The sequence below is a fragment of the Borostomias antarcticus genome, assembly GCF_949987555.1.
Source record: "Borostomias antarcticus genome assembly, chromosome: 3".
Lineage (NCBI taxonomy): Eukaryota > Metazoa > Chordata > Actinopteri > Stomiiformes > Stomiidae > Borostomias > Borostomias antarcticus.
In genome coordinates, this window is record NC_140236.1 from 30,515,537 (window position 1) to 30,587,625 (window position 72,089).

At 44.0% G+C, this 72,089-nt stretch overlaps 4 protein-coding genes across 4 annotated transcripts in view; 2 read left to right on the forward strand and 2 right to left on the reverse strand.

The window, feature by feature from the left end:
- Positions 1-10,474: 10,474 nt before the first annotated feature.
- On the reverse strand, positions 10,475-12,429 carry polr2h (RNA polymerase II, I and III subunit H). The gene is made up of 6 exons (XM_084462030.1): positions 12,302-12,429; positions 11,879-11,971; positions 11,715-11,798; positions 11,273-11,366; positions 11,085-11,168; positions 10,475-10,811 (listed from the first exon to the last, which is right to left on the reverse strand). The coding sequence occupies exons 2-6, from the start codon at positions 11,949-11,951 to the stop codon at positions 10,694-10,696; spliced, it is 453 nt and encodes a 150-aa protein (XP_084318156.1). The 5' UTR covers positions 11,952-11,971; positions 12,302-12,429; the 3' UTR covers positions 10,475-10,693.
- Positions 12,430-13,389: 960 nt separating this feature from the next.
- On the forward strand, positions 13,390-46,539 carry armc9 (armadillo repeat containing 9; the record flags this gene model as incomplete). Its single annotated transcript, XM_084461742.1, has 25 exons — positions 13,390-13,464; positions 13,613-13,738; positions 13,969-14,139; positions 14,447-14,602; positions 15,384-15,476; positions 20,666-20,690; positions 20,897-21,054; positions 21,210-21,308; positions 22,250-22,285; positions 27,040-27,074; positions 27,246-27,357; positions 27,588-27,680; positions 29,302-29,389; positions 29,918-30,041; positions 30,430-30,569; positions 32,871-32,947; positions 33,603-33,677; positions 33,796-33,886; positions 34,161-34,219; positions 35,749-35,847; positions 38,258-38,373; positions 40,238-40,389; positions 42,588-42,702; positions 44,800-45,002; positions 46,423-46,539. The coding sequence occupies 25 exons, from the start codon at positions 13,390-13,392 to the stop codon at positions 46,446-46,448; spliced, it is 2,544 nt and encodes an 847-aa protein (XP_084317868.1). The 3' UTR covers positions 46,449-46,539.
- An 8,613-nt stretch (positions 46,540-55,152) lies between these two features.
- Positions 55,153-56,388, forward strand: b3gnt7 (UDP-GlcNAc:betaGal beta-1,3-N-acetylglucosaminyltransferase 7; the record flags this gene model as incomplete). Its single annotated transcript, XM_084462016.1, has 1 exon — positions 55,153-56,388. One exon carries the CDS (start codon positions 55,153-55,155, stop codon positions 56,386-56,388), a length of 1,236 nt encoding a protein of 411 aa, XP_084318142.1.
- Positions 56,389-71,767: 15,379 nt separating this feature from the next.
- ncl (nucleolin) overlaps positions 71,768-72,089 on the reverse strand; it is a 7,205-nt gene continuing 6,883 nt past the window's right edge. Inside the window, exon 16 of the mRNA XM_084436431.1 lies at positions 71,768-72,089. This exon is cut by the window's right edge and continues 365 nt beyond it. The gene's annotated coding sequence lies outside the window, so the exon portion shown is untranslated.

Genomic DNA, 72,089 nt, shown 5'->3' on the forward strand with positions numbered 1-72,089 from the left:
AAACATCACTCTGAGTGCTAGAGCAGGAGCTGGAAATAGGCCTGGTCCAGTGGCTTGTCTTGTCCTCTTCATCAGACTCTGCTTTGATTTGTTCCTCAGTTGGGTTGGTGGAGAAAGAGTCTCTTGCCCAGTTCTCAATAGTTGGAGTTTGGTCAAGAGGTGGGAGTAGAGAGGAGTCCTCTGGATCACAATAGGTTTTAACTCTGGGAGAAGTGAATATGGAGTCTGTAGTATCAGAATGATGCAGCAGATCTCCCCCCTGACTGGTCCACAACTCATGTTCCTCTTTAATCTGTGGGGGCTCTGGGAGAGAGGGCTGGACATCTGTGGAAAAAGGAAGATAAATATTAAGATAAAGCCTTTCATATTCTACAACCTAACATGTCTGATAGAGAAAATCAGGGAAATTCAATTCCGAGAAGGGTTCATTTTTAAAGACAGCTAACAACAGTAATTCCACTTAGAGGAGCTATAGCCAGCTAGCTTAACAGTAATTTTAACAAGCACAATAAGATAAGAGCCAAGCCTTGAAGTGCGACATAATCACAATAGTATTATGGTGATAGTTCCAGACTATGTAAGGAGTGAACCTTACCAGGGACCAGGGACATAAAATCCATGATGGGTCGACTCCGTCTATGTCTATTTCTGATCTGATACAATTAGATGTGTGCCATGTTAGGCTTCCATGATTAACAGGTGCTATAGATGTCTGTGACTGCACGCACGCCGCTGGGCAGCCTTTCACTTTATTTAGTCACCTTTGATACTTTGAATCAAGGCTGTAAGCTACTTTGAGATTCTTATGGCATGAATCGGATATGAGGATTTAATTAGTAATTTTAAGTAGGCCTTTATCTTTTGATGTCTATTTGAACGTACTGCATCGATCAATGCAAGGACTCCACATTACATAAGTCTTAATTTTTTACTTTTTTTGAGGAAGAGAGACCCGGCCCGGAGGAAATCCAGGGCCCTCGTCTGGAGCCAGGCCCAGACGGAGGGCCCGCCTGCCAGCGCCTGGTGGCCAGGCTTACCACGGAGCCCGGTCGGGCCCAGCCCGAAAAAGCGACATGGAGACACCATCTCATCCTCCATCCCGTGGACCCACCACCCGCGGGTGGAAGTCAGGGTCGGGTGCGCTGCCAACTAGGTGGCAGTGAAAGCAGTGGGCACCGACGGACCGGACCCGGGCGGCAAAGGCTGGTTCTGGGGACATGGAACGTGACCTCGCTGGGGGGGAAGGAGCCGGAGCTTATGAGGGAGGTGGAGCGATACCAATTACACCTGGTGGGGCTAACTTCCACGCACAGCACCGGCGCCGGAACCAAACTCCTGGATAGGGATTGGACCCTGTTTTTGTCCGGAGTTGCTCATGGTATGAGGCGTAAGGCAGGTGTGGCTATACTAGCTAGCCCCCAGCTGAGCGCCTCTGTGCTGGAGTTCACCCCAGTGGACGAGAGGGTCGCCTCCCTGCGCCTTAGGACTGTGGGGGGGGGACTCTGACGGTGGTTTGTGCTTATGCACCGAACAGCAGTCCAGAGTACTCAGCCTTCCTGCAGACCCTAAGTGGAGTCCTATTTGGGGCTCCTGCAGGGGACTCCACTGTCCTATTGGGGGACTTCAATGCACACGTGGGCATGGAGAAACTTGGAGGGGCGTGATTGGGAGGCATGGCCACCATGATCTGAACCCGAGTGGTGTTTTGTTGTTGGACTTCTGTGCTAGTCACGGTTTGTCCATAACAAACACCATGTTCGAACACAAAGATGCCCACAAGTACACCTGGCATCAGAACACCTTAGGCCGAAGGTCGATGATTGATTTTGTTATAGTATCATCTGATCTGAGGCCATGTGTTTTGGACACTCGGGTAAAGAGAGGGGCAGAGCTGTCCACTGATCACCATCTGGTGGTGAGCTGGTTTCGATGGCGGGGGAAGCTTCTGGACACTTAGGCCCACTGCACTAGCAAATCCCCAGTTTATTCCCGTTAATTCCTATGGAATGTTTCCAACTTTGAATAATCCTGGAATTTTGCAACCCTAGGTAGAAGGTTATACAAATATGGGACGCGGATTAATCTAAACATATCTGACTTTGTTGTCAATACAAACCAATGGATATAATAATATGATCAATAAAACCCGATCGGAAGCACATACTTTGTGGCAATATTTTTGTCAGAACATCAACGGACACCGGAACGTTTCCTGTCTTTGAAAACGAGTTTATGGTGCTTTTGAGAGATTTTGGATCCACTGAGTGTGTTAGTGGCGACGGGGTAGAGGACCCAAAGATGCCCCCCCCTAGGGACAATGTCAATTTGTGGCTTAATAAATACAGACAAGTTTATTCATTAATTTTTATGCAATTTAATGACATGTAGAATTAAAAAATGTTGATAAACATAAATAATACAATACATAGATAAATAATTTAATAATATTAACATTATTAATAATAACAATATTAATAGGCTAGAGGCCTATTAATTAGATTGGCCTTAGAGGGGGGTCGTCTTGCGCTCCTGAGCTACATTTGACATTTTCATTCATACTAACCTACCAAAAGTAGATCAATTCATCAAACGAATGGATTAATATTTACCTAGAATACCCCTGATAACATGTACAAAACGACTTGTATATACAACTTTATAAAATCTGATATACAGTATGCTTATTTTCTAACAGCAGAAAATTAGATCAACTTATCTAAAAAACGTTTTTTCTGAATAACTGTCAACTGCTATGTGACAGGTCAAATATTTGATGTGGTGGCCTGGTGTCATCTGAGAAATGCTTTCGGTTGGAAAATAGCACCCCCTAGTGTTCACAGGGGGAATTACAGGAGGGGAGTCTTACCCTCGGGGGGCGTCTTTGGGTCCTCTACGCCTATATCTCAAGAGGGCGCCGTTTGATGAAACGTTGATATCGGCCGTTGTATAGGATCGTAAATAACCTTATAACATGGCTTATAATGCTAAATTCTGCCTGTCCTTTAACCCTGGTCAAATTCCTTGTAGGCTATATGTGAGCCATGCATGGCAGATCTTGAGGGGTATATCGCCTACTCGGGGCGCAACAGAAAATAATAGGTCAATTAAATTCCAAACATGAAATAGCGATTCTAACCACAGCAAACCTGTTCGATGTAGCTTGATCTTGGGTTGAAAGTCCAACATTCTTTGCATTTGCGCGATTTTCTCCCTGGATCGACAGATTTCATCTTGGCACTCTGCAAGCGTCTTTTCATACAGCCCAAATATCTCCAAAGCTGCCGCTGCTGTTCGCTCGTTGACAAAATCTTTGAATAGCTGTAGTTTGGACATTTTTACGATTTAAAATTAGGAAACACCACGAGTTGCTCTACAGCAGTGTGAACCCAGAACCATAGAGAGGGAGAGTTGCGACACTTCCGTAGACTTCTATTGTAATCGTGGAATGCGGAAGTAACGCGTGTCGTGGGGCTATCTGAAGTTCCCAAACACTACTTCCAGAGTGTAAGCCTGGCCATTTTCAGTGTTTCTGGGGCACACTGGTAAATTGATGAAATCAATTTCTACATTTTTGGACATATTAACACATTCGCAAACCTCTCTTCAATTTACAAATGGTATTTTATGTAGCCAGCTTTACTTAGATAATGTTCATCACTCATTAGATTAGAAAATGCAGCTAACATAAGCAACGCTTGCTAGCTAACATCATTGTAAATTGGATATCAACTGGCCTATTTCATTAAATAAGTCATTTTGCAGACGCCTTCCAAAGCGACTTAAGCCTCTGATACACTAGAAGAGTTTCACAATCCTAACAGATTATGAAATGACTGGGAGTAGGATACACTGGCTTCTGCTAATTTTTGTATGACAACTGAAAAACTGTGTACTGGACCAACGAGTGACGAGTTTACACTACACGATTGCGTCCAGAATCTGCTAAAAAATATCAATCATATATCAATCTAGCCTACTGCTGCTAACCAGGACAGACTCGGCAGGATTGTGAATCGTGTATGAAATCGGGCATAATTTCTTGTAGTGTATCCTCAACTTTACAATAGCATTGCAAGTGTCTAAGAGCATAATCTAGTGCTAAAGCAAAAGTGCGACCAGCAAAATAAATATAATGGGCATTACATGTGTACGTGCATTCGGTCTTAAAATACAGTATGCTGTGGAGGGAAGGAATTACAGGATTGTGGGCGCTCAGTAATTTGCAATAAGACTTTTATGAACGTTAATCATAGCAATAACACATTTATTACAGTAATACATTTATTACAATTTACAAAAGGTGAAAACTTTATTGGGGCCATGTCCGGTCAGTTTCAAAATTACACAAAAAATTGCGGAGAACGAGAACCTTTAGGACTAAAGGGAGTTGGCGAGCCCTGAGAAGGAGAGCTACCAATGTCGGGGGCAGACTAGGAGGGCTGAGCCCAGGGGGGTGCAAAACTAAAACACACACACGTGGGAGAACAGCAAGCCACAGCAAACTTACTTCAACCAATTATTATGTTATGAGTAGCCTATATCATACAGTGAAGTCACAACCATCCTCATAGTTTAGTGTAGTGGCTGGCCATTCCTTGCCATTCTCCCAGCAATAGAGCAAGAGTTGTTTTAACACACCTTTATCATAAATCCAGGCAGATTAAGATTATTCTTAGACTCTTATTAAGGGAAGATGGTTTTTTCTCAAATACAGCTAGGACTCCATTGTTCCTCAATTCAATTAAGATTTATTGCAGACCCAGAATCCAGAAAAATAAGACAAATATACTTCTCCCCTTCCCTTGGTTTATATGCAGCACACGCCAATTAGGCTCAGCCTACAGGTGTAGCTAAACAATCAGTGATGAAGTTTTCAATTAAAATCAGTTATATCAGTAATGTTTCAACGCGTGCGCTGTGATATTGGCTGCTCTAAAGTATCTTTGCCAGCAGGTGTCAGTAGCGTACAAAGCATTTAATGAGGCTTTGAATCTTTTTGCGATACAATGTGGTGTTTCAGAAAGCTTTGTTTCGCCATCACTAGGAGCTACAAGGAAAACACATCGAAATTAGAACAAAACATTAACAAACTTTGTTAGCTGTGCACATATTTATCTACCTACATTACAGCCTCTTCTCACGCTCACACGCCACACTTTACAATTCTCACGCGGATAAATGACCACCCGCGAAATACTAGCAGTTTAATGCCTATAGGACCTTTATTTTGAAATAACTTGAAAGAACGCTAATCTGGCGTTCCAGTCGTCCTTCGCGGGGGGTGGGTGCTTGCGACTTAGAGCCGTCTCGGGTGGGTGGGGGTGAGGAGAGCCGTTTCGGGGGACCAAACATGTATTTACTCCAAACTTTTGGTCAAACTTTGCAGCCCTGCAAGCAGCAAACACCGGCACCAGCGAGGTCCTGACAAGGTGCGGAAGCTACACACCGCTGCAAACTAAATATTTATGGCACCTGTGAACCCGACTGGACCTCTTCGCCAGGGATGGCCTAGGCCTACACCAACCCTGTCCTCCTCCCTTGTGTCTCTCCCTCTTATACTCTAGTCTAAACAGGTCCTGTGGACTCCCCTGTCTCCTGCAGGCCACCCTGTAACAGGCCCCGGAGAGCCCCCTTCCCCTGGGTCCTCTGCCAAAAGCCCACCTTATGACTCCTGGAAAGGCCCCCTGCCTCCTCATGACTAGCTCATTCCCGCTCGGTGTCGTCAGCTGTCCCTATCTAGCCAACCCTACCCCTTTTTTTTCTTCTTCTTTTTTTACCTTAGCTCTCTGCTTTCTGTTTCCCCACCTCTGCCTTGCGGCATTCTCTATGAGCCTGTTCTGCTAAGTGCTTACTGTACTTTGTTATATGATTCACTTAAGGTCAAGGTCAACTTTATTTATAAAGCACGTTTAAAATCAACCGAAGTTGCACCAAAGTGCTGTACAATATATAAAATAAACTAAAACAAAAAACAGAATAAAGTGCACATAATCACAGAACAATAAAAGGACAGGACACAAAACAGGACAGGGGATGTAGGCTATCAGGCCTCAAAAGCCAGTGAAAACAAGTGCGTTTTAAGCTGAGACTTAAAGAGCCCTAGGTTCTGTGCGTGTCTAATGTGTGGAGGGAGGCTGTTCCAGAGCTTTGGGCCAGCCACCGCAAAAGCTCGGTCACCCTTGGTCTTAAGTCTCGATCTAGGGACTATTAAAAGAGTCTCGGAGGAGGACCTCAGGGTTCTAGATGTCGCACGAACTTGAATCAGTTCAGCCAGATAGTGGGGGGCCAAACCATGTAGAGCCTTAAAAAACAGTTGAAACAGTTTTTTTTGCTTCCCTCTGGAATATGTAGGGGTGGGACCTATGCCCACCCTCCCATTGCTCTGTATAAAGCGTATGAAATGCACTATACCAGGGCTGCCAAGTCTCACGCATTGAGCGTGAGACACACGCATTTCAGCCTCTTCTCACGCTCACACGCCACACATAACAATTCTCACGTGGAGAAATGACCAACCCCTACATACTACAGGCCCGTAGCCAGGGGGGATCGGGTGGATCGAACGAACCCCGCCTCACGACCAAAGGTGCAGAATTCAGGGCAAAATTCTGCCCCCCACCCCGTCAACAACTCGCGCGACAATCACAGTAAAAATGATCAAACCCCCCCCCCCCCCCCCCCATCAACAACTCGCCCGACAATAAAATTAACGGAGAAGGGGATACATCTCACTCCAAGTTTTTGGTCAAACTTGGCAGCCCTGCTTTATGGCAACGTCTTTCCTCGTGGCTAGAAATAAGACGGATGACCGCTTACGGCTCACTACGTCTAGTAGGCTACACTGTCAGAAATGTAACCAAAAGTGCCAATCAAGTGATTTTAGAACTCAACTGTGACTCACAAAGTTGGTAGTTGTTTTGTCAAAAGAGCCTTGTAAATCGTGACGTCACAGAGCGCCCTTGTGACGTCGGCCAGGAGGTGTATAAAAGCCAGAGAGCCCCGGAGAGAGGGAGAGTGGAGAAGGAGGAGCCAGAGAGAGAGATTGAGAGCGCGCTCTCTCTCTCTCTGGCTCCTCCTCCACTCTCCCTCCCAGAGCTCTGTGCAGAGAGAGGAGGAGGAGGAGGATGAGTCAGAGAGAGAGAGGAGGAGGAAGAGCCAGAGAGAGAGAGGAGGAGGAGGAGGAGCCAGAGAGAGAGGAGGAGGAGGAGGAAGAGCCAGAGAGAGAGAGGAGGAGGAGGAGGAGGATGAGCCAGAGAGAGAGGAGGAGGAGGAAGAGCCAGAGAGAGAGGAGGAGGAGGAGGAGGAGGATGAGCCAGAGAGAGAGAGGAGGAGGAAGAAGAGCCAGAGAGAGAGGAGGAGGAGGATGTGCCAGAGAGAGAGGAGGAGGAGGATGAGCCAGAGAGAGAGGAGGAGGAGGATGAGCCAGAGAGAGGAGGAGGAGGATGGGCCAGAGAGAGGAGGAGGAGGAGGATGAGCCAGAGAGAGAGAGGAGGATGAGCCAGAGAGAGCGAGAGGAGGAGGAGGAGCCAGAGAAAGAGGAGGAGGAGGCGGGCCGGCGGGCCTCTCCTCCTCCTCTCTCTCTGGCTCCTCCTCCTCTCTCTCTCTCTCTTTGGCTCATCCTCTCTCCTCCTCCTCCTCTCTCTCTGGCTCCTCCTCCTTCTCTCTCCTCCTCCTCCTCTTTCTCTGGCTCCTCCTCCTCCTCTCTCTCTCTGGCTCAACCTTTCTCCTCCTCCTCCTCTCTCTCTCTGGCTCATCCTCCTCTCTCCTCCTCCTCTCTCTCTCTCTCTGGCTCATCCTCCTCTCTCCTCCTCCTCTCTCTCTCTCTGGCTCATCCTCCTCTCTCCTCCTCCTCTCTCTCTCTGGCTCCTCCTCCTCTCTCTCAATTCAATTCAATTAAATTCAATGGGCTTTATTGGCATGAAAGAACAAATGTTCATATTGCCAAAGCAACATTGGAATTACAGAAATATACATATAAATTAAAGTCTTATACATAAAAGCTAAATAAATATAAATAACTCAAGAAAGAAAAGTACTCACTCCAAGTTTTTGGTCAAACTTGGCAGCCCTGACTATACAAATAAAGTTTGATTTGATTAGACTGAGGGAATTGGTATTGCCCATATATGGACTTCCTACTTGTAGGGGAGTTCTGAGCTGAAATTGATGTGACCATATATGGGCTTCCTGTTCCTGTTTGTGCTGTCAAATCAATCAGGGGAACAATAATTTAAATCCACTGGATTTAAGTATTGAATGAGTGGTTAAGTTAGTTATGTACCTAAGGCCGTGTTCAGACACCAGAGGAAGCATCAAAAGACAACATACAGTAGAGTTCATGGCAAGACAACAAAGGTTATCTGCATGGCAAAGGCTTTTAGGGAAATTTAATAGGTAAAATCAATTATTCTCTTTCAACAGCATTTCTTGTGGTATACCTGCAAGGAATATATGGACGACTTGAGCAGAATACCTCAGGAGGTTTTGAAAATGTGGATAGGCATTTGGATTGTATACAATACAATATACAGAATTGCAAATATACAGATGGGCTGTACAATAGTGCCAAGGCGTGCAATATACAATAAATGCAATACAGATTAATTGTGCCATTATGCTACATTAACGACAAGTGTTTAACAAAGGGATAGATTACAGTATGCATATGTTGTGCAAACAAACATGTGCACGATTTGAGATACATGATACCAGTGTCAAGTATCGCTCAAATTGAGAGTATCAGTCAGTTTGTTGGTAGTATCCAATCCAAGAGCCTCAGCACCCACCAAGCCGGCTCAGGTCCATTTGTCCAGTTAGACAGAGGGATGAGTAGAACAGACTGATGCCGTGTGGTGTTTAGTGAGGCTGGCTGAACTTCTAATTATTAGGGTCTGGAGCAGGTATGGAGGTGGGGGTAATATCTGACTCCAAATGTGTATACAAATATAATTGTAACCCATGTCTTCTTGTGTTATAGCCTACAAACTAGGACATATATTAGATATTGGTATATAATAGGCCACACTTGAATTAATCCAGCTTGTGTGAATAGTTTCTTGGTCAGCAGCTCAACCGTTACAGTTAAGTTCTACAGACCGACTACCAGAGGCTTGAACATTGTTATGTGTGTGTACAGTACGTGTGTTCACTCGATTTGTACATGGACCAAGCCTTCTCCAACCAACGGCTGAAATACAGGTACCAGCCCTTAGTGGCAAGTACCATAAGTCTTGGTGCCAATATTTGGTAGCCTTGTTGGACATATACTGTACCTCACCTCCAGTACTCTGTGGTTGAAGAGTGTGATGAACTGGACAGTCAGCAGTACAACCACCTCTTCTCTTAAGAACTCTACAGAGTGAGAATCAAAGAAATGTTTGAACCTGAGCTGCAACACCAACTTACTCCCTGAATGGAATTAAAAGTCACATCAATACTGAGACTGACCAATCAGATGACCCCACACACCTCAGCTCATGCTGAACCTCACCTAATGACTATACACCAAACCTAGGCTATAAAGGAAAATTGGATTGGAATATATCCAATGAATGCTCTAGGCCTGTAACATTGGATTGAAATATGTTACAGACTTAGAGCAGTTATACATGCGTAGGGTACTTTACCTATTGGGCATTCAAATGAAAAGCTCACACCAACAATATAGGGAACCATCTAATAATCACAACCAAGTCACCACAATAGATCATTTTAACATTATTTCTTAAGTATTTCTTTTTCTGCCAGTAAGCCATTGTTCTATTTAATTTGTCATTGTATATGGTCTCATTATTCCACAACCTATATATATATATATATGTGTGTGTGTGTATGTATATCAAAATAATTTGGTTTGCAGAGTCCATACCAGGATCCTACATCAATGGTAGCCCCTTTGTCCTGTGACTTCCATTGGATGACACTCGGATGTCTGTCACACACACAATGTCAATCTCTGCAGAGCACCCACATTTTTTTACAGCAATACAAGCAAATATAGAATCTTGTACCTAGGAAACCAAAATGTTTATGGTAATCAAAATCTTTGTTCTCTGCCGTTCATGACACAATGGTTTCCATGCTTATTTTTGATGTGTCCAGTTGATGGCTTTTCCTGTCAAAAAAATAGTTCTCAGGATAAGGGAGATGGAATTGTAGTTCACAACTCATTGATGCCCTGAAGAGTGCCACGTAGAATAATTTGTTACAGTAGAAGAATCTGCTGAAAAAGGGTTCAAGGTCAGAGGGCTCCTATATTGTTACAACCGGTGCAATACAGCACTTTTTTGTACAATGCACCAAATTGGATTAGGCTCGGAGGTGAGACAAAAACAAGCTAACTCAACAACGTTGTGAACCATATTAAAATGAAGTGATAGATTAGTGCACATCACAAACTCATATGATACATATAAAAATGTCTTTATTTACATAACCAGCAGGTGGAGCTTGCTGTGGTTCTCTTGATGTATACTGTCTCTGGTCCATCTCCTCAGGAGAACATAGAATCACGACGAATAAGAATACAAATTAAAAACAAACATTCTACATATTTCAAGTCTCCAGGAGCACCCATAGAGAGGGACACCACATCCATATTTTCAATGTGGATTGTGAATCCAGCAGTCCTCAGTTCAGTAGGACATCCTCCAGGTGGACTGCAGAGAAAGGAACCATGGTAGCACAGTGGGATTTAGAAGGCAAGTTTCTTCATGAGGAGATAAACTCTGGAGTCCACTTCGAAGCCGTGAAGATTGTTGGCGTCTCCTTGTAGCCTCATGAGGAGTCCTCCGTAGGAAACATAGGCTGATCTGAGGAGAGGGAGGAACACACGATTAATTGATGAAGGTAGAAAAGCAAGTATGGAAAGTGGAATGTAGAAAAGCAAAGTTTGGGCAAAAGCAGCTGCTGGTTGTATGAAAGATTCTGGTACACTGCCTCACTTATAAAATCCTTCCCTATTGCATAGCCCTGCAATCCACTGTGGGAGACCTCAGTTCAGCAAGCAAAGTGAGGACACACAGTAGAATGTGCACAAAATATGTCATGGATGAGTGCAGACACTGTATAAAGATTTCACTCACAGTCGTGTTGCTGCTTCCGTAGAGGTCTCGTCACCTTCAATTTTATATACCTTGCCGTACATGACATAGTCAAACTGGTCTGCCCTGGAAAAGAAAAGCAACAGATGACATTAGATTAGATCAGATGAATCCAAATCATCAAAGAAGCCTAAATTCATAATCTCAATAATTGTTGAATAGTAGGCTACCTTGATGGCCGATCATCCTGTGGGTTGTACTCTCCATCATCAGGCGTTCCATCCTCATATAAAGTGCTGGCTATGACCAATCTGAATTTATCACCTGATTGTGAGGGACAAACAATTCAGTACAAGAGAATATTTCGCACATATGTTTCAAAAGGCGAGGAAAGAATGAGGAATGAATGAATCCAAAGTAGCAAAAGGAACCAACACACTAACTTGCTATTCGGATTTATTGTGTAACGTTTCGGTACTAGACCATCAGGCAAATAGTGCCTAATAGGACTAGTCTGATGACGGTCTAATATTAAAACGCTACACAATAAATCAGAATTGCAAGTTAGACAATGTGCAGGAACCTTTTGATACTTTTTAAACTATTGACATTATGATGTAAGTACTGGCAGTGGGGGAGGAGGGGGCACACAGACAGATTTGTACTACTTACCAAGATCAACTGGATAGATCTGAATGTTCACATCCAGGATGAGGTCCATCTTGAAGGACTCACTTTCACAATGGAGACGAGACACTAGAGCAGGGTATCAAATTGATCATCAGTCTGACCTAAATAACTGATGGATGCTATATTTAAATACAGCCAAACATTACCTCTGTCAAATTTCTTGCCATCAGGGTCAATGTCCTTCACATCAAAGATGTCTTCAAACAGAATCCCTGCCATAATGCTTCTGATTTTAAATCCTGAACAAAGTAACACATTAACGTTAGCACGGAGAAAAACATTTGTCTAGCTAAATCTTTCACAAGCTTTGACATGAGCGCTGTAATAGTGGTTCGGCAAACAACTAAAAATACAAACAGCTAGCAACTGTCGGATTCAACTACTCGCTATAGTAAGTCAGCTAACCGACAGCAAGCGTTTCACCAGCTAGTTAACACCTAACATTAGTGGCATACGTTTTTGTATAATGGTTTGCGAAGTTCGCATATCCAATTGAAACAGTTAGCTAGCATGTTTAGTTAGCTAGCGTTCAGCCTGCTGTCAAATAAAAAATAAAATCCATAACGTACCTCAGTTTATATGAATAGTTTCAGTTCTCTTACACCTTTCTTAGCAGTAGTAGTTTCATATGGCATATATGTTAATGTTTTTGTGAAGTATAACAATGTTCATGCATCACTCTGAATCAACTATGCCGCGCAGAAACAATGTGCTCGAACTAGACGATCACTTCCGGCGTAGAGTACAACCGACCGGAAATGGCTCTCATACGAAATCACTGATGATTTCTTTACTCTCGTCTGCTAAGTTATTTAAGTGTGCACTTGTGTCCCATTGATCGTACATGCTTGACGGCTGACACAATTTAAAATAAAAAATAAAAAATATATAAATAAAAATAAAAATCATCATCATCATCATGCGCACCAATACTTTATGTCTGACATACAACGTCAATAATTCTGGTAAATCGACCTCAATCTCACAACTTCAATCGAGCGTCAACCAAGTCATAACATTTCATCTATAACTGATCTCAGAAAAGGTTTGAGACCTCTTTGCCGTGGAAGTCAATATTTACGACATTTAGCTGCACTTTCCTGCCTAGGTTTAATATCACTCTGGTTGCTAGGTGTTTTGGCGTCTCCCTGTGGATGGTTGCTAGCTAATGTGACGAGCTAGGTGTTATTTTTAGCCACGCAGCTAAATTAGTGCTACAATTTTACAATCCTGCCGAAGATATGCACGGGTAATGCTGGATTAGAATTCTAAACGAGTAATTATAATAGCTAAATAGTTTGATGCACATTGCAATGTGATGTGAATAAGGTAAGACTAGGTTTGACTCACTGTTTTGCTCAAGATTGGCTAGCTAGCATAACGTTAGCTAGCTAGCTAGCGTTGTAGCAAGCCAGCCAATTCGCCGTTGTTCATCATTATTGACTTGCTGAGTAGAGCAACAGTTGAGCTTAGTTGGCTGTTAGTTACTAAACTGTTAATTTAAAGTGTTGGGACTTTTTTCGGAAGAGTCGGGACTACAGCATTGACGTCAACAGCCCCTCAAATGCCTAACGTTAGATTTGTAGTGATCATTCCCTGCATATTTTGTAGTGATTCTAACATAAATGTTTACCACATTTTTTGGTAGAGTGCTCACATGAATTCAAGGGACATTTTGGAGATGGGTGACATCTTGGCCAATGAAGCAGATCTTCTTGTGATGATCAAGGAGGTAACGTTATAGCAATACGTTACCTTGGCAAAACTAGATAGTAACTACTGTTACTAAGTGGGCTTGATCCATGCACAGCACATTATCTCTAAAATAAAGTCGTTTTCTAACTTGTTCTGCAACTAATAACATCTGTTTTTTTTGTCAGTATCTGAAGTTTGGAGAATTTGATGAAACAGTTCGACACTTTGAGAAAGAATGCAAAAACAAAGGAAAGCTTGTTCCAAAGCCACAAGGCAACAGTCTTAGGGACCCCAAAACACTGATTATCCAGGTAAGCCTGAATTTCCTCCCACATGGATTATTAAAGTATCTATCCTCCCACATGGATTATTAAAGTATCTATCTATCTATCTATCTATCTATCTATCTATCTATCTATCTGTCTATCTATCTATACTGAATCCATCTGTATAGCTATCTAAGTAGTGCATTAGTTAACTATCTTATAGTCTTTGAAACCTTGCCCTAAATGTTTTATCATCCACTCTTGTACCTCCACAGAAGGACCTGCTTAGCTCATTTGATGATGGAGACTTAAAGGTTTTCTTTGAGCTGTGGACAGAATATGTCCCTTCAGACGCCAGAGACTATGATCCCTTTGCCCAGAAACTGGAGTTTTACCTCCATATTCACTTCACCATCTTCCCCCTGAAGAGCCACCTGGGGAGACATGTGAGTATTCCTGCGTTCAACCCCTAAGGCAGCCTTGTTTACTAGTCTGCCATATTAGGCTTCTATGCTGTGGAAGTAATATCAGTCCCATCATCAAATTATCTGATCAGCTGCAGCCAGCAGATGGCACCAAGTAGCCATATCGGGGTCTGCAACATTACATTCAGTGAGACATGTTTGCTATTCTTATTCTTCACTATCCAGTAGATTCCATTCAACTTGAATGTCAGCCCTGTCAAACACGGTTATATCCTGTTGCATTTGTGAGAGCTGTGAACCCTGCGTTTGAATGTGTTTTGTCAAACAGGACCGGGCTGAGTTTGAGGAGAGGATCTCCCACTTCAAACACTACCTGGAGACCCGGGGGGCAGCACTGAGCCAGACCACTGAGTTCCTGCCCTACTACGCCCTCCCCTTCGTACCCAATCCCACAGTACACCCTTCCTTCAGAGACCTCTTCCAGGTGCTTTCTCACACTATTTTACCATCACTTGCTTGCTATGCTTGCTGAAACCAGTCAGACTGTTTAGTTTAGATAGCTGGAATGGTACAGCATAGGCATAAATATAATTATGAATTTAAATTGATATGGAACAGTTGAAAGGCAAGACAAACAGATGGATGAATGGAGAGAAAGTAAGTGAAGGAAGAAAAGAAAGGTGAATTGAGTGAGATGAAGAAAGAAACTTGACAACCTGAGTATTTTAAGGTTTGAACTGAGTCTCTGGCTTAAAGGAGTAGTAAAAGGAAAAATCATGTTTAGCCCTGTTTTAAGGTTACTTATGATCATATACAAAGTTGACAAAACTAGCACTTTTGAGGAAGTCTGATAATTGCTCTACCACCGTTTTGGTCATACAATCGATGTGGGTGGGCACCTTGAAAAACCATTCAAAAAACCATTCAAAAAACAATGGTTCAGGTCAATTTCTTGATCTGAACCATTGTATATGATCATAAGTAACCTTAAAACAGGGCTAAACATGATTTTTCCATTTACTACTCCTTTAATAAAACGAGCGAGCTGTGAAGGTGGTGTATCTCCCATAGATAGCCAATCATAATTGGGGCTCTTTGAGCTTCTGTAGTGTACAAAGTATAGGTAGTATGCATAATAAAAAGAGTGTTATCAGTCTTTTCTTTGGTCATGCTTTGCTTTGGCATGTGGGTTAGGGTTAAGATTTATTGTTATGATATGAAACATATTCGGTTTTGATCACCAATAGCCCATTTTGTGCACTTAGGATTCCTGGATGCCGGAGTTGAGGAGGAAGCTGGAGCAGTTCCTGTCTTTGACTTTAAAACTGTCCAATCCTCCAAGGCTGCTTACTTTATATGTATCCTTTTGTATTGGGATGCCTCGATGAAACTGATGTCTAGGTTGCAACATACTGTAGGGGATAGTTGCATTTTACGTGCATGGCAATATCATGTCCCATGTTTTCAGATTGTCAAAGCCTGACTACAGCCCTGCTAGTGACTAGCGATCAGCTTCCTAAGGCTCTGTATTCACAGTGCAACTCACAATCCTAACTGAGATTGCTTTCAAAATCTGCATCATCGACCACTGCCAAGTAGAAGTCCTGTTGCCCATTCAGGAGAGACAAAGGCAGAGAAATTGGCTCTAAATAACAAATCAGTCAGTGGAAAAACAAAATGGGAGAACAATGACATGGCATTCAAGTCACTCCAAACACAGGCCAGCTCCATTCACCTCTCCTTAGATACAGGCCAGCTCCATTCACCTCTCCTTAGACACATATTCAAGACTATTCTTTCAGCCAGTAAGACATCATTAAGATGCAGACAGTTGCCTAGATAGAATAATTTCTAAACACAATAGCCTACGTGATGGAACTATGCCTTCAATTGAAACCAGGTCAGTGTGACCCTGGTTCATTTCATTTCAAACCTTTATTTGAACTCGTAAGGCACTGAGGTTTCCCTCCTTTACAGTGACGACGAGCTTACATCAAAACAAAGACACAGAAATCAACAAATACATTCAATAAACTAAATAAATTGGAATTAACAACAAAAGTGAGTCAAAACAGCTACAAGTTGACGCACAGTGGTAGGAAATCATACTTTTAAATTGGGCAAATGTTGGAAGAACCTCCAACTTCAGAGTAAGTTGAAGGACACTCCATGTGTTTGGAGCATCAATGGAAAAAGCAGTTTTTCCAAGTTCAGTCCATGCTCGAGGAACCCTAAAAACAAGCCAGCCTTTGTTTGCTGATAGTCCTAGCATAGCCCCTGCTAGCTAACACGTGAACGCCACTGTCCCCTGTTAGCAACAGCTGGCACAGCTAACTTGCCATCACAAGCTAGTTAGCCTAGCCTAACCTCAGGCTTCTGACTCCGCGGTTCTTGAACTTTGTGTATCGGTGCTTACCTTTTAGTTAGCTAGTTCGTCACTGTCCTAGTTGCTATAAGATAGCTGTGCTAGCCAGCCATTACAGGCTGGTTAGCCACCTTGCGACGGGCTTCTGCTTATTGGCTAACATCAGGTCGTCACAGTCCTGCGCTACTATTAAGACAGCAGTACTACCCCCACAACCTCTGCATAGGATGTTTGGGACCCTTCCACGCCGCGGCTGCACTGGCAGATAAATCTTGTGTCTGGTGTGCAGTACACTGTTGGACAGGGCCCTCGTGAGGTGGGAAAGGATCGCCAACAAGCGTCCTGCCCCCCTCCACCCCACCCCTACGGTCCGGGGCTCCGTGCTCTCGCTTGTAGATGACGAGCAGCCAGGCCCCAAAGTTTGGGACTGGGGGGAGGAATTGGAGCTCTTCCAGCCTCCAACCCAAGGAGTGGCTCGGGCTCCGTACACTTACAAGAAAAGCGATGCTATTGACATGATGTACGCTGACCAGGGGGATGCCCTCCTCCTAGCAGATGAGGAGGAAGAGGAGGACGGCGGTCTTCCGCCTCAAGCAGCTCTCTGCCCTCCTAACACGAGGAGCGCGGCTAGCGAGGCCATGGAGTCCACTGACTCTGACCTCTCCTTTTGGAACTATGTAAGAGAGCAGCGCTTCGCCTGGCCCACTCCCATGGGTCCCCAGGTGGGACATAATTCCATCTGGTAAAGTGCTGTCATTGGGTCCCCCCCAGCCAGCTCCTTCCCCTGCACCCTGACTGTGTCGAGTGGCTCAAGAGCTACTGGAATAAACCGCAGTCTGACAAATTCCAACTAAAGGATTAGCCCAGCCGACCATGGTTTTCAAGTCTTCCGTGAACCAAAGAGTTAACAGATCCTGCAGTCTCATGACTAAAGCCTTGAACGCGGTCTCTCTCCTTGCCGCGTACCAAGCCGAGCTGCTTGGACCTGGATGCAGAGATGGGGGAGGCCTGCCCCGCTGCGGCTGCCTGGGCAGAGATCAGAGCCGTCTAGGATTTCACCCTGTGGGTCTTGGACGAAGCCACGCAGTCCACCGGACGCGCCATGGACCTGGCCGTGGCATGCGAGCATCAGATGTGGTTAGACCTGTCCTCCCTCCCCCGAGTCGGTTAAAGCGAAAATGATCGATGCTCCGGTAGACCCTAAGCTCCTCTTCAGGAAGGCTATTGCTGTGCGCTGGGCAACCTGTGGGCAGAGACAGAAGGAAGGCGAGATATACGCTTCCGTTCTGCCTCGCAAAACCCAGTCCAAGCCCGCCCCTACCAAGGGCCCAGTTCGAAACCAACTCAGCTGTCCAGCCACCTACAACCGACCACTTCCTCCTCCAGGGAACCCCTGGGCAATCGCCCGGTCTTCTGAGGGGGGCACTCGTTCGGTGTTCTGGTTTCCCCCCCGGACCAAGTTTGTTCACCCCCCATGAGACGGAGGGAAGAAGCCATAGTTCTTCAGGTTCCTGGCCCAGTGATCTGGGCCCATTCGACACAGACAAACTGCTACATGTTCCGCAGCCCTCGTCCCCAGCCGGGGTTAGAATTGGGTAATGTCATGTGTCGTCATGTGCAATGTTCTGTTCAGATGCAAATAAATTGTGTGAATGCAATAAATTACTAATGTCTGTTGCAGCCAAGGCAGTTCAAGCCAAGGGCTCAGACAATAAAAACAAAAACATTGTTAAAACAAAATATGAACTGGCAACCCCCCACAACGCCGGCAGAGGGTGCTACCGCCCCTCTGACGAGACCCCAGCACACCTCTCGCTGGTGTGGGTCTTAGCCACCGAATCTCGGGGCTACAGCCTACAGTTCGCTATGAAGCCCCCTCCGTTCACCGGAGTGGTGTCCTCTATAGCCAGGGGATATTCAGCCACAGTGCTGAAGGAGGAGATTGCCTCTCTCCAGCACAAAGGAGTCATACCAGAAGCAGACAGACAGCCAACGTTTTTTACTCTCGGTATTTCACTCATTCCAAAGAGGGGGGGGAGACTATGTCCCATCCTGGACCGGAGGATTCTGAACAGCCATTTGAGGCGATACATCTTCAGAATGCTCTCTCACAAAACCCTGTTGTGCCACATTCGCCCAGGCGACTGGTTCACATCTGTAGACCTACAGGATGCCTGTCCACATAAGCATACTCCCGGCACACAGATGGTTCACTTGGCACACTTGTTCCCCTGCCGCCACTTCCCTCAACTGATGAGGGTGTCCTGAGAATTCATCTCAGCCCTCCACTCATGGAGGGACTCCCACCTGTTTGAGGTCGGAAATCCCATCCTGCCTGTTCGAGGTCGGAAATCCCATCCCATGGTCCTCGGTCCATGACTCTATGCAAGATGGCACGCAGATTGACCTTGTGGTGCAGCACACATGTCCTGGGCGTGCACAAGCGTGCACAACTGGGGGGCGGATCTACTCTCCAGAGGACTAGATGTTGTAGTCTCAGGTGTTGTAGGTCAGATCTGGGAGAGATTTGGCCAGGCTGCTGTAGATCTTTTACCTCATGCGAGAACGCACAGTGCCCCCTTTTCTTCTCTCTGGACGACGAGGCACCTCTCGGACTAGACGCGCTGGCCCATCCGTGGCCAAACGTGCTACTATATCCTTTTCCTCCAATTGCCCCCATCTCCCAGACTCTAGCTAGAGCCAGTCACTGATTCCGATCGCCCCACATTGATCAAGCAGAGCGTGGCTAGTGGAGATCACACAGCTCCTCTTGGACCTCTTGGCCACTTCCACCCAACATTATCCTTACCCTGCACAATCCTAGGGCGTTCTCCATGCGCACATTGTATAAACATAAGTGGCGCCCATTTGTGAAGTGGCGTGTTGGACAGCAGATCATCCCTTTTCAGTGCTCTGCTGCTAAGGTCGTATGTTTTCTGCAATCCTTATTGGACATGGCCAGGGCTTTTTATAGTGTTAAGGTGTATCTAGCCGCTATCCCTGCCTGCCATGTAGGCTTTAATTCCGATGCAGAGAGAATACCGATTGGTGCGTTGGTTCATGAAAGGTGCGTGCTGTTTGCATCCTGTGTCCAGACCTGTAGCTCCCTCCTGGAACCTCCCCATGGTACTTGAGGCGCTTCCTGGGCAGCCCTTCGAGCCTCTGGACAGGGCAGATATGAAGGCTCTCTCCTTCAAGACTGTGCTGTGGTTAGCTCTATTCTCTACTAAGAGGGTGAGTGAGCTGCACGTGTTTTCTGTCAGTCCCATGTGTATGAACTTTACCACAGAGACACACTTATATTTCTGTCTGTGTCTGTGCGTCGACAGGCAGAGTAACACTCAGTTAGATCAAACAGACATATAGGTCCCCAAACCAGAACGGATTACATGATAGTTTGAATTCAAAACGGATGGTAAATAGACACAAAAGAATCCCCGAGAGACTTAACTCATATTTAATTTGCTTTTGGGTGCACTTTGAGTTTTGGGGGTGTTTTTTGAACAGGTTAACGTGGCATAACCATATAAGATAGTGGGCAAGTAAGTAATGGATAGGGATGACATCAGAACAATTATAACTTGGTATGAAACCCAATGGATAGGCTTTCCTTCTACTCTATTCATAGTGTAAAACCATATCCACCTGTCATGAAAGGAGTAATGTTATATAATCATTTTTCTGTAAATTTCCGGAAACCTTCCAGAAATGTACAATGGGAAGTTAAGCTTGGGAATTTGGGAAATAAGTTAGCCTATAACAGGGAACTATTTTTTATACTTTTTATTTTATACATTTATTTTAGGATTGTATCCCGTTTTCACCTATTTAGTAGTCAACTGACCCAGACCTAGTGTCCAATTACCCCCCTACTAATGATTGAGGATTCGTCGCGCAACCCAGCCGGTCGGCGATGTGAAGGGGAGAGAGAACTCCTTGACTCTCTAAGCTCGCGACTGTAATTCCGACATCATACGGGGTTGCTGTGGTGCAACGAACCATAACATACTCGGATCTGGCAAGACCGCCGGTACCTAGGTGTTTAAGTTGAGGGTATTCACTATTGGTTGATTGTCATCTAGGTGTGCCACTGCTGAAAACAATGTCAAATGTTTGCAGATGTCCAGTATAGCCATGACATCAGGATGTGGATGTGTAATTTCTTTAACATGGGTGATGTAGAAGGATGGTGGGAGGAGCACTCAAGGTTGGAATTTGTTTATTTAGAACTTTCACTTCATATGCACCTGTTGCTATCCAAAATATAATATATAATGAAAGTCAATGACTTGATAATATACCTGATGTAGATACTCTTTTCCCTGTCCTGTGTGTGTGTGTGTCTGTGTGTGTGTGTGTGTGTGCGTGTGTGTGTGTGTGTGTGTGTGTGTGTGTGTGTGTGTGTGTGAGCAGACACCATTCAGCAGTTGCAGCTGCAGCTTGCTGAGTCAGAGAGGCGGGCTGTCAACTACATGAAGAGGTTTAATCGGATGCAGGCTGACTACCACAACCTGATAGGAGTCACTGCCGAGCTCGTCGACTCACTGGAGGCTACCGTCAGTGGAAAAATGGTATGGTGTGCAGCGCATAGCACATACACATACGCACTCTCTCTTTCACACTCAGTGACACAGTCACACAAATGCACACGCACGCACACGATACTACATGTAAAACACTCCAAAAATAGTCCTCCAAGCTCAAGGGGACTGTGGTGTTTTTGCAGATCTCCCCGGAGTACGTCCAGAGAGTGTGTGTGCGTCTCTTCAGTAGCCAGATGAGGCAGAGTGCAGCACAGAGCATCGACTTCACCAGGCCCGGGACTGTGAGTGAGAACCCTCTCTTCATGCCTCACTGATGGGGGGGGGGGGGGGGGGGGGACACACTAAATTTCCCATGAGCACTCCATGCCTGTTTTCTGAGAAAATGATCATGGGAAATATAGTATATTCTTCATAGGTCGTACTGCTCCTGAAGTGACTTGCTTTTATACGCTACACTGTCACTCATGGCATTATGTTATGTAAGGAGAAGGTTTGACCAATTATTCAATGCAAATTTCCCTCCCTGCATAGTTACTTCTACATACGCACATATGTGTTAATGTTACAAAGCAATAGGACAGTACAATACTTAATCCTACATCCCAGTTTAGAGTATAGGTTCAAAAGATGAATTGGCCTAACGTTACTCTCTACTGTCTCCCTTATATATTTATCTTGACCATATTAGGTCCCAGAGGTATATTACCATAAGGTGTACATTGTATAAGCTGTGTCCTGCCCACTATTCATCACAGCTCAGCCTAAGCCTTTTCATGGGAACTTCGTCCAAAACAAAACGGCACTCCCCAAGTATTTGACCGCTTCGAAAAGACGTCACACACACACGCAACCTACCGTAACGGCTCTACGATTATGTCCTGTTTTACGTAATACTACCGGACATAGGTGCAGAAGATTGATAGAAAGCACAATGTCCATAGAATTGCTTTGACAGAAACATATTGTACCTCTCCAGCCAAAGGCCTTTTCACTCAGCGCTGGACTGCTTTTGTAGAGCCCTCCAGTATGTCACAGATAGAGAACAACGTGTGTGTTATGTAATTTCCCCTAGGTAATTCTTCTACTGCTCCCTCTTTAGTCATCTTGTTGATGTGCTTCTTTGTTTTGTTTGAACTGGTCTGTGTTTCTTTCAGCGTGTTGTTGTGACTCAACGGCTTCTTTCTCTGTGTGTTTGTATGTGTTTGACACCTTGTCCATAAAGGGATATTACTCTATGAGTCCTTATGATGACGGCTATGTAAGTTTTCACAAATTTTCATCCTTTTTTTCCACTGCCGCCTACCACATCCCTGTCTTGTTTGCTACTTGCTCGACTCTCCCTCTTCCTCCTCCTTCTCTTACTCTCCTCCTCTTCCCCTCCTCCTCCATTCCGCCTCTTTTCCCTCCGTCTCTCCGATCCTTTACATGGCTTCCCTTTGTATTTGCCCTATTTGTTTGTGTTGCCTCCAGTTTCCCATTATATTGGCCTGTTTTAATGAGATGTGTGTCCTCATTCGTGGAAAGAATGGTCCTTTTTGTCTGACTTGTTTAGTTAATCCCTGAGGATGCACGTTACAAAGCATTCACTTGTCCCCCAGCTGACCTCACACACCTGTCATCGTCTTAGAAGTCAGGCCGCCCCATCCCTCACTTTTGGGAGGGAAGGAGGGACTACATTTTTTTTCACACAAATGTCGCCAAACAGGATCACGTTAAATCGCCAAATGTATGAATCAATGAAAATTGGAGACTTAAAGTACAATATTAGTCTACTGGAAACCTCTATATGAAACCCAGAAATGTTTCCTATGAATTAACTTTTATGATTAAAATGCAATCTGTAAGCTTAGCTGATGAGAGTAAGCTTGGTTGATAAGAGTTGCATGTTGAGCAATTTGAATAATTAGCATAGTAAAAAAAATGAATTGCTAAAAACGGTCAATGTCTATAATTTTGCTTCTAGTTAACTTAGAAAGGTGATCTAAGAGTCTAAGTCGATGTTTGTGATGTCCAGACATTCATCTATTACCATGGTGCAGTATGCAACCACTCCTCATTACCATAATCTGTATAAATTGTGTAAGAAATAGGTAAAAATCAGGAAATGGCTATATTTTTCCTTTTAGTGGACTTAGAAAGGTGTCTAGAGTCTAAGGCTCAATTCCAATGTCCACCCTAACAGACTCACAGACTTTGAGGCGCGTTCTGGCTAAGTGCGTGAGAGCTTAGGGCTGTCCCATTGTCAAATTGTGAAGTGCATGAAGGCTCTCTGGCAGACATTTTAAGCCCTTTATGCCCCATTTCTGTAAGTCTGCACTTCTGCAGACTTTGCCTGAGGGAATTACCCACAGTTCATATCGCTGTGACGTGAAACACAGGGTTACCAGAAGAACGGTAAATAAGAAAGCACGCAAGGAGCAACCAACCCTAATGTTCACAACGTTACAAAACAAAATATGTTTTCAGCTGGACTTGCTTATTGGTATCTTTGGGGGGTTGGTGAAGAAGCACAAGTAGCCTTATTATTTTGTTTTTCTCTTATGGTTATCAACCCTATGGGTTTGTACAGTATAATTTGATTTGTTTGAAAATATGTAGGTGGCTATGGTTATGAATTACATAGATTTCGGTTTTCCTTAAAGGAGTAGTAAAGGGGAAAATCATGTTTAGCCCTGTTTTAAGGTTACTTATGATCATATACAATGGTTCAGATCAAGAAGTTGACAAAACTAGCACTTTTGAGAAAGTTGATAATTGCTCTACCACCGTTTAGGTCATACAATGGATGTGGGTGGGCACTGTGAAAAATCATTCAAAAACATGTTAAACTCTCGATTTCAAAGACAAGTTCTCACCGAGGGGGTAATTGGTGTCCGTTGGTGTTCTGACATCAAATTCGCCGCAAAGTATGAATCCTGTAGGGTTTTATTGATCATTTTATGAAATCCATTGACTTGTATTGACGCGACCGTTGTAGATGTGTAGATCAATCCGCAGAGGGGATTCAGGAAGCGGAACTACTTACAGTAGCTTTTTTGAATGATTTTTCACGGTGCCCACCCACATCCATTGTATGACCAAAACGGTGGTAGAGCAATTATCAGACTTTCTCAAAAGTGCTAGTTTTGTCAACTTTTTGATCTGAACCATTGTATATGATCATAAGTAACCTTAAAACAGGGCTAAACATGATTTTTTTCCCTTTACTACTCCTTTAAATGAAATGATTCCTCAGTTAAAAGCTATATGACATGACCAATGTCTTAGTGCAGTATTAGTTTGCTGTAAGACAGAAATGTGTGTTGAAATGTCATTCTTGAGTAGCAAAATACTTTTAGATCCATCACAAATAAGAATCACAGGCAGTAGGTCTAGTTATTTATAGCTTTTTTATAATCCCAAACCCACTATTCTAAGAAATATGTAACGTGATGTCTCATGGTGCTATCCCATTCCTTTCTATACCATTTTGGGCCCTTGCAGCCTCTCATACTCAACCACTTAACCAGGTGACGCCAATAAGTCTGTGAGGGCTCAGGGCTTGAGGGGACATTGGGATTGGTCTATGTTTTGATGTCCAGAAATGAATCTCTTGCCATAACTAAATCATGCAACCTTTCCTCATTAGCATAATTTGCATAAATGTAATAAAGAGGCTGAAACCAGGAAATAGTTTTATTTTTGCTTTTAGTGAATTTAGAAAAGTGATCTACCACCCCCAGACTGTTTACCAGCCCCACCCCCAGACTGCCTACCAGCCTCAGACTGCCTACCACCCCCAGACTTCCTACCAGCCTCAGACTGCCTACCACCCCCAGACTGCCTACCAGCATCAGACTGCCTACCAGCCTCAGACTGCCTACCAGCCCCAGACTTCCTACCAGCCCCAGACTGCCTACCAGCCTCAGACTGCCTACCAGCCCCAGACTGCCTACCAGCCCCAGACTGCCTACCAGCCTCAAACTGCCTACCAGCCCTCGACTGTCTACCAGCCCCACCCCCAGACCGGCTACCAATTCATTTTTGAATTGTCACTTTTTTTCATAATAATAATAAGGGCATGATAATGAGGCTAGAAATGTTTTCTTATATTTGATATGCATCATGCAATACATTACCCTTAAAAAGAACTTCTGTGACGATTAATCATTTTCTTCATTATTTTACCTGATAATGAGCTAATAATGCTTATTACGCAAATTTCTCAACATGCAACTCTTAGCAACTAAGTTGAATTTCATCCACTAAAGTTATAGATGGCATTCCAGTCATAAAAGTTCATAGGAAACACCCTTTCTGGGTCAAAGACATGTCCGGTTGACTAGATTGCATAAAAGTGGGAGATGTGACATTCCCTAGTTCCAAAGGCAAAGGCCTATATCTCTTTCAGTTAGGGTCATGTTAATGCCAACATAGAGCGTCCACTGTTCTCTATTGGAACGTAATACCATAATGGCGGTATCATTATCAGAGTTTCTCCCAGTATTATTGAGATGTTGCTCCCAGATGCCCTCCATGTTTTTACCTGCCTGTACCTGTTAGGTAGAAACCAAAGCTCAATCCACCTAGATGCTAGGATTAGACTAAGATACAGCTAAGATTTAATTTACTAAGCCAACAAAAACACCCATTGTAGCCAGTTATCATCTTTGGGGACGAAGTAGGACAAGAATGTAGGCTAAAGATAGTGCTGACTCATCTGTAAACATACTGTGGGGATTTGGTGTTCATAAAATACAGTAGATTTAGGTATAGGATTCATTTCTTAAGTTTTTTATTTTTTATTTTTTCCAGAGAGCATTTCTGTCTTTTCGTACAGTATCTACAGTATATGGCATGATGGCCCCAAACATTATGGAGTAAAATATCACTGGCCCTCCTTATGCATTGCAGCTTGGCTTGGGAATACTACTAATAAAGGTCAAGGCAAAAAAGAAGTGGTGAAAACCTGGAAAAAAAACAGCTTACATAACACAGGTACCTCCTATTCCTAGCAGGTGGAAGTTGCTATAGGTCATTGTGTCCTTATTTGAGACTGTGTCAAATATCACAGTGTGTGACAATAATCGTGTCTAACTGTTGCTTCATTCTTGAGGGAACAGAGATGTTTAGAAAGAGTGACCCAGGTCCTGCCCCAGGCCCCAGATCATGTTCTACTCATCAGAGCAAAACTGAAATGTGCCCAGAGCACCTTCATCACATTGAGTTTGGAGACGACGTGGATCATTTCCCTGACCTTTTTGTTTTTGACTGACAGTCCTGGTATGGGGTTGGATTTCAGGCAGAGAAACCCCCCAATTGCTTGAACATACTAATAAATACCTCTGTCAAACCTCCGTGGCGGCCTTGTCTCTGCTCAGCAACCCCCTCTCAGTTTTACAACTACGACACCGATGTAGAGGGATTCCCACACGAAACACGATTTGTTGTTCCTCACTAACTCCCGTGTCCCGTGGTCCTTCTTGCCCACTGGATTGGATAGTTCCCCTGTCACTCATTGCATGGGTGCTGCTTCCATAAATAATGTATGCCTGAGGATTCTGCATGATACAAAACTGTCAGTGCGTGCATGCACCCCTGTACATCAGCTAGTAGTTAACCAGTGTTTGCTTTAGGTGTAGACTCTAGTCTCAAAGATGCCAGAACATACAGTACATGTGGCAAATAAACAACTGAAGTTCTTTATTGTGCTCCTCATACATACCTTGGTATCCTCTACACTGTAGAGGATACCAAGGTATGTATGAGGAGCACAATAAAGAACTTCAGTTGTTTATTTGCCACATGTACTGTATGTTCTGGCATCTTTGCTTTATCAAAAGATGATCAAGAAGAAGACAGCAAAGATGCACTCATGCACCTACATGTGACTCATAAGGTCATAGGTCAAGGTTCTTTTCAAGATATGAAATCAACTTACAGTGAGTGTGTGACTACAATCACTGCCTGGCCTTGTGAGGATGATGTGATTGAAAGTGACTGTAATGCTGTGATATCTCCTCTCTCTGTCAGGCTTCCTCAATGCTTCGAGCCTCCATTGCACCTCCGTAAGTCTGACCCTGAACTAGAAAGCAAAATAGACGACTTAACCTAAAGCCATAATTTTTCTGGAAAGTCCCAGAGTGTCGACTCTTCCTTATGAAGGCAAAGTTTGACAGCTCTCGCTTGCTGTAGCCGGCCACACAGCCTCTGACTTGTAGTTTTCTTTGAACCTCCAGGAGGCCTAAGGAGGTGCCGCTGCTGCCCTCCCTGGACTACGACAAGCTGAAGAGGGACCTGCTGGGAGGCTCGGACAGACTGAAGGCCCTGCTTCTCCAGGCCCTGCGCTGGGTTAGAAAACCTGTCCTGTAGATCCAGGCTCCGGAACTATGTCTGGACGTTGTACCTGTCTGATGACCATAGCTTATGTTACTAGCTCCAACATGCCAAAAAGCGCCATCGCATACGTTTCACATATGCTGAAAGTAGCCTAGTGAGAAGGGAGGAATCAGGTGCAGTATAGATGCCAGTCAACACCAGTGCTGTAGGTGTCTTGATGTGTGCGTCTCTCCTGTCGCCAGAGGCTGACCCGCTCCCTCCATGGCGAGCAGAGGGACACGCTGCTGCAGGCCTACATCAGCAACGACCTCCTGGACTGCTACAACACCAGACAGGTGGGCTGTCACGGACCATCCTTATTCACTTCAACCTTTATTTGCACTCAAAAGTACACTTAAGGTTTCCCTCATTTACAGTGACGATGAGTGACAAGTTAAAAGTAACATACCATTATGAAACAAGATACAAACACGAATCACATGAGACAAGTAAAAACAAAAGATAAAAGGATTAAAAAAAGACAAGATAAAACAAGAGAATCAGCTAAAACAGTTACAAACTGAGGTACAGTGGTTTGTGATCAAGATTTTGAACAGTGCAAAATTTGGGAGAATATCAGTCTTTAAAGTGCATTGAAGGTCATTCCATGAGCTAGAAGCACTAAAGCAGGTCGTTTGAGCGGGTAAGATAGAGACCGGAGTTGCAATCCAGCAACCTTGCAATGTAAGGAGGTTGCTTAAAAATAAATAAAAACCAGTTAGCTTGGAGTGGATCCTTGAGACAACGGAACGACTCAGTGTTCAGTATGCCTCCGATGGAGACTCAGTGTTCAGTATGCCTCCGATGGAGACTCAGTGTTCAGTATGCCTCCGATGGAGACTCAGTGTTCAGTATGCCTCCGATCGAGATCCCTCCCATTGTTCCACTTACTTACAATGTTTGGAGGATTACTTGTAGGACTGAAAAGTCATGAACAATTTTCTAGTCATACTAACTCCTCACCGACATGACGCTTTGCCTCACTTAATCAAAGTCCCAAATTGAAAGCAGGTATGAGGTCCCACTGACTTCCATATAAACACTATACTGTACTATAAACACCTCACATTGAGGCCTCTTACAAAACCTCCCGCTCCCAACCTCAGATATGGTGCCAGTAGCACAGTTCTGCTTGTCTTGAGTTACCACGATTATTTAGGTAAGTCTTAGGCTGGGAGCCAGATCATATTCCAGAATTCACCAACCAGGAGAGCGAGGAGTCTTTGTTGAGGCAGTTTATTGTTTTTTGTGCGACCGGGCCACACCAGCTAAGTCCCTCATTCATGCAGCTCGTGGCCCCGAGGCTGCAGAGTTTAACGATCTTCCTTTTGCTGAAGAGAAAGGTTCTTCACCTCGTCACACTTCCTTTGTCAGTGTCCCCGCACCACTCTGCGGCTGGCCACATGGGACTCTGAAGTCACTGACAACGCTTTATGTCCCATACAATAGCGGATGGGTTTAAATTGCTTGTAATCAAATCACAGACATAAACTATCAGTTTTGGTACATGACCTCCACTGGCGTCATGTGACTCCCAGTACGTGCCTAAGAGAGTGCGTGATTCTTTTGTGGGGGAGTTAAGGATGGAAAATTTTAGGGGTTTGACTTGACATCATTTGAGGTGACTTGCTATTTTAAGGCTGATCCTAGTCTTATGGGGTCAAAATCTGATAATAAAACGACTGAGCAAATAATTAATTGACTGTGTTAATGGTATACATTTTGCACTGGTCAATATGACTGGTGATTATAAAATAGTTATTTTGAATGTGCCATGGACTATATTCCAATTCAATTGGATAGCTACAGTATACTAAAATAATTATAGGCTACAACTTAGTTATAAGAGAGTGAAAACTAGATCCATCCACAATGTAACATAACATCTCCAAATCCCTTTTGTTCCACTTTTTACAGACCATGCTTCACTTGATGAGGTCGAAGAACCAGGTAGTCAGACAGTACATGGCTCGTCTCATCAATGCGTTTGCCTCCCTTGCTGAGGGTAAGTAGCCTATGTCAGTAAATCAGGTTAGAAACCCGGTCCTGTGAGGGGCTTGCTGCGTGGTCTTGATCTAATTGGGAGCATTTTCCAAAGTATGGATGAGCTGTGTTGCCTGTTATCTTGATGCGCACTGCATCCCATATACCAGACCTTCATCCCATATACCAGACCTCCAACCCATAATTGCTCTCTCCGCTGAAAGTCCCTGGAACAATATATTTTGTGCTAATGAAGCCATATTGGAAATGATTGAGAGTAGGAATCATGATGTTCACTGCCCAGTCTGAACAATACCCCATAGTCTCTACTACCCCTTCAGAGATCACAGATCAGAAGGAATTAGATTAGTCTGATCAATATAGTAGCAGCATGTCAGCCTAGCATCTCGCTGGGATGCAGCCAGCTTTAGCCATATTGCTTCCACCTATCCATGACCTTAACATCTCCAAACACTGAAGTAGGCTGATACGGATCGGGGTTCGCATAGCTTTTTGAACCCTGTCCCCCTGGCTGTGTTTCCTGTTCCAGGTCGTGCGTACCTGTCCCAGATCCACCCTCTGTTGAAGCTCCTGACAGAGTCACTGAGGACTGAGGCGAAAGACTCTGTGAGCAGGGAGAATGTGTTGGGCGCCCTACAGAAACTCAGCCTCAGGTACATCAACAAGAACCTTTAGTGCCGAGAACCCATTAGTACCTTTGTGTTGCACCGCATTGTTTGTGAGGTTGTTGTGTACACTGGGTAGGCTGCTGCACCTACTCTGCAAAGCGTGGTGTATTGTATTGCATTGCATGTGCGTATTGTATCAACACTATTACCTTCAGGGTGTTTGTCGTGATGTCACTGTCATTGTTGTTTGCACATTGTGGCACACCACAATAAGATTTGTCCTAGCGTTATACCTTTACCAGGCTGGCAAAAAGCTAATATTTGCAGAAAAACTCAAACAATGCCTCTATCATAATGGACCCTGTGCATGTGCGCCCCAATGCTTGTAGATTTCCAGGTGTGTTAGCTGTCTTACCTCTCGTGTGTGCTGTAGGCGGAGCCAGCAGTCGGCCATGATAGCGGACGATCTGATAGGCTGGCTGGTGGACGAGCTGCAGGACTCAGACTGTCTGTCTGACTACACCCTGGAGTACGCCGTGGCGCTGCTCATGAACCTGTGCCTGCGCACCAAAGGTACCATCCGCCCAGAGGACCCCTCCCTTCATTCATTTCTCACTTGAGACCCTGGCCCCCGATCCCCTGTTGCAGAGCAGTGAGCCAACCTTTCCAAAACACATCATACCTGCCAGAGGGGAAAAAGCACTTTGACAGTTGACAGATTTATCAGGGATGCCGTTTCTTTGCTTCACATTTCTCAAGATCTGTTTTATTGGCAATGTATATTGTTCACACATACTAGGAATGTGTCTAGGGTAATGGCATACACTGTTGCAGACTACTGTACATAGGGTGCAAGACAGGACAGGACAGTGCAAATGCTGAACAAAAAAAAACACAGAAAACAGTGCAAATGCAAAATACGGTGCAAACAAAATACAGTGCAATATACAAAATACATTATATACTGTTAAAAAAGGGGGCACAACTGCAAATTACGTAATATATGCAGAATGGAGTGTGGCAAGTGTGTGTACAGTGTGTGTGCAGATTGTAGTGTGATGTATACAGTGTGTGCCGTTGAGGCATGCAGGTCCTTTAGGGATGGCAGTCTACAGCCGATCACCCTCTCAGGTCCCAGAAGATGGTGGGGCCCAGGCAGTAGAAGGAGTCAACAGTAGTCACTGGGGTGTCATTCAGTGTGATGGAGGAGGGGGGCTGGTTTCTTTCTAAAGTCTACAACCATCTCTACTGTCTTGAGAGCGTTGAGCTCCAGGTTGTTTTGATCGCACCAGGACAGCAGCTGGTCGATCTCCCACCTGTAGGCGGACTCGTCGCCCTCGGACATGAGACCGATGAGGGTGGTGTCGTCCGCAAACTTCAGGAGCTTAAAGGAGAATTCAAGTCTATGATTTTGTAGCCTCTAAACACATGTACTATGTGTCTTGTTTACAATGAACCACAAAAAGTCAGGTAAACTCAGGTAAATGAAACATCTGTGCATCGGTTGTCATCTTTTGTGTGAGTGTGCAATCGCATATTTTTGGTTTTGTTGAACTAACTTTATAGGGTAGGCTAGAGCTAGAGGGTTAGCGTGGTGCACCCGCCTCGAGTCCCCGTCCTCTTAGATTTTTTTCTCTTCATTGTAGTCCTTGTTATTTTGCTTTCGGGGATTTGTCAACGCGTTTTGATGCGGCAAATCCCCGGAAGTGCAGACTTTGTGAGCATGCTTTGTTTACATGGAGCAACTATAGTCAAGGACACCACATTTTTCTTTATTGTTTTGTGGGTGTCTAGTTGTTGAGCCTAATGTTGTTTTAGGGTTGAATTCTCCTTTAACAGACTGGTGGCTGGAGGTGCAGCTGTTTGTTTACAGGGAGAAGAGTAGAGGAGGAAGAACACAGCCTTGGGGGGAGCCTGTGCTGATGGTCCTGGAGTCAGAGACGTGCTTGCCCAGTTTCATGTGCTGCTTCCTGTCAGACAGGAAGTCTCTGATCCACGTGCAGGTGGGGTCGGGTACGCACATCTGGGAGAGCACGCCCCCCAGAGTGAGCGGGAGGATGGTGTTGAAAGCAGAGCTGGCGTAGGTGCCTGTAGACTCCAGGTGCTGGAGAATGTAGTAAAGGACCATGTTGACTGCATCGTCCACTGACGTTGGTTCTGTAGGCGAACTGCATAGGGTCCAGGAGAGGGTCTCTGATGGATTTGAGATGCCGCAGGACAAGGCGCTCAAAAAACCTTCGTATCTACAGAGGTCAGGGCGACGGGTGTATAGGCGTTGAGGCCAGTGGTCCTTGCTTTCTTGGAGGGGGAGACAGAGTCCGGTCTGGCCTCTTTCCGGGGGTTTTGTCTCTTGAACAGGCGGTTCACATCCTTCTCTAGGACGGTGAGAGGCTGTGTTGCAGTTTGGGGGGGGAGAGGGGGGCAGCATTTCACACAAACAGATGATCTCCTCCTGCTCCGCAACAGAAAGTCACCTGTTCCATCTGCGCGTAATATTCCAGTGACGTTGATTTATTCAGTTAGAAAAGTGTCCATATCGTTGCTATTAAACATTTTGAAATGCGAATTCGATCCACATTATTTAGAGATCTTTCAGCCTCAGTGGATCTCCTACCCTGCTCTCCCTCACCACATGACACAGCCCTCCTGAGAGCACCGTGTTGTTGCCTCCTCAGGCCGCCTTCTAATAGGCTCTCAGGTCTAATGTTAATCACTTTCTGATGTCACCAACAGTGCTCTTTGGATGAATTCAGTCGAGTTGGATACGACTGAGAGAGCAGAATGTTTCCTGTTGGCTATCTGTGATGCTGATCTTTGTGTGTGTGTGTGCGTCTGTGTGTGTGTGCGTGCGTGTGTGTACGCGTGCTTGTCCAGGAAAGAGAAAGTGCGCTGAGAATGCTAAACACGTGCTGAAAGTTCTGACGGAGCTCCTGGGACACGAGAACCATGAGGTACTGTAACACACACACACACACACACACACACACACACACACTGTACATAGTCACACGCACAGATCAACACTGACAAGCACAAACACATACGCACATTCAGCCAATCTCACACACAGAGACACACTCAAGGTCACACAAATGAATGTGTACACCACACACACGAACTGGCAGCAGCTGACATTCAGGCAGCACACACATGTACAGAACAGGACACACTCACACACACACACACACACACACCACCAGCCTGATCTGCAAAAGAACACTACTCACTATCTGCACAGAGACAGTAAGCCCTTATATCTGTCTCATCTGTTTGCCTAGCGTGTTGCTGGCTTGTGGCAAGTGAATTGAAAAACAACATAAACCCATGCATCTCCACTGTATGAACACTATAGCTACACTACAGCTGCCAACTCACATGTTCAGGCTTGTCAATTAACGGCAACAATTTCCAATGAAGTCATGTATATATGTACATGTTGGAACATGTTCCGGTGATTTCTTAACAGAAAGACCCTCAGGTGATTTACGCTCTGTGTGTGTGTGTGTGTGTGTGTGTGTGTGTGTGTGTGTGTGTGTGTGTGTGTGTGTGTGTGTGTGTGTGTGTGCGCGCGTGCGTGCGTGCGTGCGTGCGTGTGTGTTTTCACAGATTCGGCCATATGTGAATGGAGCCTTGTATAGCATCCTGTGTATTCCCACTGTGCGAGAGGAAGCCAGGGAGATGGTGAGATGTTTGCCTAAGTAGCCTGGCAGTCTGGAAGAATATAGAAGGGCGTGGTGTATTTTATCCAACTTCGTATGTGTGTGTGTGTGTGTGTGTGTGTGTGTGCGTGTGTGTGTAGAGTATGGAGGAGATACTCCACTGTTACAGTAAAGAGGAGAACCCAGAACTGAACATGCAGATTGAGTTCATCATCAAACAGCTCAACTCAGGTCAGTCGGAAGGCCAAATCCTTTAAAGCTACCAGTGAGTTTTACCTACCTGGCACTGGCTCTGCTCGATTCTGTTGTACATTATACTTTATACATTATACCTTATACATTATTATACATTTATACTTTCTTTTTATTCCAAATGTCACCTTGTATGTGGGAAGTAATGTGTGAATTGTATTTTACTGTGAATACTGAATACGTAGAATGAAACATTGACAAAAAATGGCTCCGACCCCTTGACCCCTGACCTCTGTGGCTGTCTGCCGTCCAGGGGAGGTGACAGTAGAGGGACCGGAGTCCGATGACGAGGAGGAGGATGACGATGACGAGGTCAGGCCACCTGCGTGACCCCGCCGGAAATATCACTCTAACTATGTGGGACACACTCCAGCTAACGTGTCACACTCACACACACGCGGACGCTGATAAGAGATTTTTCTGTCTCAAGTGCCTTAGCTAATACCATCATAAATCAGACGCGCACACACCACCAGTCCTCACCAGACGCCCCAGTCATGGGATCTTTGGCCTACATCACTCTTGTGGTGCGTATATACACCCCCCATCATGAGATGGAGGTTAAAGGGGCACGATGCACAAGGGAGACATGGCAAGGTGGATGAAAAAATAAAAGACATCCGACACCTTTCCCAAACTTGCAGATGGAATCTCGGCACGACCCAGATATTGGGTGTCTCCCTCGCTGTGTAGGGCCGATGCGGCGCTCAGATTAGATTATCTAGGAAAGTGGGTCAACCTATGGCTTCTCATGACCGGGGTCGCCCTGTTGTGTGTGTGTGTGTGTGTGTGTGTGTGTGTGTGTGTGTGTGTGTGTGTGGTGCATGTTCCCCAGCCTCTTTACACAAACTGGCACCGCGTAACCCCATCACAGTGTCATACCATAGTGCGACCGTATGCTTAACACTAACCCACAAGTGTCCAACCCCCGCCCTCCTATAGGCTTTTTCACAATTGTTGATTGTTTTTTCTTTCAGCATGGGTACAGTAGTTACAGGGGGATGCCCATGCATAGTCTAATTTCTAGTCGGATAGTCCAGTCGGATTCGCCTGTTCAAAGAGAGATTCACTTTAAACTCAAACTCGCTGGCAGCACAATAAAAGACGGCTATTTTCTTGCTAAACATGCATAATCTAGTCCACATTGTTCATCTACTTCAGATGCCCCCTTATTTGTATGCATCGTTTCCCATAGTCATAGTAGGGTTGGGTGATTTGACGATAGTCTCCTCAACTGCGCATTTCAAAGCGTGCGCTCATGCGTTGGGCAGCAGTCAAGAAGGAAGGAGGATGTTTTGCCTGTCACTAAAGCATTTTTGCAGAAGTTAGATCTTAATCTGTCTATGGGAAGCAAAAACACTTTTTTTAAAGGAGATATTTTAGTTAATACAAGCAGATTGACCTAGGAAAGCAGTTTTGTGTTGTGATATTCCTTTTGGGAAATGCACAAAATTGCTGGTGCATAGTAGGCAAGGCTAGACGGCTAGGTAGAAGCATAGCGGAGGGAAGAAGGGTTCCCTGCGCTATAGCAGTCTAAAGTATCCTTTTACTGCACAACAAATAGCTACAGTAATATCCTAGGTCTAAAACGAATGATTGGCCTGTCCTATATAAATCACAAGGCAGGTGAGTGGTCTTAGTCCACCAGCACATCTTGACAGTGGAGCAAAAAAACAACTGCTCGACTTGAAGAATCTTAGTCAACTTAAGGGTCTCCGACTGATTATTCGACTCGTCGACTTTCAGGGGTCAGCCCAAGTCGTTTCTAATAGACCCCGCCTCCGCCCCTGTATGAGGCCGCTCCTACGCTGTCCCGGTCTGAGACTGTGTTGTTCTGACAGGAAGATGGGATGGAGACGGACCTGGACAAAGAGGAAGTGCTTCAGGCTCAGCGGGGCGAGCTCTCTGGAGAGACGCTGCTGACCACCGAGTACCTCGGGGTGAGCCAGAGTTACACACACACACACACACACACACACACACACACACACCGAGTACCTCGGGGTGAGCCAGAGTTACACACACACACACACCGAGTACCTCGGGGTGAGCCAGAGTTACACACACACACACACACACACACACCGAGTACCTCGGGGTGAGCCAGAGTTACACACACACACACACACACACACACACACACCGAGTACCTTGGGGTGAGCCAGAGTTACACACACGCACACACACACACACACACCGAGTACCTCGGGGTGAGCCAGAGTTACACACACACACACACACACACACACACACACATACACACACACCGAGTACCTCGGGTTGAGCCAGAGTTACACACACACACACACACCGAGTACCTCGGGGTGAGCCAGAGTTACACACACACACACCGAGTACCTCGGGGTGAGCCGGAGTTATACACACACACACACACACACACACACAGATGTATAACAGAAATGGGGTAATCAAGCACTCAAGCACAAGTGCACATTTAGAGACGGTGATCACACACAACTAGCTGCTTACATTTCACAGACCAGGCATTTTGGAATAAGAGTATGCATCATATCAGCATTAGGATGAAGGGAATGCAAGCACGATTCAAAACTAAACTAGATCGACAACAGTCTCTTGCCGGGCGCACGGTCTAGAAAGTCGTCTGCATAGTAGAAACAATACCAGCACTCACAGACGTATCACAACGGATTATTTATTCCCAATGTCACAGGCAGCAACGACCACGACTGTTTCAGCCTCATGGCTTTCCTCAGCTTTCAGGCTGAAACGTTCGTTGTCATTGCCGCCTGTGCTATCGGGAATAAATAATCCATTGTGATGTCTGGTATCACAATGGTATTGCTTCTATCATATCAGCATTATCCATGACAAAGCAACGTTTTACTACCCGGGCTGCTGACCTACACATGTCACGGCCGGGCGTGCCCCCCTGTGATGGATCACTGTGTTATGACACTACTTTCATGAGCTGGGATTCCCAGTGCATATCAGTATTTGAGACAAACCACAGCCCCTCTTTTCCAGGCCAGCAGAGATTTCATGTCAGAAGATCAAAAATCAAACCTTTATTTTCATAGCACATTTCATGCACAGAGAAACGAAAAAAGGAGGGATGCGCTCAACTCACTATTAGTATAAAAGTCTAGCATGCAATGGGTGCTCCTATAATAATAATATGTGATATACAGTAGGACCCCACTTATCCGAACCCAACGGGGCCGAAAGGTCGTTCGTATCTCTGAAATGTCCGGATGAGTGAAACATGTTAAAATGCACCAAATTCAATAAGTGGTACTTGTTTCATATAGACTCATAATAGACCGATAAATACCCTTAATTACTTGTGAAAATGCATCAAAATTGCAATCAAATAGCCAACTAAACTCATATAGCCTAGCCTATAATAGACCTACAGTAGCCTATAATAAAATAAACAAATTTCCACTTGAGTGCATGCTTTGATCAAATACAGTACTTTACAGTAGTTAACAGTACTCGCGCAGCAGACTCGTTTGCGTTTTGCGCTCGACATTAAAGTAAGAAAGAAATTAAACATGACAGTAGGCTACAGCCTACAGGCAACATGTAGGTCTACATACAGTTCTGTTTTTATTCACAGTAGGATACAGTACGTGTTTATTATGACATTTAAATGCAAGTAGGCCTACAGTACTGTAATGAAAATCCCACCAGTAACCAGATAGCAGGCTCAAAAAAAAAAGAAAAGTTTTTTAAGCCTGTCCGGTAGACCGGGAGGTTCGGATCTCTGAAGTTCGGATGAGTGGGGTCCTACTGTATAATAATTAAAAAAATGCACGCACAGAGAAACACAATGGGTTTCACAGAAGAAAACAAGGGGGGCTGCTGGATATATGATCCTGACACTCATTTTCCTGAAGCAAGCAAAAAAACTATTCAGCCATTTGAGCCAATATAGGAGTATATTGTAACTGCAACAAGACGATCAAACAAGCCCCTGTATTATCATAAACACATTACAAAGCACATATGCATAGCATAAATACTACATAATAAGAAACGTAACACATTATAAAAAATAAATAAATACAAAGATTTTACTTGAATGGTACGCAACTATATGTTAGTAACCCAATAGTACACATGCAGTACATATAAAACACACTAAGCCCTTAGCAGTAAGCTAGCACCAGACAGGACTGGAGATGTTGGCCAGCTGTGGGGCCACGGCAGGTGCTGTTGTCGTCCAGTTGCTCAATAAACCCAGTCTGTGACCCCCTCGAGTGAGACGGTGGTTTGAATGAGGACACGCACCTGTCAACACATGACAGTACAGTAAACGTGTGTGTGTGTTTGTGTGTGCGTGTGTGTGTGCGTGTGTGTTTCTAGATCATGACCAACATGGCGAGGGTGAAGAGGAGGTCAGCTCCTCCAGCTGCACAGTGTGTTGATGAACCCCTACAGCGACCGGTGACCCCCAGCTCGCACAGAAACACTCACGCCATGTACGTAACACACACACACACACACTACACGAAAAACACACACACCTGAACAAAGTGATGCTTGCCAGTGACCACCAGGTTTTTTTGCAACATGAAACATGACCTTGAGCCTACAGCGAAACATTCACACCAACTGGTTAAAATGCCATGTCATATTAGCCAGTGCTTTAAGTAACCTTACACTAACAACCGATCTGTCATCCTGAAAAACAACCCAACTCTCTTCCTCGAAACGTACAAAGTTATGAAACCAGTTTCGAACTGTTTACAGCAAAAACATGACACCTCGCCTCAAGGATCTGGCACTTTCCCCTCCATACTAACACTACCAGGAACCAGGGTGACTAGCTGGACAGGAGGACTGTGCCCCAGGGAACCAGAAGCCCACCACGTATTTACTAGAACGCTGGTGACACCAAAGGGACCACCGATAGCACAATTTACAAGAGCACGTCACTCCAACGATGGGCATGCTGATATCCGGGGCGAGACAACACAAGTGGGTTATATTGTCAGGTTAAGATAGAGATAGCGTTTGCACTCATTGTCCAACCCGAGACTTGATAGCTCAGCGTAGACAGGGCAGTGTAGAATGTGTTGGGAGAAACCCAGCCTTGGCCTTACCTTACCGTCAGTGTATCAGGGTTGAACGTGTCTGATCCATGTGGAGAGGAAGAAGAATGGTAGGGGCAGCATGACACCAGCGCTGGAAGCACTTACTGTAGTATTGAATGTGTGCCCGAAGGCTGGTGGAAATGAAGTAATACACTAACATAAAGAAGAGGGTATTATTACACAGGGAATTATACTGGACAACAGCACTGGCAAGGAACCAAATTATATCTATAGAAAAGATTATATAAGTTCCAAAGTACAGTGATTAAAATGACGTGTAGATACTGATACATTTTGTGTTGTATTGTAAAGCATGGAATGTGTGACTTCTGGTCAATGGAAATTACGTAATACACCCACCTAAGCAAGAGTGTATTATTACACTGCAATTATACTGGACAATAGCACAAAAGTTCCACTACAATAAATGACCAACAGCAACAAGTACCAAGTGATGTCACTATGCAACACAATACAAGTGCAAGAGAAGTGCAGTAGGCGCACAATGCGTCAAGTACGCCTACAAAAGTATAAAGGGCTGACAAGCTATCACCAAAGTACTATTAATGAGCTAATAAAAGAGTCCCTTTTTCTGCACAATACCTGTTGACTGCCTTTTTACCCTCACCTAGTGTGTGCATGGGGGGGCGGCAGTGAGGGATTCAAGAATGAGGTCAGCTAGACAGGCCGCCCTGGAATCAGACAAAGCCTCCGTTGGCCGGTCAGGATGTCTTATTCCCCATCTTCTAGGTCCCCAGGCTCATGTTCTGCACGCCATTGTCCTCCTTTGAGATTGGCTGAGTCAGCGGAGAGCAACAATGACTTGGAAGAGTGGAGATGGCATCGTTAGCTGTTGCCAGCCTATTGTTGTGAGCACCGAGTGCCTATGTTTCCCAGGACTATAGAGCTTTAGAAAGACAGTCACTTCGTGTAGATGGAAGAGGAGAAGAAGTAGGAGGAGAAAGTCGAGTTAATTGTTGAGCTGTGTACACAGTGTATAGAAGCAGAAGGCCTGATCTCAGCTGAGTTGAGGAATCAGAGGAGCTACTGTGTCTCCCTCAGGATCCTCATAATCTCTCAAAATCTCATGGACTATGAACACACTTGTCTTTCCTGGTTACTCAAACTACTTTACACAATATATGTATATATATACACACACACACACACACACACACACACACACACAGAACATCCCACTATACAATTGACCTCTACCACTGTGCCATTGATGTGTGTGTGTGTGCAGGGACTTCAGAGCGGGCAGCGAGAGCGACAGGGGAGGAGAGTTCCCCCTGAGCAGACAGAGGAGTGAGGAGAGCCTGGACCCAGCGCACCACAGCGCCAAGCCCCCCGCGGGCGGCCCACCCAGCACCTCCAGCTCTCTACGCCACACCATGGGTGGGTGACCGGCCAGCTTCCCATAACAACGTGTGTGTGTGTGTGTGTGCGTGCGTGCGTGTGTGTGCTTGGAGAGCATTAACTCATGCAAGAACTCAACTCGAGGAAACCCGCCTGTGATTTTAAATAATGGTTATATAATCCCTTCTCTCCATTTGCAGTACAGCAGTTATTGTTCAGTGTGTTGTAATGCTGCAAATACAGTGCATCTGTTAACTATGTTACTATATCCCATCACTTTTTCCACATTCTGTTATGTTACAGCCTTATTCCCAAATGGATTAAATTATTTTTTTTCTCAAAATTCTATACACAATACCCCATAATGACAAAGTGAAAATGTTTTGCAAATTTATTTAAAATTTAAAAAGCGCAAATATCACATGTGCATATGTATCCACACCCTTTACTCAGTACTTTGTTGAAGCACCTTTGGCAGCAATTCATCTTCAGTATGATGCTACAAGCTTGGCACACCTTTTTGGGCAGTTTCTCCCATTCTTCTCTGCAGATCCTCTCCAGCTCCATCAGGTTGGATGGGGAGCGTCGGTGCACAGCCATTTTCAGGTCTCTCCATAGATGTTCAATCAGGTTCAAGTCTGGGCTCTGGCTGGGCCACTCAAGGACATTCAAAGACTTGTCCCGAAGCCACTCCTTTGTTATCTTGGCTGTGTGCTTAGGGTCGTTGTCCTGTTGGAAGGTGAACCTTTGTCCCAGGCTGAGGTCCAGAGTGCTCTGGAGCAGGTTTTCATCAAGGATCTCTCTGTACTTTGCTGCATTCATCTTTCCCTCGATCCTGACTAGTCTCCCAGTTCCTGCCGCTGATAAACATCCCCACAGCGTGATGCTGCCACCACCATGCTTCACCGTAGGGATGATTAGCCAGTTGATGAGTGGTGCCTTGTTTCCTCCAGACATGACGCTTGGTATTCAGGCCAAAGAGTTCAATCTTGGTTTCATCAGACCAGAGAATTTTGTTTCTCATGGTCTGAAAGTCCTTTAGGTGCCTTTTGGCAAACTCTAAGCAGGCTGTCATATGCCTTTTACTGAGGAGTGGTTTCCGTCAGCGTCTGGCCACTCTACCATTAAGGCCTGATTGGTGGAGTGCTGCAGAGATAGTTGTTCTACTAGAAGGATCTCCCATCTCCACACAGGAACGCTGGATCTCTGTGAGAGAGACCATCAGATTCTTGGTCAGCTCCCTGACCTCAAGTTGTAGAAACATCTCAAGGATCAGTGGAAACAGGATGCACCTGAGCTCAATCTTGAGTGTCATAGTAAGAGAGTAGGGAGTGAATACTTGTGTACATGTGATATTTTAGTTTGTTTTTTATATAGATTTGCAAGCCTTTCTAAAACACTTTTTCATTATGGGGTATTGTGTGTAGAATGTTGAGGGAAAAAATGAATTGAATCCATTTTGGAATAAGGCTGTAAAATCACAAAATGTGAAAAAAGTGAAGAAATATTAATATTTTCCAGATGCACTGTAGATGGCTCCGTATCTCACAAAGTGTGACTTCACAGTTGTTGGCTTTAGGCTTTTTCAGACTCCCATTCAATATTTGATGATTTGACGTCCAGTGTCTGAAGATCAAGGCGATACCGCTTCTACACCAAGGTTCAAAAAGAACCGTCCAAAAGCTACTTCCTGAATGTAGCGGTACACACAGTTAGGCCATAGTGTGGTCATATACTGTATACATTAGGCTACTCCTGCTTTGATCATTTTTAACTTCTTATGGAGGCTGAATGGGATGATTTTTGGTCACTAATTGATTTTGGTCAAATTGTAGTCTTTTCTTTTCATTCAAATAAACACATCCTTATAATTTAAATTATATATTCAAATAAACACATCCTTAAAATAATAAATAGCGGTGACTACATGGATGGTCCTCAGTGTGGACGAGGAAACGAGGGGCATCTCAGAAATCGCGAGCCCTGCAGATGGTACATTAGAGGACCCCCCCTTCCCCGTGCCATGCTCCTCGCTGTCGGCCAGTTGGCACCTCCCCATGAAAGCCAAGTGCCGGGGAGTATGGAGCTGTCCTGCGTGTGTGTTAATGACGCCATGGCGGTGAGGAATGGAGTATGTGTGACGTGCTCTCTTCTGTGTTTTTGTGTGTGTGTGTCTCTCTGTCTCTCTCTCTCTGTCTGTGTCTCTCTCTTTGTTCTGTGTGTCTCCCTGCTAACAGACTCGGAGTACAGCCGCTGGTCTCAGGACTCTGAGCTGGACCGGCCGTATGAAGGGAGGGATGAGAAGAGGGATGAGAAGAGAGGGATGGGCGACGGCAACGGATACTCTGCCAGGTGACTGCTTTCTCTCTCTCTACTCTCTTACTGTCACAAACACACACAAACATTTACTTATTGTATATACACACACACGTACACACACTTTCTCATTCACACGCATACTCAAGTTGCATGCATACTCACAAACTGTAATTTGCGTGCACACACACACACACACACTCGCACACAGATCAGAAACAGATGCTGCCAGCTTATTTATCTCTTGGCGGTGCCGCTGTGTCAGACTGGCAGGGAGCAGGCCATGTGACACAGTGTGACATTCCTGGCCCTGAATGACACGTCGGTACCGAAATGTGAAGGTCTGGAAAGTTCAGCACGATCTGGCCCTCTCTCTCTCTCTCTTTCTCTCTCTCTCTCTCTCTCTCTGTCTTTGTTTTGTCCCTCTCTCTCCATATGTTTCTTTCTCTCTCTCTCTCTCTCTCTCTCTCTCTCTCTCTCTCTCTCTCTGAGTTCTCTCTCTCTCTCTCTCTCTCTGAGTTCTCTCTCTCTACACCCTCCCTCACTGTTTTCCTGCCCTCAGCACAGACAGGAAAGGACAGGCTGGTTGTTGGCACAACAAGGTCTGGAGATGAGGCATGGAGGGACAGCAGGAAGAGAGGGAAGCATGAGGAAGAAGTAGATGGAACCAGAGGGTCTGGAAGGAGGGAAGGGGAGGGCAAGGAGAGGAAGAAGGGATGGAGACAGCGAAGAAAGGAGAGGATGCAGCAGAGGAAGGAGGGATGGAGACAGCAGAGAAAGTGAACAGCAGTGGAAGAGCGGGAGAGTCCAAGGGAAGTGGGTAACGTGGGGGGGGGGGTTACACCAATCTGTGACTCAGCACAGCTCTGGCTGTCTGTGACATGCGTTTTAACTAGCTGTCCACAAAGAGGCCCATTCAGTCCTCCTCCTCCTCCTCCCAAACCCCAGAGGAATTTGACTCCTGGATCTCCGGGAGTGTAATGAGTCTAGGAAACAACACTTTAATTAAGCACTCCCTGGCCCCCCAGGAACGCACAGGGCCTCATAAAGAACAGCCCCTCGTCCTCCTCCCCCCATCACAGCCTCATTTCACCCCAGCAGGGAGGGAGCTGGGAGGGTCATCTCTACAGAGAGGTTAAAGGGCAGCAAGTGCAACCGGGGTTCCATCATGGCTCAGACAGGGAGATGCTGTACTGTATGTCTATGCTAGATATGAGGAGCCAGTACTAGTCAATGATCTCCATTTTGCTTCAAATGCACTGTAATGGTTTCCACTTTCGTACTGGCTCCAATCTGGCTCCATTATGGTAAAACATTATACATTTCCAGTTAGAAAGGGCACTATTTCCGTTGTAGGTCACGAACAGCATGGATGGCAAGGTCATATCTCTGCATGACAGTAATGAATTATTAAGTGAGCCAATGCACTCAACACAGGGTATGTTTGTCATCATCTTTTGGGAATATTGTGTATCTTAGGACTATTGATCGAACGTTTTGCTCGACATTCAACACTAAGTGAGGACGTCAGAGGCAGGACAATGAGATGAGTAACATGGAGGCTTCTGTGAAATCAAAGCTGTCCACTTACTTTGAGGTTCAGACAGATTTTCTCTGGACGGGGCGCCCCGGTGGCTCAATGGGATAGGGTGCGTACCATGTAAAGGCTAGTCCTTACTGTAGCTGTGTGGGGTCGAATCCGGCCCACGCCCTTTGCTGCATGTCGTCCCCTCTCTCTCTCTCTCTCTCTCTGTCTCTCTCTCTCTCTCTCTCTCTCTCACCTTTCCTGTCTGTCCTTACACTGTCCTATACCAATAAAGCAGAAATGCCCTAAAAAATATCTTTGCAAAATGCCAGTAGCATGAAAACATCTGAAATAATACAATAAGTCATCAAAGAGCTGATTACATGGATGATTTGAAATCCTATTATCCATGTCAAACTAAATGTTTCCAGATCAGCTATGGGAGTAGAACCCTGACACATTGTTAATCAGCTAATGGCCTTCACCTACTTATAACTTCTCAAAAATGACTTTTGTCCAGCCAAGTTGGCATCCAGCGACTTCGCGTTGACTCAGCGATCCTGCACAGAGTAGCTCATCGTGACTTTGGCCTCTCTCTCTCTCCCCAGCAGCGACCACCACCTCCCCGGCTTTACGGGCCGGCCCAAGATTCCCCGTACGCCTGAGAGTGACGCCACCAGCCCGGCCCCGTCGGTGGCAGGCTGCGGGGGCGCGAGGAGGGGGCGCGGCCCGCCTCTGGCCCCCCAGTTCTCCCAGCTGGAGCCACAGCAGAGCAGCAGGCCCACCTCAGCTGGCTCTGTGGGCAGACAGAGTGAGTGACTTTTTTACTCTCTCCTTCTGTCTCTCTCTCTCTCTCTCTCTCTCTCTCTCTCTCTCTGTTACATTCTCACACTGGCTCTCTCTTTACACTCTACACTGTGAGCATGCAAACACACACACACACACTGCCCTTTTCCTGGTCCAAAATTGGCCCCCATTTTACATGAACAGTAAGAGGCACACCACGCAATGTATTACTGTTAAGTTCCTAAGTGTCCATGAGTTTTCCAGTGTCCTCTTGGGTTACTAACATTGGTGAGGCAGTGGCTCTAGCCATACTGGTCGCTGGATCTGTTCCTGCATGTGCTTCTGTGTGTCTGTGTGGTGTTGTACAGTTGAGTTACACTACCTCTCTAAAAGCTAGTTTTGACTGAAAAGGACCTCTAATTATGTTTTGCTCCAGTATTTAAATCAGTCCAGGCTAGAAACCTGACGCGGAGTTTATGAGTCGTTCCCGTATGCTATCAGAAAACTGAATGGTCCATAGGATTTACACCGAAGCTTTTGGCAAACACTCATAAAGGCATAAAACAGAAGAGAACATTGGGTAATGTGACTAGCCACCTGCTAGAACATGATTGAAGAGTTTTATCGCCCCTACATTGGGAATACAGATCAGTGAGTGGTGGATGGACAGTCTGATTCAGTTCAGTGGTGATAAGATCGGTCTCTGTGCTCTGTTACGAGTCTTTATTGCATTTTGCTGTGATGACCTCCGGTTGTTCGACTGGAGGCCTTACTGGAAAGGCTATTATGAAGCCTAATGCATAGACCGCTTCCCCATGCTGCTCTTCCCTGTGTATTCACCAGTCATTTCAGAGGCCTGGGAACTGTCTGGCTGAACACTAATGGATTCAAATGACATGATAGTTCTACGGTGGTGGATACTTATTTGGTGGTTCATTGTACAACACCAGCTCTATTTGGAGGCTTATACAAGGTCTGTGTGTGGTATATTGATTTGATTGATATATCCATGAACTGTGGGAATAATAATATTAATAATAATAACAGCTTGTGAAGAGCTCATGGATTCTGTTAGTCTATGTCATGTCCGTCTGAAGGTGGTTCACCGCTTCACATGTTATCACTTGAAAGGAGACCCAGGCAGTTGTCAGCGATGACATCACTAGACGGGCCCCATGCCCTTTAACGAGCCATTGTTCGTCATTAGTAAGGGGGAACCAATCTGGTTCCTATTGTACTTGAGAACGTTTTGAAAAGATATTTTAATGATAAGTTATTAGTTTGACCGAAAATATTCCGTTTGCTGGTCTGAAAAAACTCACATTCAAGATCTATCCAGATAGACCTATCGTTTTAGTTGTAGGACCACACATACTGGACACTTGATATATTAATTCTTATTCCAGTTAACCCCTTCCTCCCCCACCTTCTGCTTCTCGAGGCAGCCGGTCACACAGGAAGTGAAGAGTGAGCTGTCACCACGGCCTATCTCCCCGGGAACGACCAGCTTCCTGTAACTCCATCCGCAGGTCAAGGCAACAGAGACGGTGGGGATCGGCTGCAGAAGTAGGGGAGGGTAGAGAGGTAGGAAGAGGGAGGAGGAGGAGGAGGAACAATGCAGGATTGTGGCTCTTCAGAAGGCCCCCTTTCAAGCTCAGCACTGAGCACGCCTGTAACACAACACGCCTGGGCAGTAAGCACAACAAGCACCCCCGGCAGACACCCATAGCATCCTACACCCTCCTCCTCCTCCCTGGTCCAGGCTTTCTTCTCTCTCTCTCTCTCTCTCCAAGATAATATGTCATTAAATACCTCTTTAACTCTATTCGCACCCAGTCACTTTAGAGAGGCAAATACTGTTCCTGTACCTGCTCCATTTAAACAGAATGCTTAATGTATTTTACTGGTACTTCCACTCCCATGTTTATCATACTTAGCCGTGGGACATGTCTTTATTGCACACAAAGGCATTGTTCAAAGGATTGAATGGCTGTTCAAAGGTTTAGCGAGATTAGATTTGCTTCCTTGTTCATTATTCATCTCTTACCTGTCATTATAGTGAATGACCAATAATTCACATGGTTAACCAGGGATTGAGATAAGGACATTAAGCTACTTACGACTAATTCAATACTGAACAGGTGTGGCGGCCCCCACTTATTAGATGATTCCCACAAGGTTTCTTACAACTCCCTACTGTAAGTCCTGTTAGATGAAGAAGTCGTATTACTATAAGTTTTCATCCTAGCTGTTTCTGTTGGGTGTTTGAAATATTCTTTTTCAAATCAGACATTTTCAGATTGCTTAAATTCAATATGTTAAGGTTAAAAAGCTGGGCCTTCGTTACCCATAAAAACAACAACTTATTTTTGTTACTTGCAAACATTTTTCATTAGTCTATTTTGTTTGGGCTTCATGATTTTTCACACTTTTAAGTAATTAAGTTAAATTAAATTAATCCAAGCCTTATGGAATGAGGTGATAATCTTAGCCATACAGATACCAGTAGATGACTAGTGGCCACGTCATAGCTGCCATACCATAAATTCTCAGTGGCATCTGTCTCAGCATTGAAACCGTGTAGTCTCCCTCTCCTCTATGCCAGTTCAATCTGGAGTGGTTTGAATCCCATAGCTTCAGTTGCATCATACAGTAAAGGAACATTCTTGTTTCTTTGTTTTGTCTTGGATGTTTTCTTTGTCAGACAGTCAAAAAGAGATCAGATTCACTAAGTAAGTGAATGTATTTTTTGTGTCGAAATATGGCTGTATCGATATGGGTTTGCTTGTGTAAATAGTGTGTGCCTGAAATGGGTAATGTCCCATGTTTATGACACGTACGGATGTATCAGCTTTACTATGATCAACTCTTAATGGCTGCTTTTGTTTAACTTATCATGTTTGAGTAATGTTTACAAGACACAGGCTTTGAATATGAAGAGCTTCAGTTGGGCTAGGCTACATTGTCACGTGTTATGTTACATACAATAAATCCTAATGCTGAAATTCATATCTCATCACCTACTATTGATTAACTTCTAATGGCTTGATGTTTTATTCACATACAAATTACAATGTTGGACATCAAAACTTGAATTTGGTTGAAGTTTGAATATGTCTTAGCATTTTAACAATTGAACAGTCTCAACAATGCTTTACTGTGCAATGTGTGATGTGTTTCTGCATTTGTGTAATAATGTATTTTCATAGCCATAGATTGTAATGCTTTTGTACATGACTTAAAATAAACATTGTGAAGTGTTAAAAGTGTAGTGGGAATAACAAATAATATGATCATTTATGGCTGTTGGCAATTGTTGGTTCACATTCTTTGGGCTAGTGCCTTTAAGTAGCTTCTTGCAAGTGTTTTTGAAACACGAAATTCCCTTTTCACCAGAAGAACTGAGATTCAAGTAGGAATGTGTGAGCACAATGCTCTTAACTCATCAACGGGCCTACATCGTTAATCCCCCTACAACATTGCAATTACATGCAGCATTACAAGTACCCGAGTTGGCATATCTTGCCCACACGGCGCCCTACACTTGTCTTTGTGCCATTGAGAAACGAGCGGGGCAGTGTGGAGCGTGTTGGTGGGTACTGGGCTGCCCACACAGAGAAACCCTTTGTGCAGCCAAACCATAAATCTGTGACGTTTCGTTTGGAGCGCTGCGCTCACGTCCTGCTGTTGAGGCGCAGTGGGCCGCGTCTCCCTCGCCAACTCACCCAACAGCTGCACATCTGCATGGGGGTCGGCCATACCTCCATGGGGTCGGCTCGCTCCCGCAGAGCGTGATTGCGCGCGCGCACACTTGTGCGTAAAAATAGAACGCACATTCAAAGTAGCACTGTCACTTCGGACATTATAGTATTTGGTAGCCTAACTAAAATTCAAAACAGGGCTGCTGCTTGTGTCACACAACTTGTTGTAGTAGCCTATCACATTGTCAGCGTTGGTGAAACACGTTGGTGCAACTTTGCATATGCCCGCGCCCTGGCTTCATAACACACACTTCGGCGCGCATGCCAAGACCCCTCTCCTAGACTGGTCACTAAGCACGCTACGTTGCTGTGCCATAAATAGGACATCGTGCCGCATCGGTGTAAGAGAATGCTTTCTTGGAAAGAGATCATCTGTCTTAGTTAATTGCTTGGTAAAACTGTGCGAGATTACAGCTAGTTTTTCGACAATAAATGGACCCGTGTCAGCATTACCCATAAGGGAAGATATATTTCCAGTGCCCTGTGAATGCTGCTGCATGTGCGCACAACAATTCACGGAAACGGACAGCACCAGCAGCGTCACGCATACTGCAGGTGGCCTCGGGCCGAGCGAGCGCGCCGTGGTAGCCTATCGCCCGGCGGCTGTCACCACGAAAGAGGAAGTCAGCCGTTCCTTATAACAACAAGGATGAGGGGAGGGGAAAGGGAGAGAGCGCAGCATGGAAAAATCTTATCATGAAAAATAACTAGGCTACTACCCTGGCAAAAGTTAGTGGCCAATCTAGCATGTGTCTGTTCTAGTTATTTTGAATGTCTGAATTCCTAAAGTACTCATCCCAGCCTCTTCCCGATGCTGATGGCCCATCATGTTGTTAGGCTCACTGACACCCAGTATTGTAATGGAAGGTATTAAGTACCCACTTCTTTATCCACAGGCACACAGTGTACATCTCAACTTATCCACCACTGATGTAAAAATGGAACAATTTCGCAATATTTGCTAGTATACTAACTTCTTCAGTCACCAGTACCACTGCTGACACCCCACCAGCTGTTTTTGTACACCCATGTTCTGTACTGGGAAAAGACCACGGCAGTTTAGGGAAGAGCAAAGATCACCTGTCCCTCCCTCTCACCCCCTCTTTCTCTTCAGGCCTCCAGTGGTGTTAAACTAGACCCAGCCATGTCCCTCGAGTTTCTGAGACGATTTCCACACCTCATTTGAGTTCACCAATAGCCTATGTATAGTGAAATGTTTATGAATGTCGCATACTAAATACTGTGTTCTATACAAATCGTCATGGTGTGTCTATTTCATGCTATCCTCTGTTTACAAAATCTGCCTCGGGGATTTACTGTAGAGCCCAAAGGTAAAATCACGGCCACTTTGTAACAGTGTTTATTGCAGCTTACTGTATTTACTCCTTACTTTTACATGTGGGAGGTGGTATGACCTTCTCAGGAATGTGCTCATAAACTTCACTTTAACCTCAACGTAGGTTTCTACAGAGTATTGTCCCTCTGTGTACTCAACAGTAAAGACCAGCTGTGGTCCATTGTGTTTTGAATGTCTCACTTAGTGTTTGTCTAATGGCTGTCAGTTCTAGAACAGGAAGGAGATAAAAGGTTAATCTGTCTTTGTCACAGCTCAGTCTCCATCGACTCAGAAGAGCAGTGCCACTCCTTCCTGCATGGGCTCCGGTGACGTCAGGAAAGCACACACACACACATTTGCTTACACACACTGATAACACAGAGATATCTGTTGACACATCAGTATTGGTCAAACAAATGTTTTTTTTAAACTTATTTATTATTAATTTATCCTTTATTGATGCAGGCGGTCTTTTGAGACCAAGGAACCTTCACAGGAGGTTACATAGGGATAAGGTGATCTGAGGTATGATTGTGTAACACTGCCTTATATAGGAACAGGTACAGTAATAGTGTTGTAATAGTGAGGTCTAGCCAACGTTTTGGTACGAAGCACAGTGGTGGGTGCAAATGTGTCCCCAGTAATAGATCCAAGGGCACTGTGTAGAGAAAGCAACATGCATATATAACAAATATCACCATTATTAAAGACAGATAGCAACACAGATTCAAGAATTCGGTACCTACCTACCTACAGTATACGGAACATATTTCAGTATAGAGACCCCAGCTGAGACCTCAGTTTTTTAGGAACTTCTCTATAGGGGGATCTTTCGAGGGAATTTTAAACAGGGATTACACCTGCTAGCTTTTATAAAAAAAAGAGGGCATTTATCATTATTTGGAACCAACTTGTTTTCAATACATTTTGGTATTAAAGGCTACATGTTATTAACATTAGTGAAGAAACATTATTCAGTATAAACTTGAATGAACTTGAAATGAACCTTTGCTCTAATGAAACTTTGCTGGGCTACGGGTAACTGATTAATATGACCCTGCATAAAAATATGACATTGCATTGAGTCAATGGATTAATTCCTCCCTACGTCACTTGAAGGGCATACCTGTAAATAAGTAACATATTTTATATTTTCTAATCAGCGAATCTGTATGCAATAATGCCACCAGTTCCTAAACCATTGATCTGGAACTTGCAGTTTGTTCTGAAAACCAGTGAAGCTTGGAAAATAAAGAACAGCAATCCATTACATCATATTCCAGTCTTGAATCTCTCTGTAATTTTGTTGCCCTACAGTAACCCAAGAGCAAAGTTGACTAAACTTGAAGAGGGGGCAGGTGTTTACCCAAGGTCCCAGCTGCCCGGGGTTACACAGCGCAGCTCGTTCACATGTCTTTTGTCCCAGCTGCCTGTGCAGGGGGACATTCTCACTGTGACAGGTGGAACAAAGACAGAGGCAAAGGTGCCCTCAGGACACGTTCTCCCAGCAGTGAATTCTTTCGCCGTGAGTGTGTGGGGCTGCACAACTAGGGCCTCTCACTTATCCAGACAGGGAGACAAAAGTATCTCCTGGGCTGCTGGAGCTGAGGACAGATATTTGACAGAGTAAAAGGGACCAGTGGTAATCCGCAGTCAGTCCCCTAGGTGTGGTAAATCCCAAGGCTTAGCACAGACTTCCTTGAAGGAACTGGGCTAAAGGTGGTTCGTTAGGTTTTCTCCATTGTGATAAGTGATTACATTTCACAGCTGTGCTACTCTACTCCTGCTTTCACCAAGACTGCACAAAACGTTTTATTCTCATCAGAACACTGTTGATACATGTAGCACTCTTTGATGGCAAGGTGTAAAATGGCGAATAGCACTATCAAAACCTGCATTTCTAATATTCGTGATTCTTTAATGTTATCCAATGCCTCCAGGAATCAACGACCACTTTTAGCCAGGCGGATTAAGTGTTAAGAGTTCTGAGTAGAGTAACATTAGAGTGATGCTGCTTAGACTTCCTTTCTGGGTCCGAGCCACAGTAATGTCCTGGCAGGAGTGTATGCAGCGTGGGGGTAAATGTGCTTGGCACTGCGGAGCATTGGAGCGTATGGGGGGGGGGGGGGTGCTGTAGGGAGACGGGGGGACTCACCCCCATGTTTACCATAAACTGAGGTGGGGAGGTGACCAGCATCCATCTTTCTATAGAAGTATACTGACACAGCCACTGATCCGCAGGGGGAGAAGGGGGTTGGGGGGTATATGGGAAAAATATCCTACCCGCTCCCTCCCCCTGGGCAAACGACAGGATGCACATGGCCCGGAGAAGGATGGCTGGATGTCTGGATAAAGGAAATAGAGAGAGAAGGAGAGGAAGAGGAGATTTTGGATTGCAGCTGGGTTGAGATTGAAAAAGTCCTGTTTTTGAAGCGATTTTTTGTTTTGTTTTCTTTCTCGCCGGGCCGTGTGGGGACAGAAAAGTCCTGCCTTGATGGGGGTTAAGAGCGGTTGTGGTGTCATCTGTGGTTGTGTAGTCAGCATGTAGACTGTTACCACTGCTTGTGCTCTCATGCTATCACAAAACCTGTAAGTGCATATGCTAATAGAGTATGTGATTATGCTTTATTGGCAGCATAAAGTGCATGTTGACGTATAGGCTACAAGTATAATTCTGAAAAATGATTAGGCTATATGGTCTCAAATGGTTTTCCCAAACACAAACACATCTTCTATTATAGTTTGTCTATTGAAAGTCATTTTCAGAACAGGACAGACTCAATCCGTGTCTGGGAAACTTAATAAAGTATATCTTATCTTAATAAAGTCTATATCTTATCATAAAACATAATGGACAACATTTTTCTGACCAACTATAGGCAACTATACACATATTTGGATCTTCATCTGGCCTCATACTCGCACAAAGTTGGCTGATTGCGAACATGATAATTATTAAGCTTGTGGGAGGCCGCATGATACATTTGTAAATGGGTGTGTGGGTAAACATTCAGAAGAGATAATGTGATTTTATTTGCTTTCATTACTAAAGAGCATTGATCTTCAAAGCAAGTTACGCAATCCATTCATGTCCTGTTTGAGTATACAGTATCAGTAGGCCTATACATAGATAAAACTACACTACATAAAGCTCAAACATTCGCCATAAGAATATTTTTCTCCATATTATATCCATCTTGATTGGCTAAATGGTTGTAGGCTACACACATATTCGGCTAACGCTGATTCGTGATTGTTGTAATATTTCTGATAAGAATGGAGCGAGATCCCGGGGATGTAATATTACTGATAAGAATGGAGCGAGATCCCGGGGATGGCGCATCACTAGGAGATGGGCGGGAGAACTGCTTCCCCATACAAATCTGATTTGCATATACCTACGTAACGTTGGCCATACCTTAAAAATCCCGAGAGAGTCCAGAATGACCACTTGGTGGCATTGATCCCAACCTTGTGTGTCTCTGCGAAGCAGTTGGAGGCAGAGTAACGTTTAGCCTTTGAAATTCTAAGTTTAAAGAAACACATCTCAACTGGCTGTGCTGACGGAATGGACTAACTTTACAAATAATTGAAGGGACCATACACCAGTTACCAGTTTAGGCTAACCAAAGCGAATCTCGGTGTTCTTTCTCGTAAACCACCCAATCCGGTTTCATCATCTTATGAAAAATGTAAGTCATATTTAGCAAAGTAATATCGTATATAGCATACTGTGTCTTTTAGATTACTCTACGTTTTGAAGGGTTAAACTAATGTAGCCTAGTTGAAGATGCGTAATTGCGCAGAAGGTCTAAGAAAAACCATGTTTTGGAAGAAGGATCTTGAAATCAACTATCCCCGAGAAATACAACTTTATTAGCCATTCAAGTAATATTGTCCACATTAAATTTAAGGTCGTTGTGATTAACATGTTTATACAAACTGTGCATGAGGAAAATCAAACGCCATCAAATTCATTCGAGGTACCATGTCGGATTCTCACGTCAATAAGACGACAGCATTATTCCCGTTAATAAGCCAGTAACTCAACTGAGCTCTTTTTAATAGTGTCATATTTTCTGGACACGTTACAAAGTAACAATTGTAAAAGTTAACAATAGGTTACACCTTGGGCCACCGTGTTCTGTGCTGGGAGTGTCAATATATCCTTGACTGATAGCCTATTACCAAACTGCAGGATATGAAACTTGAAAAGTAAAATTTGGTGTATCAGCAAATTCATCTCGTGGTCAAAGCAGTATGAAGAATTGTGTCACCAACTAAATTAATCCCTAGACAGACTTGTTGCATAAATTAGAATGTGTTGCATGAATGGAATTCTTGTACAACTTGTCCAGAACACAAATGTTACCGTTTAACTGATACTACGTTACTCTTCAACAGATAGAAAGTATTCTCAGCACTTTCTTTTACAAATGTAATGAGCAAAACGAGCAGTGCAAGGATTTGCTCCCTGAGATTAATTCAATACAGTTAATCATACGAGATCATAATCTTATCATGTGACAGCTCATACATCTCTGATTAGAATAGAACGTGTTTTTAGAATTTGTCTATGTAGAGCTTGATAAGGTTATTATATGGGCTTGATTTAAATATCTGCAAATTAGTGTTGGCGACATATTTCAGTGATATTAAAAGTTATGTGAAAAGTACTTCTTTCGGCCACGTCAGTATTCTATGGTTTGAGGCTATAGAATAGCAAAAATGCGCCTGAAGGCACAAAGCAGGAGGCTACGTTTTGTAGTGTGAGAAAGCTCACATTTCTATAAGGAAGTCATTGCAATTATCAAACAATGAGTTGAGAGTCACCAGAGGATGGTGGAGGCGTTTCTGTGTGCGTTGTTGTTAAAATTATGGGAATTTCCTGAAAGCTTTTGTTTCTTTAAGATCAAATTGAGCGTCCTTACAATTTCTGATTTGTATTTGTACTACGATACAACATTTTGTAAAACAGTATTGAAGAACTTGCTCCTCCAAGTTTTTCTTATTTGGTACTATCAAAACAATCAGTCAGAGAATTTCTGAATAACAGCCCTTCTGTCTCTGTTTCCAGGATGAACACTAGGGACAAGTGGAAAGTGTACAAGAGGGTGTCTGTCATGTTCTTCCTGGCTGTGGTGACGCTCACCGTGGTCCAGAGAGGGAGTATTGGCACTGGGGATACCTTTCAAATTGAAAGGCAGATTCGTATGGAGTCTTCAGATGGTGGTGAGGGAGTCCTGCAGCAAAAAATGGGCCTCACCTTCTGGAAGACCAGCAAGCCCAGGCCTGAGGCTCAAGCTCAGACCACCACAGAGGAGCCCAGCATCACGCAGGAACAGGGTTCTAGAACCTGGGACGTGCTCACCACCAACTGCAGCGCCAACCTCAACTTCTCTGACCAGGACTGGTTCAGGGGCCTGGAGGACAACTTCAAGCAGTACCTGCTGTACCGGCACTGCCGCTTCTTCCCCATGCTCCTCAATCACCCGGAGAAGTGCGCCGGTGAAGACACCTTCCTGTTGATGGTCATCAAGTCAACTGCAACCCAGCACGACCGCCGTGAGGTGATCCGACAGACCTGGGGCAAGGAGCAGGTTTTGGACGGCAAGCGTGTGAGGACACTCTTCCTCCTCGGAACTCCTTCCAATGAAGCAGAGAAGGCTAACCACCAGAAACTGCTGGAGTACGAAGATTACATCTATGGAGACATCCTCCAATGGGACTTTATGGACAGCTTCTTTAACCTGACCCTCAAGGAGACCCACTTTCTCAAGTGGTTCAACACCTACTGCCCCAACGTGCGCTACATCTTCAAAGGGGACGACGACGTCTTTGTTAGCATAGAGAACATCATTGAGTTCCTGGAGAGCAGCAGCCATGTTCGGAACTTGCTCGTTGGAGATGTTCTCTTCAAGGCCAAGCCCATTCGCAAAAAGGACAGCAAGTACTACATCCCCAATGCCCTGTACAACAAGACCCTCTACCCTCCCTATGCTGGAGGAGGGGGTTTCCTCATGGATGGGCCCCTGGCCAGGAGGCTATACTGGGCCTCTGATACACTGGAGCTGTACCCTATTGATGACGTTTTCCTGGGCATGTGTCTGGAGGTGTTGCAGGTCACCCCCATCAAGCACAATGCCTTTAAGACGTTCGGCCTGATGAAGAACAAGAACAGCAAGCTGAACAGGGAGCCCTGCTTCTTTAAGAGCATGATCGTGGTGCACAAGCTGCTCCCACCAGATCTCAAGCACATGTGGAACCTGGTGAACAGTAAACTGGTCTGCTCACAGAAAGTCGAGATCTTATAGCTTGGTGGAAACGGTGGCAGTGAAAAGAGAGAAAAGAACATAAGCTCAGTCTTTGGGGTTGGGAGTGGGTGGGGTAATGTCTGAAGAGTTGTAAATGTGAGTATGTGACGGGCGCAGATGTTAACTTCAATGTTAACTCCAATCCGAGTTCTCCTTTTTTCGGAGAAGGACCAGGACAATATATGACATTTTTAATTTATGTACTGCGCTTTTGTGATGGAGTAGAATTCTCCATTTGGCGGAATAACTTATCTGGAGATTTTTTTTTTTTATAGGGTGACGTTTTAGAAATATTTATATTCTGGTGGCATTTTGAAGGACTATCAATGTCAGCAGACAAATTCAGTGACAACAACCCAGTGGTGTGGGCAGTGGGAGTAAGTGCTGCAAAGAGTAGGCTACGGCCAGTAGCTCCATATTGCCAGGGTTCTTTTGGCTGTGTATTACAAATTGTGCACCAAGTTCATATGGACCACGCCTTATAGTGCTTCTGTAATTAATATGGAACTTAGAAAATAGAAGAAATTATAGTGTCTCTACCTCACCATTGTAGTCCAGCAGTCTCTTCTTTAGTGGATAGTCATTTAAATATTCTACTTTTCTTTTTTGAGTAGTCAAAACATCAATATAGTGTTGGCAGATTTGTGTGTCATGTCATTGCAATGTTATTCTTTCAATTACACATTATCCTATACTTTAGTTAAGATAACCCATTTGTCTTGGGATCCCTGCAATTCATTGAGGCTGTTAATTTTTAAAAAATACCATTTGATCTGGACTTCTAATAGTGTACTACTGGCAACTAAAAAGATGTCTTAACTCACTATGTCTGTATCAATGGCTTTGAATGTGCTGATATACTTGACATGGATTGGGTAGAGGGGTTTACATTGAAACTGTGAAACAAATAAACTACTGCCGGTACGTGAACAAGATGTGTTAATTTAATAGCCTCAGAAGAGGAACAGAAGAGGGTGTTTGATATTTAAGTTAATGTGAGGGGGTATTGGAATTAATGAAATGTGCAACAATTATACTGCTGAATGTTGAGGGTATAGAGGGTGGTGATTTTATCAGAATTATGTAAATAAATGTAAAAATCAAGATGTATATAGAATCATATTTGTAATTAAACATCTAAAATCATCTGTGAGACTTTCTTTCCAGAGGTCCTAGATTCAGAGGCATTTCTAGATGGGTTTATTGTTAACATTGATTTACGTAACAGCTAAATCAGGTCACATGACAATATAATGAAATGTGATCCTAAAGTAGATATGTTGCTATCAGTTCAATTGACATGCACAGGGGGAGATATAAGGGAGTCCTCAGGTATTCGAGAACTGTGAATGTGAGAAAGTCATCCAGGAGTGGAAACCCTTGTGTTTCACATATGTCACCATGTGTGGGAGTGCGCAACTTGGCTGTAGGCCTTCAATATCCTGGTGGAACTTCATTCAGGCTTTAGAACATACCACAGCACTGAAACTGCTCTTACTAAAATATCAGCGACCTCAGACTATACTCTGATGCAAATAAGGTCCTAATTCTTGTCCTATTAGACATAAGTGCAGCAATTGATACAATCGACCATGATATCCTTATCCTCATCTTGAAAGGCTGGTTGGTCTCTCTGACTGTGTGTTAAACTGGTTCAGAACATACATCAAAAGGAGAAAGTTCTACGTCAGGCTTGGAGATCATTGTGTCTGAGAAACATGACACCTGCTTTGGCGTTGGCCAAAGGAGCGGCCTTTATTATTCTCACTATTACATGCTGCCACTTGGGGACATCATTAGAGAGCAGAGTACAATGTATGTTTCCATAGTTATGCGGATGTCATGCAACTGTTACAGTACATCTCTGCTGAACTAGATGATGATGCAGCTATAAACTGCATTACTACCTGTCATATATAAATAAATGGAGGAGCAAGGACCTCTTCAAGCTAAACGAGAACAAAACTGAAATCCTACTGATAAGCCCTAAAAGAACTAGGCCAGGTAGCCTGGCTATGGGCTGGGCCGGCTGGTTTCTCTTCAGGACTGGTTTGTAGGACAGAACCAGTTGGTCAAGCCACTGAAATAGCTGTGAACCTAAATTACATGAAATAATGTCTGCTAAATTAAGATAGGTCTTGTCACCTGGACACATCAGTTCCAATGCTTCCAATGCTGATCCAGCACAATAAGACTGTGATAGCCAGTTAGCTCATGAGCTCACAACTAGCAGCAGCTTCCATAACATTAATGGTAGTTGTCAGTGGCTAAAGCAGTTACTGATGATTCCTGTAAATATATATTATGATCTTGATATATTAGATTAATATGAACATATTTTTAGTATTGGCCCTTAGAAGTAAATTGTGATAAAATTGTGTTTATTAGATAGGCTAAGTGTAGGCAGACCTGAAAGCCCAATCGTAATAATATCAGAACGACTGTAAACATAGCTCTTAACAGAATTTGGTAATACACAACTCATGACTCAAACTTTTCCTAAATGCTTTATTAAACACACGGACACACAGTAAAAATAGACATATGTTGTAATTTTGCACATGTGCTCTCAGGACTGGCCAGTGGTTGTGACCATCTTTGTAATGAAGAGAGGCTTTGCAATGAAGAGAGGTGTGTAATGCCCATGTAAATGTGCATAGAAACAAATAAATGAATAAATAAACAGGTATATACATATAGACAGTGTTGTTTTGCAGACTACATCTGGACAAAATATTCAGGATTGGTTTGCAGTGTTGACAGGTCTTCATTGTTCTAGGAAGCAAGACACCGGAGTAGTTCTACACACATGTGGGATGTGTGTGCTCGTATGCTGGGTAGTACCTACACAAGTGTATTTGGTTGTGTGTGTGTGTGTATGTGTGTGTGTGTGTGTGTGTAAGAGTTGTATGTTAATAAAAGGTGGAGTTGATGGCATATTAATCATCTAATCTTGGACGTTCTGTCCTTCCACTTGGACCTGTCCTCCTCAGCCAATCCGTTGTTATTTACACAAGAAACAAATATTGGTAAACGTAATCAATTAGTAATGTGAGAAATTGAGGTAATCCATGAATTGGTTTGAGGCTATGGTTTCACTTACTGTCTTGTGGGCACTTCTCAGATATAGCTGTGATTTCGTGCTTGACTTCCACAGTAGTGGGGTGGGACTGGGCTGGAGAGGCTGAGAGAGAGAATAGCATACATGTTGGGGTTGGGACAGGATCTGACCTATAAGGCACGGGGTAAAGGTTGGAGTGACAGGATGAACATGTAGAGGTTTGGGGTATAGTCCCATAAAGTCATCACCACCGGGTCTCCCGTGTGTGAGTCCAATGCTCTCACCACTAGTCTACTTGTGCAGTGGAGATCAACGGGTTGGTTTTGGTGTCCTTCTTCCAGTCCCTAGTGTGATTTTGGTGTCCTTCTTGTTTTGTTGTGCTGGGATTACAATAGGCAATTTGAAGGATTCTGCAACAATGTAATAAAGTAATGACTCCTTACTCATGACGCCTATCCAGCTATTTTAGGGACTCAAAAGTATTTTTTCCCCCCCAATTTGATCAGTTGGAACAGCCTTTCCACACAGGCCGTAGCTGTACCCCATCCAGCCACAATCCTGCAAAGACCTGTGTTGTGGACCGACTACTGCCTCTTGTGGTGCCAACAGAGAGATGCAGGCCAACATTTACCTGACGAATGGAAGGACTGAGGGAGGGATAACCGATAAGCCATTTCTAGGGGCTGTATTTATATAAGCCATCAAGAAAACAGAGGTATGTCTGATGACTTATTTGTGTTTATTGACATGTTTCAAGCAAATGTTTAGCCAGCTAACCTTAGATAGCAGCTGATAGCTAGTATGATGGGAGCTGGAGGCTACTACTTTCTTTTGTATTTTTACTATATTACTAGAAAGGGCAGTTTCTCAGCTTTCAGGAAGTGTTGGAATGTAGGAATTTTTTGTTGTTGTTGTTGTTGATTATTTTAGATTTTTTTGATATTTGTACAAATTTTCCGGCGATATGGTTGTATTCAGATGGTTATATAGGTTCAATGCAAACATGTTCCCATTAATGTTCTCTCTCTGGGACAATGTCATTATCAAAGTTCTGGAGTTCTTCAGACACTTGTGTTCTTCCTGAAGTGTTGGGACAGCAACTTACAAAGTTACTTTTTCACATGACTAAAGACAAACACAACTAAAACTGTATATTTATTTAGGAATATTGCATAGATTAAAAAGTATACAACATACATTTATGGCTTCTTCTTTAAACTTCAGAATACTGAGAGTAGCATGTTACCAACACACATCTGTATAGGGGGATACCAAGGGTGAGTGAGAAAATAACCAGGAGAATGAGGCTGTCTGGTCACTGCCAGGGACACCAGGAACTGGTGCTGTGGGAGCCATGGTTTGGGAAGACTGGAAGCACAGATGGAGGACTTGACCGAGGACGACCTAGCGAAATAGAGAGAGTATAGAATGAAGCAGGGTTCTCTCTTCACATGCTCAGACAATATGAAGCTGTGTTGCTCAGCTCAATGTCTTGTCTTCATTGTTCTGAAATGTAGTTGGCTAAATGAAGCCTATAGACGATGTAACATAGCCTAGCTAGCTGCTAGTACAGTTAGCACATTAACACACCTAGCGTTAGCTAATGCTAGCATCCACCACACGTTCTCCTCATACAATAGGCAATTTCAAATTTGATGGATTCGAAACCACTTCTCCAAACTGGGGGAACTGATTGGATGCACTTCCAATGATTACAGATGTATTTCATTTTAGTGTCAGAGCACTTTATGATTGCTGTCGGGATGTAATGGAAATTTCAAAAAATATAACAAAAAGTACTTCTGAGCCAAATCACATACTGCACCTTTAACATAAAGTACGACCATTTATAAACAAGAAACAACAAAAAGATGCTGAGAAACTGATTCATGCCTTTATTTCAAGCTGATTCCATTACTGTAATGCACTTTTCACTCACCTCCCCTCCAAAAAACACAGAGAGACTTCAGCTCATTCAAAACTCTACAGCTCGGCTATTTACCAGAACCAAGAGGAGAGAGCTCATTAGTCCAGTCTTAGCTGTTCTGCACTGGCTTTGGGTAACATTTAGAGTTGATTTTAAGGTCCTCCTCCTTATACAAAGCCCTTAATGGGCGAGGACCAAAATACATTGCTAACTCCCTTGTCCCTTGTTGTGCCTTCAAGAACACTGTGATCATCTGCTACTGGTTTATTGGAGGCTCTCAGCAACAATCAGAAGAAGATTGGGCATGCAGCCTTTGTCAATTATGTAGGCCTATGACCCAAAGCTATGGAACACTACCTGGAAAGCCAGCTCGATAAATATTTTTGAAAGAAATCAAAAAATGTATCTCTTCACTTTAGCATTTAACTAGTTCATTTTGCACTTGCTTGCAACTGCACCTCTTTTAAAATGCTATATCTGCAGCCTATTCTGGGATAAATCAGGCTATCTGGAAAAAATCTGGTTAAGAAAGAAATGTGTTATGTTGAGAGTGTGGATGTGGGGGTGATGTGCCTGCTACATCTCCGGGTCATTGAGTCGCATGGAATCGATTCAGCTGAGCTGGCTATGAGCCATTGAGTCGCATGGAATCGATTCAGCTGAGCTGGCTATGAGCCGTTGAGTCGCATGGAATCGATTCAGCTGAGCTGGCTATGGGCCATTGAGTCGCATAGAATCGATTCAGCTGAGCTGGCTATGGGCCGTTGAGTCACATGGAATCGATTCAGCTGAGCTGGCTATGGGCCGTTGAGTCGCATGGAATCGATTCAGCTGAGCTGGCTATGGGCCGTTGAGTCGCATAGAATCGATTCAGCTGAGCTGGCTATGGGCCGTTGAGTCGCATAGAATCGATTCAGCTGAGCTGGCTATGGGCCGTTGATAGCAGTCGATCCGACTGACCTGATGAGGCGGGTGAACCCCTCCCATGACACCAGAGACAGAGGAATTTCCGATCTTATGATTCAAGACACTTCTTTTTTAAATGTTATTGGAGTCCTACTTAGTAACGTGGAAACCTTATTGTAATTGGTTATTTTTTCCTGGAAATGCTTGAGTAAGTCCTGGACCAAAAATGAAAAAAATCAACAGACCATCACTACAAACCATGAGTAACCAGGCCACAAAGAGTCACCACGAATCAACGCTAAGTGTCGTTATAATAAGCAATTTAGCAAACAATGAGGGCATTTCCACCCCGTTGGCCGAAAATGTATGAAACTGGTACACTTATGTCATTCCTCATAGGGAACAAATTTGTCATTTGGACCCATAGTCTTCGCCATGATGGATTTGGCTGCAGGTTGAAAATTTGGCGAAACCTATAAAAAGTTTCTTCTCATAAAGCGTACAGTAAGCCAATTCATTCTGAAATTTCACAGGAACGTATGTGTCTGGTGCATGTCTCTCTATAAGATGATAAAAGCTATGAAATTAAAGATGGCGGAGAAACAGGCATTTTTGTAAAACAAAAAATGGCCACAAAGTCCAAGAGCTTAGAAACAATGATCTAGAAACTTGAAACGGACTTGGCATGGAGACGGCACTACCATGTTGCACCATGTATTTGCAGATATCTCAAGATATCTCTATCTAAACAACAAGGAAATTCCAAGCATTTGAAATTCGACCATTTTGGCACAAAGCTAACTGCTAATGCTAATATAGTGCTTTAATGTCAATGTTCCAATGTTTTACCTGATGTGTACTTTTGGGCCTTGTCTTCATCAAGTCTGATGAGAACAACTTGTTTCGTTAAAAATGTTACAAATCGTGGTATGACAAAGCTGGCACTTTATGCTAAGTACTTCAGTGCCCATTCAAAATGTGCACAGAGCACCCTCTCGTTGTTAGGTGGTATATAACACTGTGCCCGTGGTAAGTGTGTGACACAATACCTCAATACAGAGTAGCCTAGACGGTGCTGTCATACTGTACCATACTGGAAAATCCAGCGAGAACCAGCTACAAAGCTTAGCTGATCATTAGCTGGTCTTGCTTGATTTACCTGGTGGGTCACCTTGTCAGTCTATTCCCCTGTCTGTCAGTCTACCCCCCTGTCCGTCAGTCTACCCCTCTGTCTGTCAGTCTACCCCCCTGTCTGTCAGTCTACCCCCCTGTCTGTCAGTCTACCCCCCTGTCCGTCAGTCTACCCCTCTGTCTGTCAGCCTGCGTCTGGATGGTATAATTGTGCCCATGGTAAATGGGTGACACAATGACCTCAATACAGTGGAGGGGTGTAGCATGAGCCAAGGAAGAATCCATTCAGATGGAGCAGATCCGAATCTCAGGGCTGTTTGTGGTTGTACAACAGTATTGTTCTTTTTGCAATGACAACATGTACTACTTGACAAGCACAAGTGAAGCAAGTGAAGGAAACATCCATAGCAATACACAGCCTTAACCTTTCCCTCTTTGATTTGACCTTCGCCAGGTTTGAAACCGATCTGCTGCAGCAATTGTGTTATGTGTGTTGGGTTTATACAAAGTCATTATTGCTGTGTGACTTCTCATTGTTTATGTTATGCTTTACTGCTGGATATCAAGTATCTCTCAACTCAGCTGCTGACAGTGATACTGTCAGTCAATGCAGAACAATGTTCTGTCCTGTCAGTTGGGTGGACCAAAAAGACAACAGGGAACCACAAAACCAAACAATTACTCATGTTATTGTCCATAGCCTCTTCCAGCAAGCCTAAGCCATAAAGAAACTGGATATTGGTTATATAGTTTCAGAGGAACACATAAAAGGTATTATCTGTGAGAGAGACAGGAGCCAGCAGCTGATAGGGCCAGAGAAGGGCTTATCCCGATACGACAGAAAAGCAGTCCCAAACAAAAACGGAATAACTTATTTCTTTGTTGTTTTGCTACCATTTACACATAGTTTAGTACAGATAGTAATATAATAGAACGCCAGCTGTTTCTCCAGTAAAAGAAAAGCCCATGTCTGATGTGGCATAACACTATGAAGGTGGTTCTTATAATAAATAGCACATTTCACAGCAGAAGTAGCATCAGTCCCAGTGATTCAGTCACAGTGACTCCTCAAAGGGAGCTGATATAAGCAGCAAAGCCATCTTACTGTATCTAGTTCACATTGTTGTCTGGTGCCTGCAAGGAGGGTCAGATGAGATACTGCAAACAGGGAATAGGAGATAGGAGTGTCCATAAACTTGCATTTCCCAGTGGACCACGGCCTAAGCGGAGCACAAGGAATACACGTGACAAACAATTCTATAACCTCGAGTCACATTCAATTAAGAAAACAGGGAGTGCTACTGGGTCAATCGTAGTGAAGTGTGTGATGTTGCAGTAACTCTTCAAGGAAAGGGCGTATTTGAATAACAATAAAAAAGTAATCCGGAGGCACTTCTGTTGTCTCCATCAGTGTTATGCACCATTGACCAAAGAACATTCATAGTATGTGTAAACTACCTGGCCAATAAACTAATTCTGAATAAAAGTCCTTTATTGCATCAGGACCACGACCAGAGACAGCTTGTTTCCTATGGCCACCAGCCTCATCAACAAGGTTTGTGTCCCCCTCATCTTTTATTCTCACTACTACAACTTTCTTGGGCGAACGACATTCCCTCTCAGGGTGGGAGAGGTGGAGGCTAAAACAACTGCACATGTTGGAACATAGTCCAGGGGCACCCTTATAGGAAGTATCCAAAGTCACCTATGAGTCCACTGAGGCTTACATAACATGCAGGGCAGGAACGTGGAGAAAAGAGCCAGCGAACAGATTATTGTTCTTCAGATTTTGAAATGTTTTCCCCCACTGAGCCTCGGTGTCCACATTACGGTGTACAGGGAGGAGTCAGGGAGGAAGTACAGTAATTATAGCACTCATGGTTTGTTTATGGCTGTATGAGTGTGTGTGTGTGTGTGTGTGTGTGTTTGTGTGTGTGTGTTTGTGTGTGTGTGTGTGTGTGTGTGTGTGTGTGTGTGCGTGTGTGTGTGTGCTCGATTGTGTATGTGTTTAATGGGGTGAGCTGCAGTGCTTATAAAAAGTATTCAACACCCTTGGACTTTTTTGCATTTTATTGTGTTACAACATAGAAACAAAATGGATCGTTTTTTTTTGTCACTGATAAAAACACAATACTCTATGATGTCAAAGTGAAAAAACAAATACCACATTTTCCTTATTATTTACAAATAAACAATTTGGTAGAAGCACCGTTGGCAGCAATTACAGCTGTGAGTCTGTTTGGTTAAAACTTGATCAGCATTGCACATCTGGACGCAGCAATTGTCTGTTGTTCAATCTAAAATTGCTCAAGCTCCATCAAGGTCGATGGGCGCCATTGGTGAACAGCAATTTTGAAGTCATGCAATTAGATCGAGGTCTGGGCTTTGACTGGGCCATTCAAGGATATTGACTTCTTTTGTTTTTAAGAAGTGTTGCTTTGGCTGTATGTTTTGGTTCATTGTCCCGCTCTCTTTTAGACTTCAGATTTTCCTTCAGAATTTCTTTGTTCTTTGCTCTATCCTTCAGAGTTACTATCTGTCTTGGTGGCCTCTGACTATGGCCTGCCTTACCCGGTTACTTCGTTTTAGAATGGCCTGTTCTAGGCAGATTCACATTTTATTTTTATATATAGGGGTACAGTATGTAATGGACTTAACTGTGCTCTGGGGGATATTCAATGCCTGGGGGGAATTCTCTTATATCCTTCCCCTGACTGGTACTTCTCAAGAACCTGTCCTGGATCTGTTTGGAATGTTCCTTGGTCTTCATGTGTAGTCTTAGTTTGGGAATGCACTAACCAACTGTGGGATTGCCCAAGGACAGGTGCATGTATTCTAATTTGGTTTACTTACTTACTAGGTTTACTCCATTCAACTAATTATGTGAATTCTGAAGAAAACAGATTGTGCAAGAACATATTTAGGTGTATCATAGCAAAGGGGGTCAATACTTTTGAAACCAAATATTTACTGTTTTTCGTTTCTAATTAATTTAGAAAAATATCTCCATTTATTTTTTTTCACTTTGACATTACATAGTACTTTTTTTGTTTATCAAAGACAATAAACCTAAATTAAATATTAAACCATTTTGGTTCCATGCTGCAATACAATGATGAAAGCAAGGGTGAATTCTTCATAGGCACTGTACTGTATGTACAATGTGTTTTAATTTGGTGTATCACAACCAAGTCATCCACTGCCACTACCTCCTGAGAGCTGGAAGTACAGTAGATACTCTAACACACATCTGGAGAGGCACATAAACATACAGTTTGTTCACAGAGACCAAGAAAGTGGAGAGTGAGAGCGATGCTTGTGTGTTGTTGAGTGGGGTCGGGTTTGCCAGGCCATCTGTGTACACGGCCTGCCAATAGGCTTGAGTGTTTGCAGACAGTAATTGGGGGGGCTTCTGATGTCAGCTGGGTCAGTGGGCAGTCCTTCACACCAGCTCTCTACTCACTTCAAAGGGAGCTTGGGTGCCATCTCTAACCCAGCCCAAGACGGGATTGCTGTTCCTTGGCCAAACGCCCTATCCCTATTGTTACTGTGTCAGTGCACACTGGCATGTGGGCAGTGTACTGTGTATGTGCTGCTCAGTCCTGGCAGACAGTATCCCAAATTATGATATTTTGTGTTTTTTGTTTTTTACAATCCAAAGCCACAACAGTCTTCCCATTTGCAGGTATAACAATATCTCATTCAAATTAGTTTTTTGCATTGGTCAGATAGAGTCACATCTTCAGCTGCAGTAACTGTGGTGCCACTTTGACATTTGATAAGAATCTGTAAACAGGAAAAGCTGCTGGGAGACAGAGAGAGAGAGAGAGAGAGAGAGAGAGAGAGAGAGAGAGAGAGAAAGAGAGAGAGAGAGAGAGAGAGAGAGAGAGAGAAATAAACTGTTGTTCTGACCAACCTTGGGCTGACCCCACATGACAGGAACTAATAGCAGTTGTACCTTGTGCGGTTTTTCCCAGAATCAACAACGTGACACAGAGTCATGGATATGTGAGTTTGATCAGCAAGAGTTTGTGAACCGACACAAGTTCACTACATGTTGCATTCATTATGTGGACAACACCTAAAAGGGATACATTATGTTTCCGCCTCCTGTACGGAGTGGGTACGTTTCACTAATCTGAGGTTTTGTTGAAGGCGGGATGAAAGAAAGAGTTTAGGAAGAGTGATGGAGGAGGGAGGTATATATTTAGTAAATATAGTTGATATCGTACAGGGAGTGAGAGAAAACCAACAGGGTTCTGTGAAGCAAGTGAACCGTGTTTCCCAGTTGGCATCCGATTAAAAGGGCCTTTTCTCTCTCCTCCAGAACCCACCAAAGCCTATCAGTTTGGTGGAAATCCATCATTGCAGGTTAGACAGTGAAATCAATATTTTACAGTTAGACAGTAAAATCACAGTGAATGCATAAAAAGGACACGGGAAAGGATGTAGGCTACAGTGCATTCTAAACAAGATGAAACACTATATAATCAACAAGTTCTAAAGACTTAATACCCTGCAGTCATCTGGACTGTAGACGAGAACTGAAAAGTGTTAAAAGACAATCCTAAACTATCTGGGGGAAAACAAGCAGCAGCTGGACAGCGGACAATTCCTTCAAAATCTTAATGCAGCTGGACAGCGGACAACTCATTATAAATATTAAGGAGTCCAAGACCGAGATCATCGTTTTCGGACGACACGCTCCCTCAGCCTGCTCTGTCGATGCCCCGGGCCCCTTGAGCTCCAACATTTGTTCCTCTGTGAAGAATCTTGGGGTGGTTTTTGACAGTGATTTTAAATTTGATAAACAGATCAGTGCTGTAGTAAAGACAAGCTTCTTCAACTCCGTCTCCTAGCTAAGACCAAGCCCTACCTCTTTGAAATCGAGAGTTTAACATGTTTTTGAAAGATTTTTCAAGGTGCCCACCCACATCCATTGTATGACCAAAACGGTGGAAGAGCAATTATCAGACTTTCTCAAAAGTGCTAGTTTTGTCAACGTTTTGATCTGAACCATTGTATATGATCCCAAGTAACCTTAAAACAGGGCTAAACATGAATTTTCCCTTTACTACTCCTTTAAGTCTAGAGGCGACAGGGCCTTTGCGGCGGCTGCCCCCAGGCTATGGAATAGCCTGTCCCTTCATATTAGATCCACTCAGACCCTTGAGTTTTTGAAATCCTCCCTAAAAACTTCCTTTTCTCCCTGGCGTTTTAACCAGTCTGTTCATAAACCTTGTTTATGTTCAATGTCTGTATTGTTTGCTGTAATTTCCTTGTTTTATTGTGAAATGTTTTTTTACATTGGATGGATGGATGGATGGATGGATGTTTTTTTTACCTAGAACCCACCTTTGTACAGTACTTTGGTAGACTGCTGTCGTTTTAAACGTGCTTTATAAATACATTTTGATTTGATTTGAATGGTGTTCAAAGGAATAAGGGAAATCTGTTCTTCATGATGGTGAAAATAATCTGAGAGAGAGACAGGACATACAGCATGTCAATCAAGTTAAGACACTGCACCTCATTGGCTAGTAAAGATTGGGAGGGAAGCGCTGCCTGTTTTTGGAGAGCAAACCACCTTATACCCTGTCAGCACAGAACTAGAATAGTGTTCATTGCATCATGTTAGGCATGGAGGCTATGAGTTCACGTCTATGTTCTCAGATATACACCACCATGTCCTGGACAAAGACTCATTGTACTGGGACATCAGTGCAGTATACTCCCATTGAAAAGGACCCTTTTAGACCAGCCTCACAACAAATGACTCAAAGTGAGTGTCAGTCTCTTCTTCTTATACAATACCCAATTGAATCAGCTCTGAGTCTCCAAAGAGTCCAATATGTGTCAAAAAAAACACTAGAAGGTGAAAATGGAACAAGTCATTCTAGAAGGCTGACATAACAGAGCGAAGAGGCTACCGCGACCTCTGTCACCATCTGACAAGCAGGGGGCCAACGGATCCCTAAATGGGGGCATTCAGACGACTGTCTGCGGCCCGTCATCAGTTCCTCCTGACCGGGGACGAAGAGGAACAAAGCTTCCTGTTCAGGTGCTGGGTCACAGATGACAGCATACTGCTGTCTGCTGTCCTTTAATGTCATCGAATGGTCCCTGCTTAGCGCTTCAGACCTTGAGGCATAACCGGGATGCACTGGGATAGTCTCTCTATTCAGTTTGCTCAGTGGAGTAGAGAAAAACAAGCCAGATGCAACAGTAGACATTGTCCCCCAGCCATGACGCACGTTCCTTCATGATGGCCTAATGAAGGAGTGGAAACATTATATTTTCTTCAGGAATATGAATATATGAAATGTTTTAAGTGCTATTCATTTTATGTGCGTAGTATTTAACTCCTGGAGCTCTAAACTATCGAAGGGACCATGAGCACTTTCTTTCAATGTTGGAAATCCAGGAAACCGTACAAATAACTCCACAATAGCATGGCAAAGATGCAATGTGCATCAGTCAGTTAAATCAAAGGATTCAGTGTAGTATGATACATGCGTTGCTTCTGTCCATTGGGTTTGACTTACCCAGTGATGCTTCCTGTAATCAGTAAAAATGTCTGTCTACAATGTGTTGTTCACAGCGCATGCCTGGCTACTGAGCACTGTTCTCCACAGATCAGCTGTGATGTTTTGCAGAGCTGAAGTACATCCGCAAGTGATGGTCAACATAATTCATTCCACCACTGGTGCAACCCTCTTATGCATCCATATCCTACAAATGTGGATGGTGAGAGCTACAACTGATCCCCACTGACTGCCCCCTACCTAAGGGCACGGCTAACTTCTTCACAGTTGGACACATGACCTATCCATACTGTCTCTGATCAACATGATCGAACTACCAAAATAATAGTCATTTGATCAATGTTGTGAAATATAACGACAATAGCTAATGATAATTGTACCCAAAATGCACCTAACTTCGATATTAACCTGTGAGAATGCTAACATTTAGAGCAAGCACCAAGAGAGCTACTAAACACCTCAAGCTCTGAGGATTTAGAAAGTAGACGGGCTCCTGAGAAGAATAGACTACTTTTACTGAGACACCAAGTATAGTTGTTTTTTATGTACAAAGCAAAATTAATTGTAGGAAGTCATCAGATCTGTTGTGAATATAACGACTATAACTAATGATAATTAAACCCTCAATGCACCTAACCCCGATTAGCTTTGAGAATCCTAACATTTAGAACAAGGTCACCATTGTAAATAAAAATGTGTTCTTAATGGCTTGCCTAGTTAAATAAAGGTTAAATAAAAATATAAAAAAGAGCTACTAAACACCTCAAGCTCTAGGCTGTGGATTTAGAAAGTAGACTGGCTCCTGAGTAGAAAAGACTACATTTTTACTGAAACAGCATGCTTTTTTTTTTTTTTACATACAAAGCCAAATGTACTTGGCAATGGCAAAAATGAATTGTGCCGAGCTCCCACAGGTGGTGGGCTCTGATACGTGACACAACTAGCATACAGGGGTCAATCTAATGTCTCCCCCCTCAATTTCAGTAATGTAAAGAACATGCTGGTTTAACACCAGCATACCAGCAGGTCCCTCACTGTATTAGATTCAATATCTTGGCAACTTGAGATTCAAGGCTGAATTAGCCTCGACCCCCTTGTTCTCTAAAACAAGATACTAGTGCCACCTTTTGGGAACACCTGTCAAAAATAGTTCAACACAAGCGTTACTAGCCTACTAGAAGAGTTTTGACAGGGTCTCCAAATACATTTGAGAATTGCCTTTTACTAAAATACTCCGGTCCATGTCCTGGTCAGGGACATAAATCAAGAGCATAGATCTGTTCTTCTGCATGTTTGTTTTATTTTTATATTGGGGTTCTATGTGGAGGGAACCCGGGTGAGCACGGGGAGAACATGCAAGGCCTGGGAGATGCATGCAGGAATGGGAATTGAGCCCAATCTTCTTGACCTTTCAGACCTTTTTACTGAGGCAACGGTGTAACGCACCAAGCCACCCACAACCCAATTGGGGTTCAGTGTCTTGCTCTGCGACATGCTGCCGGGAGCTGGGATCGAACCATAGACCTTCCAATCCCCAGCAGGCTGCTACCTCCTGAGCTACTGCCGCCCCTAAAATCTGATCACATAACAAGCTACCTTTAAAAGTGTCCCTCACTGAATACCTTGGAGATACTGCCACCTTGTGGAGGTAGTTACTAAGGTCATGTAAATCTTCCTAGCTCTACTCTGGCCTTTGGCATGTGAATACAGATCAGTACTGTAAGAACATCCATTTCATAAGATATTCAATAAGTATGGGGGACAAATGTAATTAAAAATCACAATAGGTTTATTCAATGACATTCATGAAAACCACAAGATTCTCATATGGGAAATTTAAGTCAAAGCACTACAAATATTAGTTACATTTTTGAAGTTATTCAAGGCCTAGCTCACTTGTGGCTTTTAATACATTGACTTTGCCCCACCCAGAAAGCATGACAGTACACCAATTTTACCAGATTCTAAAGGCCCAAAAGATATAGAGCCCAATTTAATTCCATCCATCCATACAATATCCTTGCAAACTGAAATAACTAAAATAACAATAAAACAAAATAAAATAAGGATATTAACGATACAGCACATACAGCACTTTTTACAAAAGGTAAAATGAAAATCATACAAATTG

Coding starts and splice junctions, on each gene's coding strand:
- polr2h (XM_084462030.1), bottom strand. CDS start 11,951: ATGGCAGGGATTCTGTTTGAAGACATCTTTGATGTGAAGGACATTGAC. Junction 11,799..11,878: donor TGGCAAGAAATTTGACAGAG/GTAATGTTTGGC, acceptor ACCCTGCTCTAG/TGTCTCGTCTCCATTGTGAA. Junction 10,812..11,084: donor ACGGAAGCAGCAACACGACT/GTGAGTGAAATC, acceptor CCCTCTCCTCAG/ATCAGCCTATGTTTCCTACG.